The following is a 72,089-nucleotide window of genomic DNA, read 5'->3' as shown; positions in this document are numbered from 1 at the left end:
TTAGAATAATGAATTTACACAGTCTGATCCTCATTCTTAATGAGCAAAGAGCTGTCCTGCATTTGACTGTTGCCCTCAGACAGTTAGAAGCCTGCTGGTTGATCAGTCAACAGCAGTGACCACTATTATTCACTTGCTTCTACGGCTGCCCTCCCTTCCCCAGGTCCAACTTCTTGAAGGCCCCCCCTCCCATCGCTACAACCCTCTGAAGTATCTGCAATCCTCTTCAGCTGTGCATTCAACCGCTTAGCACTAATTCTCCAACTCCCTCTCTGAACATCTTGCCCTATCTACTTCTCTTCCCTCCTTTAAAATTGGCCTTAAAATGCACGTCTTCACCAAGCACTTGATCTTCTGCCCAAATATCCGCACATGACCCAAAGCCATATTCTGTTTGCAGAATCCCGGGGTGATTTAATATGTTAAAATACTCTATTTATATAATTTGCTGTTACTGTGTTGGCTGTCACAACTAATGCTTTCTGTGACCCATCTCCCCTGAGTCCATTGCACTGACATGTTGACTGAGATTATGTTCTCAAGTCCCTGAAGTGGGACTTGATCTTGAGAAGTAAGGATAATAAGAAGTGAAGTAATAACCTTGGGATATTAAGGAGCAATTTAGCATGGCCAATCCACCGAACCCGCACATCTTTGGACTGTGGGAGGGAATCAGAGGAAATCCACGCAGACACGGGAGAACATTCAACATAGACAGTCATCCAAGGCCAGAATTGGACCCGGATCCCTGGCGCTGTGAGGCAGCAGTGCTAACCACTGATTTTTTTTATTATTTGCTTTGATTTATTATTGTCACATTTATTAATGTGCAGTGAAAAGTATTGTTTCTTGCACATTATACAGACAAAACATACCGTACATAGAGAAGGAAAGGAAAGGGCGCAGAATGTAATCTTAGACCATAGCTAGGGTGTAGAGAAAGATCAACTTAAGAGAAGGTATGCTCATTCAAAAGTCTAATGGAAACAGGGAAGAAACTGTTCTTGAGTCGGTTGGTATGTGATCTCAGACTTGTGTATCTTTTGTACCAATAAAAGAAGATGGAAGAGAAAATGTCCGGGGTGTGTGGGCTCTTTGAAAATGCTGGCTACATTTCCGAGGCAGCGGGAAGTGTAGACAGAATCAATGGATGGGATGCTGGATTGCGTGACTGATTGGGCTTCATTCACAACCCTTTGTAATTTCTTGAAGTCTTGGATCGAACAGAAGACACACCAAGCAGTGACATAACCAGAACGAATGCTTTCTATGGTGCATCGTAAAAGTTAGTGAGAGTCATTGCAGACATGTCAAATTCCCTTTGCCTCCTGAGAAAGTAGAGGCATTGATGGGCTTTCTTAACTATAGTGTCGGCATGGGGACACCAGGACAGGTTGTTGGTGATCTGGACATCTCTTGACTATTTCCACTTCATCCCCGTTGATGTAGACAGTGGCATGTTCTCCACTACGCTTCCTGAAGTCAATGGCTATCTCCTTCATATTGTTGACATCGAAGGAGAGATTATTGTGGCTGCACCATTTCCCCAGATTCTCTATCTCATTCCTATACTTTGTCTCATCATTGTTTGCGATCCGATCTACTACGGTGGTGTCATCAGCAAACTTGAAAATTGACTTGGAGGGGAATTTGGCCACACAGTCATAGCTGTACAAGGATTTTGGTCGGGCATTGAGAACGCAGCCTTGTGGGGCACCGGTGTTGAGGATGATCATGGAGGAGGTGTTGCTGTCTATCCTTACTGATTGCGGTCTATGAGTTAGGAAGTTCAGGGTTCAGTTGCAGAGGGAGGAGCCGAACCCAGGCGATGGAGTTTGGAGATGAGTTTTGTGGGAATATTGATGTTGAAGGCTGAGCTGTAGTCAATAAATAGAAGTCTTTATTACCTAGGTGTTCTCGGGTTGACTGTATGGCCGGGGAGATGGTGTTTACTGTGGACCTGTTGTGGCAGTAGGCGTGTTGTAGTAGATCCAGGCAATCTGGAAAATTAGCTCAGCAGGGTGCATGGATCCCCCACCCCCCTCGCTCTTTCCTGTACTCCACCTCATCATTGTTTGAGATCTGACCCACTATGGTGGTGTCATCAGCAAACTTGAAAATGGAGGGGAATTTGGCTGCACAGTCATTGGTGTATAAGGAGTATCGTAAGGGGCTAAGGACACAGCCTTGTGGGGCACCGGTGTTGAGGATGATCATGGGGGGAGTGTTGTTGCTAACCCTACTGATTGCGGCCTGTGGGCTACACTGGGCCACCCCATATTTGGTGGGACACTAATGGGCACACATGAAGAATGGCTATCTTTGTGGGCAGACCACAGGTGACCGGCGTCCCAGCCCAACTCAACCTTTTCCTTCAACCTCCGACGAAGAAAGAGCGATGAAGCTCGTGGGAAAGTAGCAAACTTGTTTTTACAGAGCTCCTTAAACGTCATGAAGACAAAATAAATCCTGAGCTATCTACCTCTAACTTGATAAAAATGTCCTTCTGTCAGGTATTAGAGAGAGAAAAAAAATCATCCTGAGAAATAATGGTATCTCTATATAAAAAGATAAACAATAACAGACACTGATTGCTATAGCTGTCTATCCAGCCCCATAAAAATCTTGCTGGCTGGCAGGGGTGATAAGGAGGTAATGAATCTCTGGTCCATTGAACTGCAACTTCCATACAGCAAATACCCATAGGGGTAGTGATTTGTATCAGAGTTATTATTTACATAGACACAGGGCTGTGAATGGGTCTGGCTGCTGTAACTGGTGATTTTTAACTTGCGTCACCACAAAGGAAATTGTCGGTTGCTAGTTACCAGATTATTTCGAAACATAGAAACTAGATGCAGGAGTTTAGCCCTTCGAGCCTGCTTCACCATTCATTTTGATACTGGCTGATCATCGAATTTAATATCCTGATCCCCCCACCCACCATGTCCCTTGATCCCTTTAGCCCCAAGAGCCATATCCAATTTCTTCTCGAAATCAGACATTTTGGCCTTAACTATATCCTGTGGTAGTGAATTCCACACATTCACCACCCTCTGGGTGAAGAAATTTCTCCTCACCTCAGTTCTAAAAACCAGGCACACAGGTTCACCTCCCACGCCCCCTGCCACCCCCACTCCCAAACTCCCCTTTTATCTATCACGAGCCGCAACTTTGTTACATAAATTGGATATTTGCAGAGAAAGGAACTCTCTTTAGAAGCAGAAGTCCCTTCACCAAAATCCTTTTTATTTATAATTCTAACAGCAGCACGCAGAGTGCTATCAGTCAGCAGTCGACCTTTGGGAGTGCCAGAGGAACTGACACTGCCGGTTAAATACAAGGAAAAGACTCCGTGATTGGTCCATCAATTGATTCCAGTCACAGAATCACAGAATACTACAGTGCTTAGGCCCATTGAGTCTGCACAAGTGCATGAAAAGCCCTCGCCTGCCCACCTAATGCCAGCACTTGTCCCATAGCTTGAATGTTAAGGCTTGCCAAGTGCTCATCCAGATAGTTTTTAAAGGTTGTGAGGCATCCCCCACCACCCCGCAACCCCCCCCCCCCCCCCCCCACCCACCACCCTCCCAGGCAGCGCATCCCAGACTGTCCCTACATTCTGGGCAAAAAGACTTTTCCTCAAATGTCCCCCCAAACCACCATCCCCTCACTTTTAGTTTGTGTTCCCTTGTAACTGACCCTTCAACTAAGGACAGCAGCTGCTCCCTATCCACCTTACCCTCATAATCTTTAGCACCTCGATCAGGTCACCTCCTCAGTCTTCTCGGCTCCAAAAAAAACAACCCAAGCCGATCCAACCTCTCTTCATAGCTTAAATGTTCCGTCCCAGGCAGCATCCTGGTGAGTCTCCTCTCCACCCCTTCCAGTGTGTTCACATCCAAGAGCGGCACGGTAGCACAGTGGTTAGCACCGCTGCTTCACAGCTCCAGGGTCCTGGGTTTGTTCCCTGGCTTGGGTCACTGACTGTGTGGAGTTTGCACATTCTCCTCGTGTCTGTGTGGGTTTCCTCCGGGTACTCCGATTCCCTCCCACAGTCCAAAAATGTGCAGGTTAGGTTGATTGGCCATGCTGAGAAATTAGTGTCCAGGGAGGTGTAGGTTAGAGGGATTAGTGGATATAATATGTAGGGATATGGGGGTAGGGTCTGGGTGGGATTGTGTTTGGTGCAGATTCAAAGGACCTCTTTCCACACTGTAGGGTTCTATGATTCTTCCTATAATGTGGTGAGCAGAACTGCACACAGTGCTCCATCTGTGGCCTCACCAAAGTCCTATACATGACCTCTCTGCTTTTGTAATCTATGCCTCGAGTGATGAAGGCGAGTGTGCCATCTGCCTTTTTTAACCACCCTATTAACCTGCCTCTCCACCTTCAGCCTTGGTTGCGTTATGGATTTCCTCCAGCTAAACATTGGCAAGGCCAGAGCTGATGAGTCACGTTTTTAACTCACCAGCCAGGCATGAAATTAATAGAAATAAATTTGCCCAGCTGTCGTAGAAACTGCCTCCCTTATACTTCCCAAGTGGAAAGAAAGTGTGGGTCTCTTTCAAATGGAATTCCATCACAATTAATCAGGCTGCCTCTACGCAGCAAAGCTCCCTCCTTCATGTTGATAACTTTTATTTCTTCAACAGAAATTCTAAGCACAAAATATATCTAAGATTGGGACCAGATCGGAGAACTTTGCTCAATTTTCTCTTCTTGCCTTGGATGCTTCTTTGACACAATCTGACAGTAAAATCACATTACTGTATTGATGGCTTCGCCTGAAACTGTGTTGAGAGTTATTTATTGTCCTTGAAAATTGCTGTATTTGATGATTTGTTCTTCGATTTTGTTACTCTGCGTCATTTCCAGTTTTCCACCCTATTGCACTGGCCTCCAGTATTGTATCACCGAGGGATAGAGTTTTCTGTCACACACTAGAGTTCAGAGGTCAAGGGGAGGGACCTGAGTGAATTAGAATCATAGAATCCCTACAGTGCAAAAGGAGGCCATTCAACCCATCAGGTCTGCACTGACCACAATCCAACACAAGCCCTATTCTCATAACCCCACACATCTACCCTACTCATCCTCTGAAATTTGGGTCAGTTTAGCATGGCCAATAAACCTAATCCCCGCATCTTTGGAATGTGGGAGGAAACCGGAGCACCCGGAGGAAACCCATGCTGACACAGGGATGATGTGTAAACTCCACACAGGCAATGACCCGAGGCCAGAATCGAACCCAGGCCCCTGGCACTGTGAGGCAGCAGTGCTAACCACTGTGCCACAAAACTTCTCTAGGCAGGATTCCAGATCAGCATCAGAAATGCTGAGGAAACACATCGACCCAATGCGAAGGTTTCCTGTTAGAGTTTGATACAAGCCCACTTCAGTAATTGGGTGAACAGCTCGAATCATGGTCTCGCACTGGGGAGGCAGTGGCACAGTGGTATTAGGGGAGGTGGTGGTGTATTGGTATAATCACTAGACTAGCAATACAGAGACTCAGTGTAATGCTCTAGGGTCCAGGGTTTGAATCCCACAACGAGAGGTGGTGAAATTTGGATTCAATAAAAATCTGGAGTTAAAAGTCTAACGACGGAGGAGGTATTGGGGTTCTTGAGAAACACTAAGGGAGACAAGTCCCTAGGGTCTGATAGGATATACCCCAGAATACTGAGAGGGGGAAGGGAGGAAATTGCTGGGGCCTTGAGAGAAATCTTTGTATCCTCACTAGCTGCAGGAGAGATCCCAGAGGATTGGAGAATAGTCAATGTTGTTCCTTTATTTAAGAAGGGTAGCAAGAATAATCCAGGTAATTACAGGTCAGTGAGCCTTACATCGGTGGTAGGGGAATTATTGGAGAGGATTCTTTGAGACAGGATTTATTCCTACTTGTGGACATATTAACAAGGTGCAACATGGTTTTGTGGGAGGTTGTGCCTCACTAACTTGATTGAGTTTTTCGAGGAATTGACAAAGATGATTGATGAGGGTAGGGCAGTGAATGTTGTCTACATGGACTTCAGTAAGGCCTTTGACAAGGTCCCTTGTTGCAGATTGGTGCAGAAGGTGAAGTCACATGGGATCAGAGGTGAGCTGGCAAGATGGATACAAAACTGGCTCAGTCATAGAAGACAGAGGGTAGCAGTGGAAGGGTGCATTTCTGAATGGAGGTCTGTGACAAGTGGTGTTCCTCAGGGATCAGTGCTGGGACCTTTGCTGTTTGTAATATATATAAATGATTTGGAGGAAAATGTAACTGGTTTGATTAGTAAGTTTGCAGACGATGCAAATGTTGGTGGATTTGCACATAGCGATAAGGACCATCAGAGGGTACAACTGGATATAGATCAGTTGGAAACTTAGGCAGAGAGACGGCAGATGAAGTTTAATCTGGACAAATGTGAGATAATGCATTTTGGAAGGAAATATACAGTAAATGGCAGAATGTTCATGAAGGTTGATAGGCAGAGGGATCTGGGTGTACAGGAACAAAGGTCACTGAAAGTGGAAAAGGTAGTCAAGAAGACAGACAACATGCTTGCCTTCATCAGCCGGGGCATTGGCAAGTCATGTGGCAGCTTTATGGAACCTTGGTTAGGCCGCACTTAGGATATAGTGTTCAATTCTGGTCACCACACTACCAGAAGGATGCGGAGGCGTTGGAGAGGGTACAGAAAAGATTTACCAGGATGTTGCCTGGTATGGAGAGCATTAGCAATAAGGAGATGTTGGAGAAACTTGACTTGTTCTCACTGGAACGATGGAAATTGAGAGACAATGTGATGGATGTCTACAAGACTATGAGGGGCATGGACAGAGTGCATAGTCAGAAGCTTTTTCCCAGGGTGGAAGACTCAATTACGAGGGGGCACAGGTTTAAGGTGCAAGGGGCAAGGTTTAAAGGAGATATACAAGGCAATTTTTTTACACAGAGAGTGGTGGGTGCCTGGAACTTGCTGCCTGGGGAAGCAGTGGAAGTAGATATGATAGTGACTTTTAAGGGGTATCTTTACAAATACATGAATAGGATGGGAATAGAGGAATAAGGTCCCCGGAAATATAGAGGATTTTAGTTCAGTCAGGCAGCATGATCAGCCAGGCTTGGAGGGTCAAGGGGCCTGCTCCTGTGCTGTAATTTTCTTTGTTCTTTGCTCTTTTATCTTTGATGACCATGAAGCCATTATCAATTGATGTAAAACCCCATTTGGTTCATTAATGTCCTTTAGGGAAAGGAATCTACTGCCTTTACCTGGTTGGGCCTACATGTTATTTAAATGCCCTCAGGGATGGGCAGGATGGTGGCACAGTGATGACTCACAGTGCTAGGGATCAGGGTTCGATTCCTGTATTGTGTCACTATCATAGAGGTTTACAGCATAGAAGCGGGCCCTTTGGCCCAATTTATCCATCCCGCCCTTTTTTTCAAAATTCCCTAAGTTAATCCCAATTGCCCGCATTTGGTCCATGTCCCTCTATACTCATCATACCCATGTAACTATCTAAATGTTTTACTGGCAGCTTGTTCCAGATACTCACCACCCTCTGTGTGAAAAAAATTGCCTCTCTGGAAACTTTTGTATCTCTCCCCTCTCAGCTTAAACCTATGCCCTCTAGTTTTAGACTCCCCTACCTTTGGGAAAAGAATACTGATTATCTACCTTGTCTCTGCCCCTCATTATTTTATAGACCTCTGCAAGGTCACCCCTGTGCTGTGTTGACCCATTCCCTTCCCTGTCTGCGTGGGTTTCCTAAGGGTGATCTGGTTTTCTCCCACAGTCTGTTTAGGTACGTTGGTCATGTTAAATTGTCCCTCAGTGGCGACTAAGAGATTTTCACCATAACATCATTGGAGTGTCAATGTAAGTCTACCAATACATAAACTTTGAACTTTACCAATACATAAGCTTTGAACAAGAGAATTAAGGGTTATGGGGAGAAAGCGGGAAAGTGGAACTGATCCACTTCAGATCAGCCATGATCTTATTGAATGGTGGGACAGGCTCGAAGGGCTAGATGGCCTACTCTTGCTCCTATTTCTTATGTTCTTATTTAAATTTTAATAAATGCCCTCATGCCATGAACAAATAAGAAAAAAACTTTGCCCCTTGTTCCCACCATGAATGTTCTCCATCATGATCTTAACGGCATCATAACTTGGGTCTGAAATTTCACAGGAGTATACGAGTAACTTGGGGGAATAGAAGGTCAGTTGGAGTTGGAGAGCCATCTGCATCATCGGCAGAAGCCCTGACCTGCTGGGAAATAAATGGCTTTGGATACCTAAGCCTTTGTTTCTGACAGAGATGGTTAGCTTCTGCATCCTTTCAGGATGCTCAGCTGCAGTAAGTAAAATCAAATAATAGTTCATTCCAACGACTGCGAGTATGACAATGAGTCAGGGCAACTGTAGCATAGAAAATTATGGAAAGAAATTTGTCCAACCGCTCAACAGCAAAACACATTTATTCTGTTTGTATCGTGTAAACTATTGGCAAAAGATTGCCTTTTGAAATCAGGCGTGCAGTGTACATCAGGTTTATAGATTTTTATTTATTTTTTCTGGAACTGTAAATGCATACCCAAGCTGAAACAATCCATCTGATCCTGCACTGGCAGAGTGACACAGTAAACATGGTTAGGGAATGAAGCTGATGCAAAGTTGGCTCATTCAAGAGGCTCTGGATCTTATTACTGAAGGATCACTGGCAATCCAAGAGTGCCGAAACAGAATGGTGGGCAAGGGATTAGAAACTGAGGAATATTCCTGTGTGAGCCGTAGTGTGTGATCCCAAGGGCTGGAAGGCTGAATGAGTTAGAAATACAATATGATGGAGCAGCTCTGACAAAGAACCTTCTTGAACCCAAGATCATCTATGTGGCAGCTGATGCAGCGAGCAATATTGTGACACAGTGGCCAGAATTTTACTGCCCCCCCACCCCCCGCCACCTCCACCACCCCATCCACCCTCACCCCCCCCCCCAATTCCGGGGGCAGGCGAGGCTCGGAGAACGGCATTCTCCATTAGCCTCCAGCAGGAAGGTATGAAACTCAAGCAGATATACTGGTAAAATTCCACCCACTGGGTCAAATCCAGTTTCAATCTCATACCTTCTTCCGGACTCTGGATCCGCTCAAATTTATAAAATTGTTTTCTCGGGATGTAGGCTAGGCCAACAATTGTTGCCAATCTCACTTGTCTTTAAGGTGACGGTGAGCCATCTCCTTGGATTGCTGAATCCGTGTGGTGTAGGTACGATCACAGTGCTGTTAGGGAGGGAGTTCCAGGATTTTCACTCAGCATCAGTGAAGAACAGCAACTTATTTCCAAGTCAGGGTGGTGTGTGATTTGGAAGAGAAATATCCATGTGGTGGTGTTCCCCTGCATCTGCTGCCCTTGTCGTTCTAGATGGTGGAGGCTACAAGTTCAGAAGGTGCTATCGAAGGAACCTTGGTGAGTTACTACAGTGTATCTTGTAGATGGCATACGTTGCTGCTATTGTGCGTTGGTGTTGGATGGATTGAATGTTTGAGGACTGGATGTCAATCAACTGGATGGCTTCTTCATTGTGGAATGAGTCAACTTTCTCGAGTGTTGGAGCTGCACTCACCCAGGCAAGTGAAGAGTTTTCCAACGTGCTCCTGACTTGTACCTTGTAGGTGGCTTCGGGGAGTAAAGAGTCAAATTACTTCACTCAGAATTCCCTTCTGACCATCTCTTATAGCCACAATATTAATACGGGTAGTCCAGTTCAGTTTCTGGTCAAAGGTAACTCTCAGGAGTGGGGTATTCAATGACGGCGATGCCATTAAATGTTTAAACTCTCCCTTGTTGGAAATGGTCATTGCCTGACACTTGTGTGGTACAAATGTGAATATACTTGTCACTTATCAAGTCTGAATGTTGTTCCAGTCTTATTGCATATGGGCACAGACATTTTCAGTATCTGAAGAGTAGTATATGGTACTGAACACTGTGCACTAAAGGGGAGATGGTGGCCTCATGACATTATCACTGGACTGGTAATCCAGAGACCCAGGTAATTCTCAGGGGATCTGCATTCGAATCCCATAGTGGTGGTATCTGAATGAATTAAAACGACTATGAAACCATTGTTGATTATCATAAAAATTCAGTTGGTTCACTAATGTCTTTTAGGGAAGGAAATCTGCTGTCTTTACCTGTACTTCATAGTGTGGAGATGCCAGTGTTGGACTGGGGTAGGCACAGCAAGAAGCCTCACAACAGCAGGTTCAAGTCCATTGCATTTATTTGGCAGCACAAGCTTTCAGAACTCTGTCCCTTCATCAGGTGTGTGACCTGATGAAAGAGCAGCGCTTCGAAAGCGTGTGCTGCCAAATAAACCTGAGGATTTTAACCTGCTATTGTGAGACTTCTTACTGTGCTTACCTGGTCTGGTTTCCAGATCTATAGAAATGTAGTTGACTCTTTAATGCCCTGTGAAGTGACCTAATAAGCTTCTCAGTTGCAATAAATTGAGTGAGTGAGTAAAAACTTGGCAAATGGATTATTATGAAGTTGTAAAGATGTGGTGTTTGACAAATGTAAATATTGAAAAGAAATGCAAAGAAAACCAAAAGAAATCAAAAGCATTGTATCTTTAAAAGGCAAGTGTTTTTGTGCTTGGAATTTTGAACTGAAGAAAGGAGGTGGCAGAAGTCAATTTTGTGACATTTGTATCCAAAGCAGCAGCCAAAGTTCCATCACAGAGAATCAAGCTTTGGAACTGAATTAATGGGTTTAAAGCAAGCACAGGACCAATGGAATTCAAATGTGAGGTTTGTTGACAGTCTCAAGATATTCAAATGACAGGAATACTGTGAGGTGATTCCAGGTACATACACCTGGACAAGGGGAGATGACAGTTCAGGTAATCTGGCTACGTCTTTAATCAGAAGGAGGGAGAGGCAAAGCTCTTACATTGAATCCTGCAGTTTAACGTATGTCTTCATCAAACTTATCATCTACAGTCGAAAAAATAAATCACGTCGGAAGATGTGTCAGACCTGAACAGCCAAGACCTTCAAATTTCTCGCAAGTGCCTGGTTGTACAGAATGACTGGAATTTGTAAGCCTTTGTTTCATTCATCAGTCTTTGTATTATCCAAACAGCATTCTATTAGGGAGTTTATTTAGTTGTTAATTGTTTTAATAAGGTTGTCACCAGTTTTAAAATCAAGACCTGTTAATTGTTAATGATAGAGAGTGTTAGATCCTGCTAATAACTTCCTACTTCTTCACGCTCACTTATTAAGAGTACAAGGCATGATAGGAAATTTGGCATGTCAGCTATGATTCTCACCAACTTTTACAGATGCACCATAGACAGCATTCTTTCTGGTTGTATCACAGCTTGGTATGGCTCCTGCTCTGCCCAAGACCACAAGAAACTACAAAAGGTCGTGAATGTAACCCAATCCATCAGGCAAACAGCCTTCCATCTATTGATTCTGTCGACGCTTCCTACTGCCTCAGAAAAGCAACCAGTATAATTAAGGACCCCATGTACCTCGGACATTCTCTCTTCCACCTTCTTCCGTCAGGAAAAGGATACAAAAGTCTGACGTCACGTACCAACCAACTCAAGAACAATTTCTCCCCTCCTGCTGTCAGAATTTTGAATGGACTTACTTTGTATTAAGTTGATCTTTCTCTACACCCGAGCTATGACTATGACACTACATTCTGCCCTCTCTTGTTTCCTTCTCTATGAATGGTATGTTTTGTCTGTATAGTGCGCAAGAGACAATACTTTTCACTGTTTGTTAATATATGTGACAATAATAAATCAAATAACAAAAATATCCCTTTTGGGGTTCCAAAATCGTGCAGAGGGAAACAGCACCTCTGCGTCGTAACAGGATAATGTAGGAAAGTGTGAAGTTATGCTCTTTGGTAGGAAGAGTAAAGGAGTTGAATATTATTTAACCGAGGAAAGACTGCAGAAGGCTGCAGCATAGAGTGATTTGGGAGTCATAAGAACATAAGAAATAAGAAATAGGAGCAGGAGTAGGCCATCTAGCCCTTCGAGCCTGCCCCGCCATTCAATAAGATCATGGCTGATCTGCCGTGGCTCAGTTCCACCTTCCCGCCCTCTCCCCATAACCCTTAATGCATAAAGTCCTTATGCATAAAGTTGGCATGCAAGTTCAGCAGGTAATAGGGAAGGCAAATGGAATGTTGGCATTTATTTCAAAGGGAATGGAGTGTAACAGTGGGTGCTGGAATTTTACTGGCCCGCCTGCCACGGGAATCAGAGCGGGTGTGGGCTGGATCATCGAAAGGTCCATTGGCCTCGCACGGGATTTTACAGCTTCGGGTTGAACGAAGCCTTAATATCCCACCCAGGGAATCTTGCTAAAATTAGACAAGGCACTGATTAGCCCCCACGCGGACATGGGGGTGGTATTCTCGGAGGCTGGTGATCAAAGGCAGGAGAGGGTTTTGGAAGCTGTTATCAGGGTGGCTAGGTGGAGGGGGTTGTTTGTTTGGGCGGAGGAGGGCATGGGAAACTATAGGAAAGCCGGCGGCCGTTGGTGGTGGTGGTGGTGGTGGGGGGGGGAGGGGGAGGTGGGGGGGCGGGGGGGGGGGGGGGGGGGGGCGGTGGCCAGGCCGCTGATGCCGGCCTCTCCACTGCGTTCAGGCCCTGCCTCCCTTTTATTGGTGTGGATCCCTCAAAGTACTTTGTAAAGCATAGAGGGCTGGGGATTTGTTCTGGTAACTATACACCAAAAAATGGGCAAAAACATCCATTTTCCTGCCAGTTGTTTTTTTGGAGGGGGAGAATTGCACCCATAATGGCTGGAAAAGTAAGATATATCACTGAATAATAAGTACAAGATACCTATCATAACTTTCTGTTTTGACATGGTAGAACTGCAAGGTAAACAATGCAGACCAACAACTGGACTTATTGCATTGAAGGTCAATGGGGTTGAAAAGAAGTTTGGACATGTTTGATTTTTGAGTTTATGGATCGAGGATTGATGACAGGTATCCAATTAACTCCCAGACCAGTCATGAATCCATTGCATTGTTAAAAAGGTTCAAAGGGCTAACTGGATCTATTCTTATGTACAAGGAGTTTTAAACCAGCCCATCAAGTGCCTGGTGGCACTTCCATCATCTAAAGATAGACGAGCGAGTGCAACTAGAAAGGATTGTCACGAAACCAAGATATTTTCAGTAGCTGGCATTTGTGAAGTCAGTGAAGTCAGTGGATACAGCCAAGTGATTGATTCATATACAAACCCAACACATACCTCTCCTTTCATTTCTTAAAGTTTAAAAGTTAAATGTTTTCAAGTTTATTAGTGTCACACAAGTAGTCTTACACTAACACTGTACAGTTACTGTGAAAATCCCCTAGCTGCCACACTCCAGCACCTGCTCGGGTACACTGAGGGAAAACTTAGCATGGCCCATACATCTAACCGGCACGTTTATCAGACTGTGGGAGGAAACCGGAGCACCCGGAGGGACAAGGTGCAGACACTGCATGTTGCAGACAGTGACCCATCCAACCCAAGTCCCTGACACCGGTGAGACAGAAGTGCTAACCACTGAGCCACCTCTATTGCCCCTATAAAGGAAGCTTATTATCGTAACGAACCGTATCAGTCGGAAATCTTACTGCTAATTCTTGCAAAGAGACAAGAAACTGTCTTTTGAAAAATGTTCATGTGTTGAAAAGTAGTTGGACTTTCATCAAATATTTGAAGGCAACCCCCTGGGGTGCTCTGTAAGGAAGAGATAAGCAAAAGGAAACATATGCGTGAGGATATGAATTATGTATCTCTTAACAAGTTTAATTTTCCAGAATCATAATCTAATGAATTTTCATTTTGTTAATTTTTGATACTTATATCTAAAAGCTTTTGCATGGTTTCACACGAAAGGCTTCAAACTAAATTCCAATTCCCCTACCTATATTTCATGCTCTTTGCTGGAGCAAAGGATATGGATGGAGAGTGATAACTTTGGATAAAATATCATTATTCCTTTGAATGAATTGAAAGTTGTTGGGCTGCATACATGAAATCTTGTTAATCAAATCTGACCCCCTTTTAACAACAATTGATTAGGGCAGCATGGTGGCACAGTGGTTAGCACTGCTGCCTCACAGCGCCAAGAACCCGGGTTCAATTTCTGGCTTGGGTCACTGTCTGTGTGGAGTTTGCACGTTCTCCCCGTGTCTGCGTGGATTTCCTCTGGGTGCTCCGGTTTCCTCCCACAGTCTGAAAGACGTGCTGGTTGGGTGCATTGACCCAAACAGGCGCCGGACTGTGGCGACTAGGGGAATTTCACAGTAATTTCATTGCAGCGTTAATGTAAGCCTTCCTTGTGACTGATGAACAAATAAACTAAACTTGATCTTCTGCCTAGTTTCAGGTCCGTTCGGCCAGTTTCCAAAGTACTGTGACTGAGGAACAAAACAAAAGAAGTCATTTTTTAAAAAGAAAATCGAACAATGACAAGTAATATTTTAAAACCAAGGCAGCCTCACAGAAAACATCTTTCCACTTCATGTTCAGATGGGTGTTTTTTTTGATGATACAAGACAGCTTCTGAAGCCATTTTAATGAGTGTCAAAGACATGAAAGGTAGCCAGCGCTATAAAGATTTCAGTGGGGTTTCTACACCACAGCGGATCATTTAGACCTGTGAAGACCACAATTTGGGTATTCATGAGGCTGAAGGTGAAAGATTGGCTCTGATGATCAAAATAAATATGTGAGTCTGCCGAGACCACTGAGACGTGCCAAACATCGCCCTCCCGCTGTGCAAACCAGCATCAATTGTACACCTTCACCAATAGGTTGCGGAGGGTGTGCAAGGAATACTCACTGTTTGAGGAAGGAACAGGAACTCACTTCTTCCCAGCGGCATGAGATTAATGGCGCGTTTACCCTCACATTTCCCACTATTAGATAACTTGTAATTATAACTTCCTTGTCTCTGCTGCCTCTCTTTTCTCCTCCACTTGTTGCCAAATTATCAGACTGATTTCTAGTACTGTGCGAGTAACTGTCTAGTTAAGAGCAGGCCACTGTCATCGGTCCCTGTTCTAAGCTCTGCTGTCCCTCCATCTACTCCGCCTTTATCCCCCTTGCAAGGCTGTACCAAATGCTCCTTAAAACCTACCAAGCATCTGGTCACTTTGCCAATAGGACTTAGTGTCAAATCACAGTGATCCTGTGAGGTATCTTGGGGCGGCTTATCACATTAAATGTGCAACCTGAGTACAAGAGTAAGGGCAGGACAAGGGACCAGGCTGAAGCATTCCATGGCTTAGTGACAATATAAATTGGAGTGTGCCATTGAAATGTTCTTAGACTTTAGGAGGGAGGATTCTTAAGTGCTGTAAACTACAGGGCTATAGACCGGGTGCATGAAGTCAGCCTAGAAAGAGCACCTGAGTGTTCGTTTGTGGGACATGAGCGTCACTGGTTGGCCAGCATTCATTGCCCATCCTTAGCTGTCCTTGTTCAGAGGGCAGTTGAGAGTCAACCACATTGTAGTGGCTCTGGAGTCACATGCAGGCCAGACCAGGTAAGGACAGCAAATTTCCTTCTCTAAAGAACATTAGTGAACCCGATGAGTTTTCCCACAATCAACAATGGTTTCAGATGATCAGTAGATTCTTAACTCCAGATTTTTTTTTTAATAAATTCAAATTCCACCACCTGCTATGGTGGGATTTGCACGTTAAGGGATGTGCAATAGGTGCTGACCCAGCCAGCGAGGCCCAATCCATGAATAAACAAAAAAAGCAGATTCAAAGGGCTGAATGGCCTCCTGCTCGTCCTCCTACTTTGTACGTCGTTATATTGGGTTTCACTCTTTTGGTGAATGAAGAGTCGCTTGCTCTTCATTCAGATCAGATCAGCCATGATCTTATTGAATGGTGGAGCAGGCTCGAGGGGCTGGATGGCCTACTCCTGCTCCTATTTGTTATGTTCTCATGTTGCAGCTCTCTCCAGGTGAGCGAGCTCCTCAGCAGCCTCAACTCCTTCACTTAATGGATCATTGTAGACCGGCAGGCTCTTTGAGCCAATCATCATTTATCGTTTGCATCAGGTCCAATTAATGCTGACTACCTACCCAACTCTTCCAGCTAACATTGATTGTTTTCTGCGACGGGTGATCCATATCTTGATTGATGCCGACTCCCTCTGTGAACGGAACGTCCAAATCAACTGACTGATTCATCGGATTGACCAAAGCGCTGGCACCTTTCAGAGCATGATTAATGCTCACCTCTCTGAATAGGAGCTGTGCAGGCCCAAGCAATTCATTCCATTGGCTGAGCCACACTAATCCCTTCACTTGTTCAGATGCCCCGGGACAAAATTAACATCCACTGCTTCAGCAGGCCAGAACTCTTGGTTGTGATCAATGCCGGATGCTTTAGCTTGATAGACATTATGCTCGAGAGGCAATTGACCCTTGTACTTCTTTGGTCTGCTAGATATTGTGGGATTGAACGAGACAAACACCCATCACCAAAAAACCATTTTGGCCCAGTATTAAAGTACAATTTAGAAAGTGGAATTATCAGAGGAAAATAACCCCTTAAAACATAGTTTATCTATTTTGGTTACTGTCCCTCGCAGGATTTATTTTTAAGCAAATGTTGTTGCTACAATTTGGAATTGTGACAAACTGTAATTAAAAGAAGCTAACAGATTGGCTCTAACATGAGCAAAGTACTGCAGACACTGGAAATCTAAAGTCAAAACAGAAAATTCTAAAAGATACTCAGCGGGTCTGACAAGAACTGTGACGAAAGGTCACCAGTCTGAAACAGCACTGTATTTGTCTCCACAGTTCTGTTTATTTATGAACATCACAAATAAGGCTTCCATTAACACTGCAATGAAGTTACTGTGAAAATCCCCTAGTCATCACATTCCGGCCCCTGTTCAGAGGGAGAATTTAGCATGGCCAATGCACCTAAACAGCACAACTTCAGGCTGGGGGAGGAAACTGGAGAACCCATGCAGACATGAGGAGAACGTGCAGACTCCGCACGATCACCTAACTCAGGACTCAAACCTAAGTCCTTGGCGTTGTGAGGCAGCAGAACTAATCACTGTGTATTTCCTACAACTAATGGCTTTAGCAACACTGAGAATTAAGACCAGCATTACACATCTGTATGTTACTGAGGCTGTTACAGGAGTTACCAAAATGGTGTTGGGGATGGATATTTAAATCAGCTTGCTGAGGGAGATTTGCTTCTGTCCAAACTTCAGGCCATAAGAATATAAGAACTAGGAGCAGGGTTAGGCCACCTGGCCCCTTGAGCCTGCTCTACCACTCAGTAAGATCATGGCTAATCTTCTCGTGGACTCAGCTCCATTTCCTCGCCTGCTTACTATAACCCTTAATTCCTTTACTGTTCAAAAATTTATCTATCCTTGCCTTCAAAACATTCAATGAGGTAGTCTCAACTGCTTCACTGGACAGGGAATTCCACAGATTCACAGCCGTTTGAGTGAAGAAGTTCCCCCTCAACTCAGTCCTAAATCTGCTCCCCCTTATTTTGAGGCCATGACCCTAGTTCTAGTTTCACCTGCCAGTAGAAACAACCTCCTTGCTTCTGTCCTATCTATCCCCTTCATAATCTTATATGTTTCTGTAAGATCAAAGATCAAAGAAAAATTTAGCACAGGAACAGGGCCTTCAGCCCTCCTGGCCTGCACCAGCCATGCTGCCCTATTTAACGAAAATCCCTACCCTTCCAGGGACTATATCCCTCTATTCCCATCCTATTCATATATTTGTCCAAACTTCCCTTAAAACTCACTTCGTATCTGCCTCACTATCTCCCCCGGCACTGAGTTCCAGGCACCCACCACACTCTGGGTAAAAAAACTTGCCTCGTACATCACCTTTAAACCTTGCCCCTGTACTTAATCCCTATTCCCCACAAATAATTGACTCTTCTACCCTGGGAAAATGCTTCTGATTATCCACTCTGCCCATTGCCCCCATAATCGTGTAGACTTCTATCAGGTCGCCCCCAACTTCCGTCATTCCAGTGAGAACCAACAAAGTTTCTCCAACCTCTCCTCAAAGCTAATGCCCTCCATACCAGGCAACATCCTGGTAAATCTTTTCTGTACCCTCTCCAAAGCCTCCACATACTTCTGGTAGTATGGCAACCAGATTTGAACACTATATTCTAAGTGCGGCCTAACTAAGATTCTACCCCTCTATTCTCCTCTCATTCTTCTGAATTCCAATGAGTATAGTCCCAGTCTACTCAGTCTCTCCTCATAAGCCAACCTTCTCAACTCCAAAATCATCCAAGTGAATCTCCTCTGTACCCCCTTCAGTGCCAATATATCCTTTCTCAAGTAAGGAGACCAGAACTATACACAGTATACCAGCTGTGGCCTCACCAGCACCTTACACAGTTGCAACACAACCCCTCTATTTTTAAATTCCAACCCTCTAGCAATGAAGGACAAATTTCTATTTGTCTTCTTAATTGCCTGCTGTACCTGCAAATCAACTTTTTGTAATTCATGCACAAGGACGCCCAGGTACCTCTGCACAGCAGCATGCTGCATTTTTTAAACCACTTAAATAATAGTCCATTTTTCTGTTCTTCCTACCAAAATGACCCATTATTGGTCATTGGAATGGGGAGAGACTGCCCTGATTCAAGTCTGGCAGAAAACCCACAATGCTTACATTCTTCTCACACTCGACTATTTAGCACACATTGAATTGATCCAGTTCTTTAGCTGGGTGATGTCTGATCATAGAATCCCTACAGCGCACAAGGAGGCCATTTGGCCCATCAAGCCTGCACTGACAACAGTCCCACAGAGGCGCCATCCCCATAACCCCACGCATTTACCCTGCCAACCCCCCCCCCCCCCGACACAAAGGGGCAGTACAGCGTGGCCAATCAACCTAACCTGCACATCTTTGGATTGTGGGAGGAAACTGGAGCACCCAGAGGAAACCCATGCAACTTGGAGAGGATGTGCAAACCCCACACAGGCAGTGACCCAAGGCCAAAATTGAACCCGCAACCCTGACGCGGTGAGGCAGCAGAGCTACCCATTATGCCCTGATGTTTAAAAAAAAGCTCAGAGGAGAATTTGTTGCAATTGTATGCTGAGTTTCCATGGCAACAAGGCTGGTCAGAAAGTTTTTCCCTTTATATTTAGCAACCCAAACTTTGGGACATTTTACCAAGTTAAAGATCCTTTACGTACTCCATTCTGGCTTGATGTTTGCACGTAATACAACAAAACCGCTCAACCCTCATGGGCTAAAAGGCTTTCTTGCCCATTGCCTTGTTCTGTCACTCTATGGGATTGTGCTTTTATTTGCAACAGGACTGCCAGCATCTGTATAGAAAGATGACGACAATAAATCTTGACCGATAGCTGGAGCAAGAAAAATCAATTACTTTATCCATCAGACCTACTGCGTCAAGGAAATCCTCCCCTGTGGTTGGTTTCTGTTTTGAGTGAAAGATTTCTGAGGAAAGGTCTCCAATCTTAACTCCGTGACACCCTCAAAGTCACACAGCATATAAACTTGGGCCTACCTGTCATTGCGAGGATCGCATCCTGGATTTCCTCATGGAACATCATTGCTGGAATGCAGGATTTTGGATGTTCCGGAGAAGGTCGGGGAAGGGGATTAATCTAAGAAAGTCTTATATTCATATCAATCATACTTTCCACAACCTCTGAGGTTCTCAAGGCACTTCAAGGCCTATGAAGTACTTTGAAGTGTAGTTGTAATGTGGAAAATGTGGTGACCAATCTCATTCACGGCAAGGCCCCTCAGCAGCAATGTGATAATGACCGATTCCTGGCTTGGGTCACTGTTTGTGTGGGGTTTGCACATTCTTCTCTCGTCTGCATGTGTTTCTTCCGGGTGCTCCGGCTTCCTCCCACAGTCCAAAGATGTGCGGGTTAGGTTGATTGGTCATGCTAAAAATTGCCCCTTAGAGTCCTGAGATGTGTAGGTTAGAGGGATATGGGGGTAAGGCCTGGGTGGGATTGCAGTCTCAACGGGACGAATGGCCTCTTTCTGCACTCTAGGGATTCTGAGATTCTAAGACCAGATAACCTGTTATTGTGATGTTGATCGCGGGATAAATATTGACCAGGACACCGGGGATATCTCCTCAGCTCTTCTTCAAAGTACTGCCATGGGACTGGACTGTGCACATTCCCCCCATACTGGGCAGATATGGCCTCGGTCTAATCGATTACTGCCACCTAAAAATAAGAAGTCTCACAACACCGGGTTAAAGTCCAGCAGGTTTATTTGGAATCACGAGCTTTCGGAGCACTGCTGGTTCATCAGCTGAGTAAAGGTAGGTTCACAGACATGGCATATACAGACAAAGACACAACTGCAATATAATAGTTGGGATGTGAGTCTTTACCACTACAGACAGTGTCAGTGGAAGGGTATGAATCATCTCAGACTTGATTACCTGTAAAGTCTCGCATTCCAATTGTTCTTCACATTCCAACTTGTAATTATCTTGCAATTGTGTCTTTCCTGTTTCCCTTTGACATCCTTACCTTCGAGCAGTATCGCCACCCTCCCCCGCTCCACCCCCGCCCCGTCCCTGTCCTCAAATCAAGCTGCCTTCTCAAAGGTTGGCGGGTCAGGTACATTAGCAAGGCGACACAAGGCAAGCTGTGCCTTACAGATAGCTGGTACTACACCAAACATGAGAGTCCTTAATACGAGCAACGGGAAGAAAGGAAATGGCAATGTATCTCATTTCAGCCCTGACATCCATCATCAAACATTGAGTTCATCAAAATATGCCACAGTGAGGGAGAGGAGCCCTTGAGTTGAAGCAATGGACATGTACAATTTCCATTGGTAGAGGTGGAACTGATTGATGAATGAGCTCTGAGGTGGAACAGCTTTCACGCTAAGTTATTTCACTGCAATGGAAACATCCTTAGGATATGCAATCTATTGTGTAATGATACGCTCAATGTGGCGAATATAAATCCATTTCTTGCAAATCCACAGCTGTCTGTTTTATTTATCGCTTAGTGTCTGAAAGGTAACCAGACAGGAGTACAGGGTTGTGTTTGTACTGTAACCTGCTTGTTGGGGAAATTTCGTATGGTTCAGCTCAGGTTCACAAACTCATGATGATATTTGGAGTCTTCAAGCAGCACGGAAGAGGTACGGAAAATAAAACACAGAGTATGAATCATAAAAGGGTGAAGGTAAATCATTCTGAGATTTCCAAACTCTCGCTTGGTAGCACAGAACTTCAATACTGCTGAAAAGACAGATGTGTTGTTGAAGCTTTTTTTCTTTTGCACTCATCAGGACAAATGCAAGAATGCCAAATTTCAAACAACAACAACAATTTATGCCACAGGAGAACAGGGTGCTGATTGTTTGGCAAGTCAATTATGATTGGCTGAGGCACTGCCATGGCAAAAGCAATGGGGATCTATAAGTTCCCCACTTTCCTGGATAATTCCAAAAATTTACAAGGTTTGAACAGATTCCTCTTGTTTGTAGAGAATGGGTCCCTGAGTGGGCTCAAGCCTCACACCTTTTTAAATTATCCAGAAGCTTAGGGACCACTGTTTCCTTAATGCCTCAGCTACTCAGAATTAACTTGCTAATCAGTCAATACCATTTTCGCCAGTAGGGTAAACTGTCGTCTTTGTCTGAAATTTTGCATTCTTGCATTTGTCCTGATGTGTGCAAAAAAATCTTCTGCAACATATCTCCTTTTTCAGCCAAATTCTGTGATTCTTTCTCCAAAGTGTCCATAGAATCCCCACGTGCAGAAGGAGGCCATTCAGCCCATCGAATCTGCACTGACACTCTCACAGAGAATCTTACCCCCCAAAGCCCTCTCCCCCGTCCTACCCCTGTAACCCCCTCACATTTTCCAGGGGTAATCCATCTGACCCATGTATCTGGGGACACCAAGGGGCAATTCACCATGGCCAATCCACTTGCCCTGCACATCTTTGGATATCAACATGAAGATCAACTGCCCGACATTGTAAAACCATCGAGGGCTCTCTCTCTCTCTCTCATTATCCAGTGGAAAACATGCCTCGGTTGGGGGTGCTTTTATATCTGAGTTAGAATGTCTGCGTTTGAGCCCCAGTGCGAAACACAAGCCAACAACTTAGACTGACATTTCAGTGCAGGATGCTGTAGCTTAAGAGTTTCCTTTCAGATGGGATGTTAATATGCAATCCTGTGTGCCTCTTTTTTTTATTACTCATTCAAGGGCACCGCTGACTAGATCAGCATTCATTACCCATCCCTAATTTCCCCTGAGAAGGTGGTGATGAGCTGCCTTCTTGAACCATGCAATCCATCTGAGGGAGGTACACCCACAGTACATTTAGGGGGAGAGTTTCAGGATTTTCACCCAGCAACAGCGAAGGAACGGTGATATATTTCCAAGTCAGGGTGGCGAGTGACTTGGAGGGGAATGGGCTTGTGGTGTTGTTCCCATGTATCCGACTAAATGGTGCAGTGGTGGCTTTGTAAGGAGTTGTCTAAGGAATCTTAGTGAATTTCTGCAGTGCATCTTGCCGATGTTACACACTGCTGCCAATATGTGCTGATGGTGTTGGGAGTGAATACTTCCAGATGGGATACCAATCAAGTGAATTGCTTTCTCCTGGGCGGCGTCGAGTTTCTTGATTGTTGTTGGAGCTCCACCCATCCAGGCAAGTGGAGAATATTCCATTATGCTTCTGACTTCTGCTCTGTAAACGGTGGGCAGGCTCTGGGGACACAGGTGGGTTCCTGGCCTCTGACCTGCTTCTTGTAGTTACAGTATGAATATGGCTAATCCAGATGAGTTTCTGGTTAACGGTAATTTCCAGTATGTAGATAGTGGGAGATTCAGCAATACTGATGCCGTTGCCCATTTACGTAGACTAAGAACATTGAATACAGGACGTGGGGCATCTTGCTGAAGTTGTACAAGACATTGGTAAGGCCACACTTGGAATACTGCATACTGTTCTGAACAAAGAATAAAGAACAAAGAAAATTACAGCATCGGAACAGGTCGTTCGCCCCTCCAAGCTTGCAACAACCACGCTGCCCGACTTAACTAAAATCCCCAAACCTTCCAGAGATGATCTATTCCCATGTACTTGTCAAGAGAGTAAAAAGTCTGACAACACCAGGTTTTAGTCCAACCTATTTATTTGATAATATACTCGCAAGCTTTCGGGGTTAGCCCCTTCGTCAGGTGAATGGGCTAACCCCGAAAGCTTGCGAGTATATTATCAAATAAATAGGTTGGACTAAAACCTGGTGTTGTCAGACTTTTTACTGTGTTTATGCCAGTCCAACACCGGCATACCCACATCTTGTCAAGAGACCCCTTAGAAGTCACTACCGCATCCGTTTCCACTATCTCCCCCGGCAACGAGTTCCAGGCACCCACTACTCTCTGTGTAAAAAAATCTGCCTCGTACATCTCCTTTAAAACTTGCCCTTTGTATCTTAAACTTAGTGATAGGCTATGTAAGATTAGGAAGTTGTAATTGCACTGAGATAGGTGAAGGACTGAACTAGTTAGACAGATCTTTAAGCACCTTAGTACTTTAAGGTAGGGAAGATGAGAGACCTTTTTCTCTCAGGGGGTTGTGTGGCTTTGAAACTCTGCCTCAGAAGACGGTGCAAGTGAGATCACCAAATATTTTTAAGGCAGAGATAGATAGATTATTTATTAAAGTTAAAGTTTTAAAGTTTAAAGGTTATTCATTACTGTCACAAGCAGGCTCACATTAACACTGCAATGAAGCTACTGTGAAAACCCGCTACTCGCCACACTCCGGTACCTGTTTGGATACACTGAGGGAGAATTTAGCACGGCCAATGCGCCTAACCAGCATGTCTTTCAGACTGTGGGAGGAATCACAGAATCCTACAGTGCAGAAGGAGGCCATCCAGCCCATCAAGTCTGTACCAACCACAATTCCACCCAGGCCCTATCCCCACAATCTCATGCATTTATCCTCACTAGTTCCCCCTGACACTGAGGGTCAATTTAGCATGGCCAATCCACTTAACCCGCACATCTTTGGAGTCTGGGAGGGAACCAGAGCACCTGCAGGAAACCCACGCAGACACGGAGAGAACGTGCAAACTCCACACAAACAGTAACTCCCCAAGCCAGGAATCGAACCTGGGTCCCTGACGCTGTGAGGCAGCGATGCTAACCACTGTGCCACATTGCTGCCCTTTTTTGATGGGCAAGGGAATCAAAGGTTACCGGGGCTAGAAGGGAAATGTGGAATTCAAAACGCAAACAGATTGACCACGGTCTTATTGAATGGCGAAGTAGGCTCAAGGGGCTGAATGGCAAACTTCATGCTCCTAATTGGTATGCACTGTGTGGCTATGGAGATGGTGCTGGGGAGAGAGAGGGCTTTATTGAAGGAAACGAAGCATGCCTTCTTTATTGCTATTGCCTGCAATATATAATTTAACACAGTGAAATCTCTGTTTATTGGACTTTTCCAGAGGAGTCCCCCCCCCAGGGCAGAACACACACTCCGACTTGTCTTGATACTCCATGCCCTTTGAAGATTGGTCCTGATTTCACAGCAGCTATTTAGTAGAAGGTACGCATTCCTACACCTCTCCTGCGGTTCCTGAAACGTGCAGGTTGCTCGGAGACACCGCCAATTATTGAATGATTGATAGCAACCCGCGGCCTTCAAGAAACAAGAAAACATTTCTTTATAGGGGCTCCACTCGTTTTGATGTGCTGTTCAAGCAGCGCCAAACAAATGTTATGCCTTCAGGAAGTGTCACTGTTGAAGGGTCTGCCAGACGGCACCCACAAATTGTCTCAAGATTATCCTCGATGGTTCCATTCACTGAAGGGCCTGAGAAAAGGTGGAATTGTACCTCTACTGCGATTGTGCTAACGCACCCGAGGGATTCACTATTCACGTTAATGCTGTACATACAGCACGCCACATTCAGCCTGCTTATTTTCCCTTTGGCAACAACAATAAGCACCCTTTGTTATTCCAATACTGGGAGCAATACAAGGATGTGTTGTAGTGCAGGCCTAGTTTTATATGAGCTCTGCGATGGTGAGGGAGTCGTAAAAGAACAAAATCCTATTAAAAGTTACGGCACATCGGAGAACCTTACTTAATGCTTTGGTTTAAAGTGCTCACTTTTACTTTGTCGAGACAACACAGAGTAATGGAAAAGCCAATTTCTTCAAGCAATCAGAGCCCCATCAGTCGGAGAAGGAGACATGGCCCCTCCAGGCAAAGTTGTCTTCACGCGCTCGTTACATTTTGTCAACTTCTTTGATAGCAAATGCAGCAGATTTCTATTGGCAGAGATTATACTTAAAAAGAAATCAGCATAAAGTGTCAGCGTCTGATGGTGAGTGGGATTTCTCAGAAGAATGGCACCAATTTGCATTTATATAGCATCCTTAAGAGGATGAAAACATTCCAAGGCACCTCGTTAAAACAAAGTTTGACACCAGGCCACATATTCAGAGATAGAACAGGGGAACGCAAGCTTGGCCATGGAATCATAGAACCCCTACAGTGCAGAAAGAGGCCATTTGGCCCATCGAACCTGCCCAGACAATAATCCTATCCAGAGCCTATCCCCGTAACCGCACATACTTACCCTGTATTAGTCCCCTTGACACGAGGGGGCAACTTAGCACGGCCAATCAACATTAGCTGCACATTTTTGGACTATGGGAGCAAATCGGAGCACCAGGCATGGGTCACTGTGTGTGCGGAGACTGCACATTCTCCCCATGTCTGCGTGGGTTTTCTCCGGGTAGTCTAGTTTCCTTCCACAGTCCGAAGTGGGAGGAACGGTGCATTTCTAAATCCTCCCTTGGTGTACCCAAAAAAGCACTGGAGTGTGACGACTAGGGAATTTGCACAGTGACTTCATTGCAGTGTTAACGTAAGCCTAACTTGTAACAGTTGTAAATAAACTTTAAACTCTTATTGTGCAGGATTTATAATCCAGACACAATTGATAATTACAAACGATCAACATAAAATGCTGCGGATGCTGGAATCTGAAACAAATCAGAAAAATGCTGGAAAGTCCACAAATGCTGCCAGATCTGCTGAGATATTGCACATTTTTCTGAGATAATTACAAAACCCCATCCCATGCATAAAATGCTCCCCAGTTATGGATTTGTTCTCACACTCAGCATGTGAGACAGCCTTGGCCTTGCCAATGCTGTTCGGGGAACATAACAAGGCTTTATAACCACTCCAGCATTTCAAATGCTTTGGCAAAGAGAATGTTCTTGTTTTTGCTCCAATGCAACTGTTGAATGAACGGATCAATTGACTACAAGTTGAAGGTTTTTATCACCAGTTTGCAGAAACCCAAATTCAAGGATAATCCCGAATCCAGGAGTAGGATCATTTGGCAAAGGACTAGATGATTTTTTTGCTGTCTAAAAAGCAATGGGCTCACACAAACCTAATCTCTTCACAATCCAAATACATTCAGTCCACATACCAGACAAGAATATTTACATGACAATCATTGCACAATCTTTGAATTGTGTTGTCGGTTCCAAAGTTGACATTGGGATGTTTTGTTCCGCCAGCGTTTATCTTGCTTTTAATTTATTTCCAACATCTCTGCACCAAGGTCAATATTGCTCGCAAGTATAAATTCATCTGACTCTCAATGAACATCATGTTTCATATATTCCTTGAGCCACCATAATCAGATTTTCAATTGTTGTTCTTTGGACCAGTACCACTAATGGGATTACATTTGAAATTAGATTTTAATAGTTTCCATAGCAATGCTGCAAATTATTGAGCATTCCTCGCTGCCTCGATAAAGCAGCTAGCATAATCAAGGACCCCAAGCACCCCAGACATTCTCTCTTCCATCTTCTTCCATCAGGAAAAAGATACAAAAGTCTGAGGTCACGTACCAATCGACTCAAGAACAGCCTCTTCCCTGTTGCTGTCAGACCTTTGAATGGACCTACCTCGCATGAAGTTAATCTTTCTCAACACCCTAGTTATGACTGTAACACTACATTCTGCACCCTTTCTTTCCCTTCTCTATGAATGGTATGACCTGCATAGCGCAAGAAACAATACTTTCCACTATATACTAATACATGTAACAATAATAAATCAAATCAAATCAAAATCTTATAGTACCAAACTGCTGCTTCCCTCCAGAGTCACATTTTCTATGCACAGAGATTGAATCAACTCAATTCTTAGCAGAGAAATCTTGCACAGATAGTGAAACAAAGAAAACAGGAGCAGGAGTAGGCAAATATATTCAGCAGTACCTCAGCAGTCCTGTAACTGGACCTCATCGGTGATGACCTTCAGTGTCTGCAGGTTACCAGGAGGGAGGCTTTTTGGTGAGTGCACAGGCACTCGCACTACTGACCCCACCATTTCACAGTATCCCTGTAGTGTAGGAGGAGGCCATATCGAGCCTGCCCAGTCCCATCCAGTGTGGCGGCTCAGCGGCAGAGTGGTTAACACTGCTGCCTCACAGCGCCAGGGACCCCGGTTCGATTCCTGGCTTGGTCACTGTCTATTTGGAGTTTACACATTCTCCCCATGTCTGTGTAGGCTTCATCCGGGTGTTCCGGTTTCGTCCCACAGTCTGAAAGACATGTTGGTTAGGTGCATTGACAGGTGCTGGAGTGTGGCGGCTAGAGGAATTTCATAGTAACTTCATTGCAGAGTTAATTTAAGCCTTACTTGTGACTAGTAAATTAACTTGAACCCAGGTCCTATCCCTGTAACCCACGCATTTACCCTGCTAATCCCCCTGACACTAAGGGTCAATTTAGCATGGCTAATCCACCTAACCCACGTATCTTTGGAGTGTGGCAGGAAATCAGAGCACTCAGAGGGAACACATGCAATTCTGAACCAAGGCCAGAATTGAACCTGGATCCCTAGTGCTGTGAGGTGACAGTGCTAGCCAAAGTGCTGCTCTCCTTTCATTTTAAAAACAGTCTACTGCCAAAAATAAATTTGCATTAACATCAGTTTCAAGTTTTGTCATAAGGTACCTCATTTATTTCAGGCAGAAACATCCATTTTTAATCATGACCTTTCCCCTCCCAGTCTTGATGTATATGGTACATGCTATATTCTTGCATGGTACAAGCTTTCAGGAACAGAACTTGTGGTGATTGTCTCTTTAAGGGCAACACAGCAGAAGATGGTCATCTGGCATGGGTGGCCATGTTGGGACTGAGAGCAGGTAACCATCCCAGGGGGTGGAGTCCTCATGTAGGCAGAAGACATGCAGGGAACTAAGGCAGATTTTCTCATTCATAAATGTCTTCTGTCTTATGAAGTCTGTGAAAGTACATAAATGTGAGGTAGCATTAATAGGAAGGTAGATTATTATTTCAATGGGTGTAAATTGAGATGGGTGGATACTCAGTGAGACCTTGCTGTCCACATGCATCTGTCACTGAAAGTAAGCGGGCAGTTACAACAGGCAGTAAAGAAGGCAAATTCATAGCAGAGGATTTGAGTATAGGAATAGGGATGTTTTTCTGCAATTGTAAGGGCATTGGTGAGGCCACACCTGGGGTATTGTGTGCTATTTTGGAATCCTTATCTGAGGAAGGATATCCTTGATGTAGAGGGAGTGCAGCAAAGGTTTTACAGGCTGATTCCTGGGATCACAGGTCTGTCAGATGAGGAGCGACTAAGTCAGTTGGGATTATATTCATTGGAGTTGAGCAGATTGAGAGGGGACCTCACAGAAACTTATAAAATTCTAACAGGATTAGACATGTTGATACAGAAAGAATGTTCCCAATGGTGGGGGGAGTCCATAACTAGGGGTCATTGTTTGAGGAAAAGGAGCAAATCTTTTAGAACTGAAGTGAGGAGAAGCTTCTTCACCTAGAGGGTGGTGAATGTGTGGAGTTCACTACCACAGAATGTAGTTGCAGCTAAAACATTGTGTGATTTCAAGAAGAAATTAAATCTAGCTCTTGGGGCGAAAGGGATCAAAGGGCATGGGGGGGAGGGGAGGATCAGGATATTGAATTTGATGAACAGCCATGACCATAATGAATGGTAGAGCAGGCTAGAAGGGCTGAGTGGCCTGCTCCTGCTTCTAGTTTCCATGTTTTTATATTGCTATGCATCAGTACAGAATGCATTCAGATTGTCTCCAGGATTAAAAGCATTTGAAGGGAGCGATCCAAAATATTGGTCAATTTTATTCACGGCAAGCACCCTCAAGCAGCAATGTGATAATAACCAGGTAATCCATTATTGTGATGTTGATTAAATGATAAATATCGGCATAAATGTTGTCTGATTTCAAGAAGAAATAAGATATAGCTCTTGGGGCTAAAAGAATCGAGGGATATGGGGGAAGGGGGGGATCATAGAACATAGAACATAGAACATTACAGCGCAGAACAGGCCCTTCAGCCCACGATGTTGCGCCGACCAATTAAAAAACAATGACCCACTAATCTAAACCAATCCCTTTTCGTCCATAAACCTATCCACGGATCTCTTAAACGCCCCCAAACTAGGCGCATTTACAACTGCAGCAGGCAGGGCATTCCAATCCCTCACCACCCTCTGGGTAAAGAACCTACCCCTGACATCCGTCCTATAACTACCCCCCCTTAATTTAAAGCCATGCCCCCTCGTGCTAGCTTTCTCCATCCGAGGAAAAAGGCTATCACTATCCACCCTATCTAAACCTCTAATCATCTTATATGTTTCAATAAGGTCCCCTCTTAGCCGCCTTCTTTCTAGCGAAAACAACCCCAAATCCCTCAGTCTCTCCTCATAGGACCTCCCTTCCATACCAGGCAACATCCTGGTAAACCTCCTCTGCACCCTCTCCAAAGCCTCCACATCCTTCCTATAATGTGGGGACCAGAACTGCACACAATACTCCAAGTGCGGCCACACCAGAGTTTTGTACAGTTGCAACATGACGCTGCGACTCCTAAATTCAATCCCCCTACCAATAAATGCCAAGACACCGTATGCCTTCTTAACAACCTTATCTACTTGATTCCCAACTTTCAGGGATCTATGTACACATACACCTAGATCCCTCTGTTCATCACACTATTCAAAGTCCTCCCGTTAGCCCTATACTTGACACATCTGTTATTCCTACCAAAGTGAATTACCTCACACTTCTCCGCATTAAACTCCATCCGCCACCTCTCGGCCCAGCTCTGCAACCTGTCTAAGTCTCCCTGCAAACTATGACACCCTTCCTCACAATCTACCACACCTCTGACTTTGGTGTCATCAGCAAATTTACTAATCCACCCAACTATACCCTCATCCAGATCATTAATAAAAATTACAAACAGAATATTGGATTTTGGGATCAGGATATTGGATTTTGATACACCTGTGACTGTGTGGCCAAGTTCCCCTACAACTTGGTTTCCAAGTTTGCTGTTGACACTACAGTAGTGGTCCGGATCTCAAACGATGACGAGACAGAAAAGAGATCGAGAATCTGGTGAACTGGTGCAATGACGGTAATCTCTCCCTCAATGTTAACAAAATGAAAGAGATAGTTATTGACTTCAGGAAATGTAGTGGAGGACATGCCTCTGTCCGCGATGGGGGTGGAGTAGAAATGGTCGGGAGTTTCAAGTTTTTAGGTGTCCAGATCATCAGCAACCTGTCCTGGTCTCTCTATGCCGATGCTATAGTTAAGAAAGCCAACCAACACCTCTACTTTCTCAGGAGACAAAGGAAATTTGGCATGTCCATTACGACTCTCACCAAAATTTCCTTCTTCATTGTAGCAGGAGCGTGGTGTGAACAGGTGGTAAGATCACGTCCATAATGTCACAGTGCATGGAGGAATCCATTTCCAACATGTGAGCTTGTGATGATGTATGACATGTAGTGGACTGTGAGTGAGTTAGCACCGAACACCTCTGGTAACGACTGTTCAACTGGGGGCTCAGGCTGTGGGTCAACTTAGCTCTGAGCTGCAGCATTGCCTCTGGCCTTCAAAGCTTGTGAGACTCTGAGAGGTTCAGCGGACTGTGTTCATGCAGAGCAGTTTGGATGCTACTCAGCGAAAGTGGTACTGGCTCTTTGGAAGAGACAAGAGAGAAGCACTTTGGCTCACCCTCACGATCATGAAAGGCATTATCTAAATGCATTGCCCTCTCTTCTTTTTTCCCTTTTTGGTGATGACACAAAGATAAGTGGAACAGCAAATTGTGCGGAGGGTGTAGAAAGTCTGCAGAGGGATCTAGATAGGCTGAGCGAGTGGGCGAGGACCTGGCAGATGGAATACAATGTTGGCAAGTGTGAGGTTATCCACTTTGGTAGGAATAATAGTAGGAAGGACTACTACTTACAGGGCGAAAAGCTGCAGCATGCTACGGTGCAGAGGGACCTGGGGGTCCTTGTGCAGGAGTTGCAAAAACCCAGCCTACAGGTGCAGCAGGTGGTCAGGAAGGCAAATGGGATGCTGGCCTTCATAGCGAGGGGGATTGAATATAAAAGTAGGGAGGTCTTGCTGCAGCTGTATAGGGCACTGGTGAGGCCACAGCTGGAGTACCGTGTGCAGTTTTGGTCGCCGCACTTGCGCAAGGATATTTTGGCCTTGGAGGGAGTGCAGAGGAGGTTCACTAGGCTGATACCGGAGTTGAGGGGGTTGAGCTATGAAGAGAGGCTGAATAGACTGGGCTTGTACTCGTTAGAGTTTAGAAGGATGAGGGGGGATCTTATTGAGACATATAAGATGATGAAGGGGATGGATAGGGTAGAGGTGGAGAGGTTCTTCCTGCTCAGAAAGGACAGCAGGACTGGAGGGCACAGCCTCAAGATAAGGGGGGGGGGCAGTTTAGAACAGAGTTGAGGAGGAACTTCTTCACTCAAAGGGTGGTGAATCTCTGGAATTCTCTGCCCGTTGAAGCGGTGGAGGCTACCTCGCTAAATATATTTAAGACGCGGGTAGATAGGTTTTTGGTAGGCAAGGGGATTAAGAGTTACGGGGAGAAAGCGGGAAAGTGGAACTGATCCACTTCAGATCAGCCATGATCTTATTGAATGGTGGGTCAGGCTCGAAGGGCTAGATGGCCTACTCCTGCTCCTATTTTTTATGTTCTTATTATGTTTTTTTATAATCACAGATGGATCATCATGGCCAGATACGAGCTAAAGACCAAAGCTGGAGGAGGGACAGAATCATAGAATCCTACAGTGCAGAAAGAGGCCATTTGGCCTATTGAGTCTATACCAAACATAATCCCACCCATGCCCTATCCCCATATCCCTACATATTTACCCATTAATCCCTCTAACCTATGCATCCTGGGGCAGTAAGGGGCAATTCAGAATGGCCAATCAACCTAGCCCGCACATCTTTGGACTGTGGGAGGAAACCGGAGCACCCGGAGGAAACCCACGCAGGGAGAAAGTGCAAAGTCCACACAGTGACCCAAACTGGGATTCGAACCCAGGTCCCTGGAGCTGTAAAGAAGCAGTACTAACCACTGTGCTAAAGTGGTCAAAAGGAGTGAAAGGTAAGTTCTTATGCCTGCTCATGTTTTGCTTTGTCATGGCCAGGATTAACACTGGAATGCTTTCTGGTCGATGGGCCTTTGCGCTTTCCATGTAATTAAGGTTCCTGGCACCACTGTCAGGAAGTGTAAGCCCTTTGAATGAATCCAACAAAGGATGTTGACAAAGTAGCAATTTATATGCTATTAATATTGAATTGGAAGTCTCAGTAAAATGAGCTCTATTCATTTGTTATTCCACTCATTTACATGCAGAACTGTCAGATCAGGAAGAATGTCTCCCTAATTGAGATTTTGGGTGGCCTCAAAGGGAAAAGCATAGTGGAACATCATACTTAAAACACAAGGTGCACCTAGAAGAATTATAGAATCCTTACAGGGCAAAAAGAGGCCATTGGGTCCATCAAGCCTGTACTGACTCTTACCCAGGCCCTATCCTTGTAACCCCATGCATTTTACCTCATTAATCCCCCGAACTTTTATATATCTTGGGACACTTAAGGAGCAAGGTAGCACGGCCAATCCACCTAACCTACACATCTTCGGACAGAGGGAGGAATGGATGGAGGCTGGTTTGCATGATGGATTGGGCTACATTCACCATCTTTTGTAGTTTATTGCAGTCTTGGGCAGAGCAGGAGCCCATATCAAGCTGTGACACAACCAGAAAGAATGCTTTCTATGGTACATCTGTAAAAGTTGGTGAAAGTCGTATCTGACATGCCAAATTTCCTTAATCTTCTGAAAAACCTGTTGGGCTTTAACCTGGTGTTGAGACTTTTTACTGTGCCTACCCCAGTCCAACGCCAGCATCTCCACACCTCGATTTTATGAGTTAATGCCTCTGGCATGGAATTTTGCCCAGTACTTGAACAGAGAAAGAACAAAGATCAAAGAACCAACAAAAGTGCAGCATAGGCACATTCGGTCCCCCCAAGCCTGTGCCGATCATGGTGCCCTAACTAAACTGAAAAAGCACCTCCTGCCCTTACTCGGACCGTATCCCTCTATTCCCTACCTATTCATGTAGCTGAGGGTTGACATTTTAAATAGAATCCCTACAATGCATAAGGGGGCCATTCAGTCCATCAAGTCTTCACCAATGACAATCCCATCCAGGGCCCATCCCTGTAATCCCTTTTCCATACATTAGCATGTCCTTCATGCTCATTAAAAGGTCAGCTCGTCGAAATTAAGTGGTCTTGAGAGCTCCCTGGTAATAGCCGGTCATATTCATCCAGAGGAAAGTTTCCATTTTTTGAATGTGTAGCTGATATGCGATCATAGAAGGTAAATACTACATGTTTGTGCTTGGTTGCGAGGGAGATCTCATGACATCTCCATCTTAAACCATTCCCAGGAACCACAAGGTGTTAAAGGAGCTCAGCTCCTTTATATTCATTTATGGGACATGGGTGTCACTGACTAGCATTTATTGCCCATCCCTAGTTGCCCTTGAGAGGGTGGTTGAAAGTCAACAATATCAAAGATGCACCATAGAAAACATTCTTTTTGGTTGTACCACAACTTGGTGTGGCTCCTGCTCTGAGCAAGACCGCAAGAAACTACAAAGGGTTATGAACATAATTCAGTCCATCACGCAAACCTGTGTCCCAACCATTGACTCTGTCTACACTTCCTATTGCCTTTGATAGGAGACAGAGGGTGGTGGTTGATGGTAAATATTCGTCATGGAGTTCAGTTACGAATGGTGTGCCTTAGGGATCTGTTTTGAGGCCACTGCTGTTTGTAATTTTTATTAATGATCTGGATGAGGGTATAGTTGGGTGGATTAGTAAATTTGCTGATGACACCAAAGTCGGAGGTGTGGTAGATTGTGAGGAAGGGTGTCGTAGTTTGCAGGGTGACTTAGACAGGTTGCAGAGCTGGGCCGAGAAGTGGCGGTTGGAGTTTAATGCGGAGAAGTGTGAGGTAATTCACTTTGGTAGGAATAACAGATGTGTCGAGTATAGGGCTAACGGGAGGACTCTGAATAGTGTGGATGAACAGAGGGATCTAGGTGTATGTGTACATAGATCCCTGAAAGTTGGGAATCAAGTAGATAAGGTTGTTAAGAAGGCATACGGTGTCTTGGCGTTTATTGGTAGGGGGATTGAATTTAGGAGTTGCAGCGTCATGTTGCAACTGTACACAACTCTGGTGCGGCCGCACTTGGAGTATTGTGTGCAGTTCTGGTCCCCACATTATAGGAAGGATGTGGTGGCTTTGGAGAGGGTGCAGAGGACGTTTACCAGGATGTTGCCTGGTATGGAAGGGAGGTCCTATGAGGAGAGACTGAGGGATTTGGGGTTGTTTTCGCTAGAAAGAAGGCAGCTAAGAGGGGATCTTATTGAAACATATAAGATGATTAGAGGTTTAGATAGGGTGGACAGTGATAGCCTTTTTCCTCGGATGGAGAAAGCTAGCACGAGGGGACATGACTTTAAATTAAGCGGGGGTAGTTATAGGACGGATGTCAGGGGTAGGTTCTTTACCCAGAGGGTGGTGAGGGATTGGAATGCCCTGCCTGCTGCAGTTGTAAATGCGCCTAGTTTGGGGGCGTTTAAGAGATCCGTGGATAGGTTTATGGATGAAAAGGGATTGGTTTAGGTTAGTGGGTCATTGTTTTTTTTAACTGGTCGGCGCAACATCGTGGGCCAAAGGGCCTGTTCTGCGCTGTAATGTTCTATGTTCTATGTTCTATGTTGGCAAAGAAGCCAGGATAATCAAGGACCCCATGCACCCCAGGTAAAGTCCCTTCCACCTTCTCCTGTAGAGAAAAAAATACAAATGCCTGAGGGCATGTACCGATTAACTCAAGAACAGCTCCTTCCCTGCTGCTGTCAGGCTTTTCAATGGACCTAACTTATATTGAGTTGATCTTTCTCCACACCCTAGCTATGACTGTAACATGACATTCTACACCACATCCTTTCCTTCTCTACGAACAGTATGCTTTGTCTGTATAGCACACAAGAAACAATACTTTGCACTGTATCCCAGTACATGGGACAATAATAAATCAAATCAAATATTGCTGTGGCTCTGGAGTCACATGTAGGCCAGACCAGGTAAGGGATAGCAGATTTTCTTTCCTAAATGACATGAGTGAACCAGATGGGTTTTTGCAAAAGAGAATAGTTCCATGATTCTCAATTCCAAACTTTTTCTTAATTGAATTCAAATTGCACCATCTGCTGTGGTGGGATTCAGACACAGGTCGTCAGAACATTCGTTGAGTTTAATAGGCTAGCAATAATACACTGGGTCATCGCTTTCCTCCTTGGAGACAAGGAATACCTGCAAAAAACCTCGCTATAAGGAGGTAGACAAAAGGCAGGTACCTAAAGGCCGGCTAGCTTAACTTCTGTCGTAGGGAAAATGCTTGAATCTATCATCAAGGAAGAAATAACGAGACATCAGGATATAAATTGTCCCATTGGTAAGACACAGCATGGGGTCATGAAGGGAAAGTCATGTTCAACTAATTTGGTGGAATTCTTTGAGAACACTCCACATCCAGTGGACAATGGGGAACCTGTGAGTGTGGTGTATCTGGATTTCCAGAAGGCTTTTCACAAGTTGCCACACCAAAAACTATTACATAAAATAAAGGTGCACAGTGTAACGGGTAATGCACCAGCATGGACAGATGATTGGTTAACTAACAGAAAGCCAAGAGTGGGGGTAAATGGGTATTTTTCTGATTGTCAATCAGTGACTAGTGGTGTGCCTCAGGGGTCAGTGTTGGGACAGCAATTGTTTACAATTTACGTAGATGATTTGGAGTTGGGGACCAAGTGTAGTGTGTCAAAATTCACAGATGACACGAAGATGGGTAGAAGAGCAAAGTGTGCAGAGGACGCTGAAAGTCTGCAAAGGGATATAGATAGTTGCTAGCGGGATGAAATTTAAAATCAGCAGCTGTATAAAAACATAACAGCTAGGAGCTGGAGTAGACCATCTGGCCCCTCAAGCCTGCTCCGCCATTCAATAAGATAATGGCTGATCTTTTTGTGGACTCAGCCCCACTTACCTTTGGGGCAGGCTCGAAGGGCTAGATGGCCTACTCCTGCTCCTATTTCTTATGTTCTTATTTCTTATGTTCTTATGTTCTGACCTGCCCGCTCATCATAACCCTTAATTCCTTTACTGTTCAAAAATGTATCTATCCTTGCCTTAAAAACATTCAATGAGGTAGCCTCAACTGCTTCCCTGGGCAGGGAATTCCACAGATTCACAACCCTTTGGGTGAAGAAGTTCCTCCTCAACTCAGTCCTAAATCTGCTTCCCTTTATTTTGAGGCAATGCCTCCAGTTCTAGTTTCACCCGCCAGTGAAAACAACTTCCCTGCTTCTATCTTATCTATTCCCTTCATAATCTTATACGTTTCTCCCCTCATTCTCCTGAATTCCAATGAGTATAGCCCCAGTCTACTCAGTCTCTCCTCATAAGCCAACCTTCTTAACACTCTCAACTCCAGAATCTACCAAGTGAATCTCCTCTGTAGCCCCTCCAGTGACAATATAGTCCAGTTCCTGACTGACTGGAAGAGATTGAGACACTGGCAGGGTGAAGGTGGAGCAGCAGGGCAGTGTTGGGCAGAGTCCTCCGATGAGTGCCTGGCTGGCACTCCCTAACGTGTAGGAGCCTGGAGGCACCACCATGAATCTCTGTGAAGAAGGGATACCTGGAGGGAGGTTGAGGTCCCCTGACCCCCCTCTCACCTGGGCACTGCTACACTGCACTTGTGGCGTAACTCCAGGCACACATCAGGCAGCCACTAAGATAAAAGTGAATTACTGTGTATGCTGGAATCTGAAACAAGAACAGAAAGTGTTGGAAAACCTCAGCAAGTCTGGAAGCATCTGTGGTGGGAAAACAGCCAATCATTGGGGTGGCATGGTGGCACAGTGGTTAGCACTGCTGCCTCACAACACCAGGGACACAGATTTGGTTCTCGGTTTACGCAACAGTCTGCGTGGAGTTTGCATATTCTCCCCGTGTCTGCATGGGTTTCCTCCAGATGTTCCAGTTTCCTCCCACCGTCCAAAGATGTGTGGGTTCAGTGGATTGGCCATGCTAAATTGCCCCTTAGCGTCATGGATCTAGCTAGCGTAAATACATGGATCGGGCCTGGGTGCGATTGTGCTCGGTGCACATTCGATGGGCCGAATAACCTCCTTCTGCACTGAAGGATTCTATTATTTTATAATGTTTCGAGTCTGGATGACACTTCAGTCATCAGAAACATTCGAGGGATGGTGTGTGTAGGAAGTCAGATCAGGGCATGGAGGGTTGGAAGAGGGATTCATGCGATGATGGAGGGTAGGGTTGACAGCATGCAGGAGCGAAGTGGGAAGGGCCCTGCATTCTGAGTCTGCTGGTATCAGTCAGTCAAGATAAGAAAATGAAGGGCTCAAATATGTATCCAGTTCTATCCTTGGGTGTCCATCCCAGGATGGTGGTTAGTGGAGTCCCTGGATTTTGCCTACAATAGTTACCCCTGCTGAGAGTGGTCGCAGGCAGCTTTCTTTACAAAAGAATGGAAGACCAGCTGTGCCTGCAAGTTCAGCCGTTCCCCACTGCGTGGTGAGTACAACATCGGACACTCAAGAAAGTGTGAATGCAAAAACACAACATTGTTTCTTCCACAGTAAAGAAAACATCCCTCTGTTATTATCAACACATTAAGAAGTCTCACTACACCAGGTTAAAGTCCAACAGGTTTATTTGGTAGCAAAGGCCACTAGCTTTCGGAGTGCTGCTCCCTTGTCAGGTAAGTGGGAGTTCTGTTCACAAACAGGGATTTAGGGTTGTTTTCGTTGGAAAGAAGGCGGCTAAGAGGGGATCTTATTGAAACATATAAGATGATTAGAGGTTTAGATAGGGTGGACAGTGATAGCCTTTTTCCTCGGATGGAGAAAGCTAGCACGAGGGGGCATGGCTTTAAATTAAGGGGGGGTAGCTACAGGACGGATGTCAGGGGTAGGTTCTTTACCCAGTGGGTGGTGAGGGATTGGAATGCCCTGCCTGCTGCAGTTGTAAATGCGCCTAGTTTGGGGGCGTTTAAGAGATCTGTGGATAGGTTTATGGACGAAAAGGGATTGGTATAGGCTAGTGGGTCATTGTTTTTGTAACTGGTCGGCGCAACATCGTGGGCCGAAGGGCCTGTTCTGCGCTGTAATGTTCTATGTTCTATGTTCTATGTTCTAAACAGGGCATATAAAGACAACAACTCAATTTACAATATAATGGTTGGAATGCGAGTCTTTATAGGTCATCAAATCTTAAAGGTAGAGGCAATGTGAGTGGGGAGAACGTTAAGCACAGGTTAAAGAGATGTGTACTGCCTCCAGATAAGACATTTACTGAGATTTGGCAAGCCCTAGAAAGTCGTGGGGGTTACAGATAGTGTGACATGAACCAAAGATCCCAGTTGAGACCGTCCTCATGTGTGGGGAACTTGGCTATCAGTCTCTGCTCAGCGACTCTGCACTGTCGTGTGTCATGAAGGCCACCTTGGCCGAAGATCCTTGACGCTGAATGCCCGTGACCGCTGAAGTGTTCCCCAACAGGAAAAGAACACTCCTGCCTGGTGATTGTTGAGCAGTGTTCATTCAACCATTGTCGCAGTGTCTGTATGCTCTCCACTTCAGCAGACACAGGCGTTCGGCCTCTGATCTTCTGGTAAGCATTCTCCAAGGCGACATTCACGACACATGACAACGTAGAATCCCTGGAGAATTATATACGGTTTTGATGTCCTTTTCTGAGTAATGACGTCCTTGCTATAGAGGGAATACAACAAAAGTTTACCAAGCTGATCCCTGGGATGGCAGGTCTGTCATATGAGGACAGATTAATTCGGTTAGGATTGTACTCACTGGAGTTGAGAAGAGTTAGAGGGAATCTCATTGAAACTTATAAAATTCAGACATGTTTAGACAGGGTAGGTTTGGAAAGAATGCTCCCAATGGGGTGGGGAGTCCAAAACTCGGGGGTCATAGACTGAGGATAACGGGTAAACCTTTGAGAACTGAGGTGAGAGAAATTTCTTTACCCAGAGGGTGGTGGATGTGTGAATTCACTGCCACAGAAATTAGTTGAGGCCAAAATGTTGTCTGATTTCAAGTAGAAATTAGATATAGGGCACAATGGCACAGTAGCACAGTGGTTAGCATTACTACTTCACAGAGCCAGGGACCTGGATTCGATTCCTGTCTGTGTGGAGTTTGCATGTTCTCCCTCTGTCTGTGTGGGTTTCCTCTGAGTGCTCCGGTTTCCTCCCATGTTCTGAAAGATGCGCTGGTTAGGTCCATTGACCTGAACAGGGGCTGGACTGTGGCAATTAGAGGAATTTCACAGTTAATGTCAGCCTTACTTGTGACTAATAAGTAAACTTTAACTTTATATAGATCTTGGGGCGAAAGGGATCAAGGGATATGGGCAGAAGGGGGTATCAGGATATTGAATATGATGATCAGCCGTGATCAAAATGAATGGCGGAGCAGGCTCGAAGGGTCGAATAGCCCACTCCTGTTTCCAGTTTCTATGTAAGCTGGAAAGAAAAAGTATGCAGAGAAACCAGTTTGGTGATGGAGGGGATTAAGCTGCACAGTACAGTGGATTATCCAGTCCTGATCCAACGTTCAAACCGCTTCGGGTCCTTGGATTTAATTCCACGTTCATCTTCAATCCTGGTAATGTCATCAGTAGAATATTTAAACGTGTATCTCAGTCAGCTCTGTGACAGGACCTTAAATACCAGCCAAGTACTAAACAAATCCACAGCTTTCACAGCCTATCAGCAGGGCTGGCAGCAAAAAATTATTCATGTCAATGGCTTTTGCCCATAGTCGCGTAGACAGTACACCTAGCACATTTCAAGAGTGCCAATTGAGAGAGAGGTCTGCGTTTGAAGCTGCGGGGTTGTTTTTCTTCTTGGCAATTCCCTAAATCCATCCGTCCTCAGTGCATAAATGTTTAAATTTACTGAGGAGCGCTTCTCATTATCATCACACACACTGCAGTTTCCACTTCAGATCCATTTCCGATTAGAACACTTTGCATCAACTCTCACATGCTCTCCAACACCAACAAGCTCATTAAGGGATTGAGTTTCCTCTTGGCATTATTTTTAACGCACTGAGTAACGTTTTCAGATGCCATTCCAGCGTGCATTGTATCTCAATCCAACACTGATAATTGTACTTGTACACTACTTTACCATGTTGAGTCAACTTAAGCTGCTTTTTCTACAAAATATCACTTCTCACAGCCTAGCAAGGGTAGGTTCTGACTGAATGATGTTTGCAGAGTGAATCAGCTACCGGTTTTGTACTTCTCTCAACTTTTCCTTTTCACTGGGGAATAAGCAGGCCAAGTTCCTTTCATTTACACAAACCAGGAGCTTGTCTATATCCCAAGGCCCTTTGCCGTAACTGGCCCACCAGAACACAGCTGGAACCAGGCCACTTACGTTCAGGATAACCAAGTCCAGCATGAGTTTTGTGGGCCAAACGGCCTGTCCCTGTACTCTAATGACTCTTCAGCATGGATATCCACTGGGACAGGACGACTCAAAAGCCCTTTAAAAATGGGAGTTGGGGGCCGATTCCGGGTTTCCCTACCCCATTCCCGGGACATCTGATTTTGAGGGGTGCCTGAAAAGGGGATGAGCTGCTTCCTGCCAGAGGTCCACACCCAGCATTCCTGACCCAGCTGGCTCCATCGCAGAGATAGGTATCTCTTACTCCACCACTTGCATCGGCAGCACAGTGACATAGTGCTTAGTGCTGCTGTCTCACAGCGTCAGGGACCTGCCTACGTCACTGTCTGTTCTTGGGTTTCCTCCGGGTGCTCCTGTTTCCTCCCACAGTCCAAAAGACGTGCTGGTTAGGTACATTGGCCGTGCTAAATTCTCCTTCAGTGTACCCAAACAGGCGCCAAAGTGTGGTAGAAAGGGGATTTTCACAGTAACTTCATTGTAGTGTTAATGTAAGCCTGCTTGCAAAAATAATAAACACATTTTAAACTACAATATCCTCTGTAAGTCTCACACCAGCCTGACTTGGAACTACATTCCCATCGTTTCACTGTTGCTTAGTTGAAACCTTGGAAGTCCCTCCCTAACATCACTGTGGGTATAACACATGGGCGGCATGGTAGCACAGTGGTTAGCACTGCTGCTTCACAGCTCCAGGGACCTGGGTTCAATTCCCAGCTCGGGTGACTGTCTGTGTGGAGTTTGCACATTCTTCTCGTGCCTGCACGGGTTTCCTCCTACAGCCCACAGATGTGCAGCTTAGGTTGATTGGCCATGCTAAAATTGCCCCTTAATGTCCTGAGTTGCTTAGGTTAGAGGGATTAGTGGGTAAAATATGCAGGGATATGGGGATCGGGCCTGGGTGGAATTGTGGTCAGTGCAGACTCGATGGGCCAAAGGGCCACTTTCTGCACTGTAGGTTTCTATGATTCCAGCAGTTCACAAAGTAAGCTTCCCACCACCTTCCCGAGGGCAACCAGGTAATAAATGTTGGTCTAGCCAGCGACGCCCACGTCCTGTAAAAGAATAAAGCTAAAGATCCACCAGCATATTTCTTTTAGCTCTATAATCAAATTCTCCAACAGGCAGACACAGAACCAATGCTGTGGGTTCATCGGAAAAACAATCAAATGGGGATTCTACATTCAGCAGCTAACATCCAAAACAAACAGGGTTCTCGGATCTCCGAGGAGGAATCTTTGCCATTGCAGCAAATGTATCAGAGTTAAAGCTTGCCGAATGTGTGGCGGAAGGTATAAAGAAGATTGAAGACGTGCACAATTCTGCACAGATCAGCACTGGGAGTGACCCCAATGTCGCATCCTTGATCAATGATTCGAAATGGGAATCGCTGCAGCAAAGGAGGGAGAAAATGGAATGACCACGTCCAGAATTTTACTGGCACGCCTGCCCCATTTCTGGGGGGGGGGGGGGGGGGGGGGGCGGCGGGGCGAGGAATGTTGTGGGGGGGGGGGGTTCAAAGGACAACATTCTCCCTCAGCCTTGAGTGGGTGTGATTGTGCTGGTAAAATTCCGCCTCAAGTTCTGTCAAGTATGGAACAGACTGGTGGGAAAAAGTGAGTACCTGGCTGTCCGATGATGACAAAAGTCTTTTATAGACTCATAAATATATAGCCACTTTCAAAAGGTAAAGATCTTCAGAGTAGATTCACTAACAAATTTACATCAGGGTGGATTAAAGAGGAACTGGTACAAAACTGGGTAAGAGATGGAAAGCAAGGGTGAATGTTTCAGGATTAGCAGAAGTGTATTATCATTTCCCCCTTGAACCGGTCTATATTTTTGAGATGTATTAATGGGGTATACAAGGTTTGACGATGTGAAATTCAGAAATGCAGCAAACAACAAGGCCAATAGTAACAAACTTCAGGACGATATAGGCAGGCTGGTGAAATGGGGAGGCACACGACAAGATTAAATTAAGCACAGAGAAGGGGCAGCACATTGGCACAGTGGTTAGTATTGCTGCCAGGGACATGGGTTCGATTCCCAGCTCGGGTCACTGCCTGTGCAGAGTCAGCGCGTTCTCCCCATGTGTGCGTGGGTCCTTCCAGGGTGCTCCGGTTTCCTCTCACAGTTTGAAAAACATACTGATTAGGTGCATTGGCCGTGCTAAATTCTCCCTCAGTATACTCAAACAGTGTGGCGACTTGGGGATTTTTCACAGTAACTTCATTGCAGTGTTAGTGTAAGTCTACTTGCGACACTAATTAAATAACTTTAACAGTGATTAATTTTTGTAAGAGTTTTGAGGATACGCTATATGAATTAAATGGCATCATATTAAAGGTGATGTGAGAAACCTAGGGGTGTACGCACACAAATCATTGAAGGCGGCCTTGGAGGGAGTGCAGAGGAGGTTTACTAGGCTGATACCGGAGTTGAGGGGGTTGAGCTATGCGGAGAGGCTGAATAAACTAGGCTTGTACTCGTTAGAGTTTAGAAGAATGAGGGGAGATCTCATTGAGACGTATAAGATGATGAATGGGATGGATAGGATAGAGGTGGAGAGACTCTTCCCGCTCAAAAAAGATAGTAGGACTAGGGGGCACAGCCTCAAGATAAAGGGGAGGCGGTTTAGAACAGAGTTGAGGAGGAACTTCTTCACTCAAAGGGTGGTGAATCTCTGGAATTCTCTGCCCGTTGAAGTGGTGGAGGCTGCCTCGCTAAATATTTTTAAGACGCGGGTTGATGGGTTTTTGATAAGAGAGGGGATTAAGGGTTATGGGGAGAGGGCGGGAATGTGGAACTGAGCCACGACAGATCAGCCATGATCTTGTGGAATGGCGGGGCAGGCTCGAAGGGCTAGATGGCCTACTCCTGCTCCTATTTCTTATGTTCTTACGTTATGTTCTTAAGTTCAGCAACTGCAAAGAAAAACAGAAAATGATGGAAAACCTCTGCAGGTTTGGCATCTTCTGTGGAGAGAGAGAATAGAGCCAATGTTTCGAGTCTGGATGACCCTTGATCAGAAATGAAGGCAATAAAAAATAGGGTGATATTTATACTATTTGGATGAGGCGGGGGAAGAATTGACAAAGATGTTGTAGATGAAAAGGAAATGTAAATGGTGATGATCAGGGCTAAGGATGGTAATACTAGCAGCCCACTAAGAGATCAGAATGTGCAAATGACAGAACAAAGGTAAGCAAAGCGTTAAAAGGCAACCTGAGACGTCCTTAGTCAAATAGGAGAAGAGACTGTAGTAGATGGAAAAAGCGAGATTTTAAAAAGGTGGAAAAGGGAAACGATAGAAGGAATTAAAATAAATTTTAAAAATTAAATATAACTAAATGAAATAAAATAAGCGGAACTGGGGTGAAGGTGGAGGTGAAAGTTCATACTCTGAGGTTGTTGAACTCAATGTTAATTCTGGAAGGTTGTAATCGGAAGAGAAATGCTGTTCCTTCAGTTTGTTTTGGGCTTCCCTGGAAAATTGCAACAAGACAGAGGAGAGCAAGGTGGTGTATTGAAATGGTTAGCACCAGGAAGGTCCAGGTCCTGCTTGTATACTGAAGAAAGTGGTCACCTACTCTGTATTTGATCTGTGTCTGTGTGGATGGTCAGAGGCTTTTTCCCAGGGTGAAGTGTCAATTATAAGGGGACACAGGTTCAAGGTGAGAGGGGAAATGTTTAAGGGAGATGTAACACCAGTCCTCAATTATAAATGCCTTTTAAAAGGTCAGAAACTTTTATGTGTGTGTGATCCAAAAAGCTTGTCCAGGGACCACAAAAGTTAGCACGCACGTACAGGCAACAATTAGACAAACCAGTGATATCATAGATCACAAGATCATGCAACCACAGAATAAGGCAGTGTTGAGAGGCACTTTGGCCCATTGAGTCTGCACCAATGCATGAAAGGCCCTGACCTGCCCACCTACTCCCACTTGCCAGCACTTGACTGGACTTCATTCCAAGGGGATTGGAGTGTGAGAATAAAGAAGTCTTGCTACAGCTGAACAGGCCTTTGGTAAGGCCATATCCGGGTGTAGTGAATGCGTTTTGACTTCCAGATCACAGAAAGTGTCTGCTTGCATTGGACGGAGGAGGTACAGCAAAGAGTCTCTGCCCTAGATGGTTATCCATGCTCAATCATTGGATACAGAAGCAAAAAAACAGCTATTCAAAAAGGCTAAAAAGCAGGTGACTATTCCAGCTGGGTTACCTCCAAACAGGTTTGGAGCAGAACCGTGCAGCACCTGCCACTTCAGATGCAGTGGTTGAGAAAGGCAACCTCCTCTCTTCACTGTGACATTGCAATTCATTCCTTCACCTTCACTGACCGATTAAAAAGTACAAATTGAGATCTTTCTCTGAGCAGTGATACATAATTCCATTTTTGTTCTGTTTATTTGTTATTGATTTGGTTGGATAACATATGCATTTTGGCACATAAATCACTATAACACATCTCCAGCTGCTTTCACCCCTGTGATACAGTCTCATCAAAAATATACTCCATGGTCCAGAACTGAGCTCCATTCAGAATGTCTCATTGATCCACCCTCGATCCACCTGTGGCTCAATTGAGGCCTTTCTGAGGGTGACTCATGCCCATTTTTAAGAGGTTTACCTCACCACCATTCTGATTTAATGGGTCACAGGGGAGGTCTGGCAAGTTTTACCCTGTGGGTTGCTGGTCTGGGAAAGGAGGGGGTGAGTACAGCCTTGCCAGGCCACCCATGCCAATCGGAGTTTCCCTCCAAGAGATTTGCCTCCCCCCCCCCACACCCCCCGACCTCCATTCCTTTTACCTAATTAAAAGGTTGAGCTGGCCAGCTGGAACCAGATTCACTCCCAAAATTTATATTGGGATACAGATAGGGCATAGAAGGAGGCCAATCAGCTCATTGAATCTGCACTAGTTCTCTGTATTGATATTTGTTCTTTTCTATCCCTATAGAATCATAGAATCTCCACTGTTCAGAAGGAGGCCACTCGGCCCATCGAGTCTGCGCTGGTAACAATGCCACCCAGGCCCTATTCCTGTAACCCCACATATTTACTCCACTAGTCCCGCTAAACAACACATCTCTGGACACTAAGGGGCAATTTTAGCATGGCCGATGCAGCTAATTCACATGTCTTTGGACAATGGGAGGAAACCGGAGCACCCCGAGTAAACCCACACAGACACGGGGGAGAACGTGCAAACTCCACACAGACAGTGACCCAAGCTGGGAATTAAACCCAGGTCGCTGAGCTGTGAGGCAGCAATGCTAACCACTGTGCCAACATGCCATCCCTTATGGCATCCCTTACATGCCATCCCTTATGGAGAAATGCAGCAAGTGCATTTCTCTCAAGTGCCAAATGTGACAAAAGAGGTAGTTTTAGCTTATGGCGTGCATTGTGATTAAGAATTTTCTTGGACATACTGAGAATTAATAGCTATAGGTGTGGGGTGGGAGGTTGAGTTATGATTGGAGAAAGACCATTATCTTCTATAATTGCCATGCTGGCTTGAGAAGTGTTATGGCGTATGTCTATTCTCTTTTCACAATGTTCCTTGCTCTTCAAGCATTTCTTAAAGGAGGAGAGGGAGAGATGAGAGAGGTGGAAAAGTTCAGAAAGGGAATTCTAGAGCCTGCGGCCTAGTCAGCTGAAGGCCAGTGATGGAGTGGTAAAAACCGGGGATAAGAAGCAGTTGAGTGTTTGTCTAGCTCACAGTAATTCTAGGCTTAGAGGCAGAGCTGATTTATGAAGAAATTAATTGAAAGCTGGAGAGTCAAAGAAGAAATCTGACCCCATTACTTCCCAGCGTGAAGCTGTAACGCAGACACAGAGACGTGTAATGGGCACGATGACAATTCCTTCATTTTTTCATAATGACATTCATGTTCCTGTAATTAAAATTGTGATTAAAATTGTTAAAAACTGACAATTTATGTGTTATTAATAATGTATTACCACTTAAATTATAGTGAGTGCCATAATTGCAAATGATGTATTCCATTTATTCATATCAGGGACAGTTAGCAAATGTATTCAAATGACGGCAACGGAGAGGGACGGTAAGACTATATGCCAAGGGGCAGAAGGCATTCGGTAGGAAGCTAAGGAGAAGAAGGGGAAGATTACTTGTGCTCCCCTGGTAGAAAGGTAATAGAGTTGTTAGATAAAGTAATAGGACCAAAGAAGTTTCATAGAATCACTGAAGGATACATCAGAGAAGGAGACCATTTGACACATCATTCCTGTGTGGCACCTTTGATAGAATTCCCAATTCAAAGAACAGAGAAAAGTACAACACAGGAACAGGCCCCCCGGCCCTCCAAGCCCATGCTGATTATAATGCCCCAACTAAACTAAAGAAAGAAAGCTTCTTTCCTTATTGGTCCATATCCCTCTATTCCCTCCCTATTCATGTACCCATTTGGATGCCTCTTAACTGTTGCTAATGTGCCTGCTTCCACTACCTCCTCTGGCAGCACGTTCTGAGTGAAAGACTTCACCCACACTTCTCCCTTAAGCTTTTCCCCTCTCACATTGAACCTGTGCACCTTTGTAATTGGCACTCCCGCCTTGGGGGAAAAAAAACCTCTGACTACCACCCTGTCTGTGCCTCTCACAATTTTGTAGACCTCTATCAGGTCTCCCCTCTGTCTTTCCAGTGAAAACAATCCTAGTTTATTCAACCTCTCCTCATAGCCAACACCCTCGAGACCAGACGACATCCTGGTGAAACTTCTTTGCACTCTGTCCAAAGCTCTCACGTCCTGCTGGAAGTGTGGCAACCGGAACTGCACACAATACTCCAAATGTGAAGTATTTCAGCATTGCATATTTTCTTGTTTTAATCCTTTTAACATAAAGGGCTCTCCTCCATCACTGGTTTGAGCGCCTTGCTTTCCATTCTTACTAAACACAAAAGGTGCAGATAACTTCACATTTAAGCAAAGTGCTTTGACACACTTTGTAAGCTGCGCTGCCTACATGGTACGAGAAACATAGAATAAGTTATGCATTCATTTCAATTACTCCCCTCGCAGATTTAAGGCTTATCTGGATAGACACATGAACAGGCGGGGAATAGAGGGATACAAATTGTTGGTTAGATAGGACAACGTGATTGGTGCAAGCTTAGAGGGCCGTAGGGACTGTTCTTGTGTTGTACTGCTCTTTGTTCTTTGTTCTTTGTATGTACAAATCTACCATCTCAATCAGTCATCCTGGATGAAAATACCTCAAGCTATGCAACTCAGTGGGATTGCAAAAGGAAAAGTACGAGATAAATCTCTGTGTCAACATCCAAATTTAATGCATGATAGTAATAAGCCACGGTGCGGAGGTTGTTGCATATTTATTACTTATTAATTACTGCACTAATAAAACTTTTGCTCATATTGAAATATTGCATAATTTGCAACAACATGCACATAGAGTAATACAGTAATTTGTCATTCAGGTAGTGTTTCTATATAATTGGTAGCTAATATTCTGATCCAGTCAAAAGGAGATGATTACGTTGCAGTACAACCTCAACATCATTTATTTTCCAGTGTAGCATTATAATTTTGCAATGTTGGCTTTCCTTGTCCACTGATATGTCTGGGTAAATTACAATAAGGAACAATTAGCCGAGTTAGTTGGATATATATTGGCACACCATTTACTATCAATAATAATCAGGGTGATTATGCTTGCAGATACTTATGTGCAGAAATCTCAGTAACTTCAGTTTTTTTTTAATGTTTGCTATTATTAGCATCGCAAGTAGGCTTACATTAACACTGCAATGAAATTACTGTGAAAATCCTCTCGTCGCCACACTCCGGCGCCTGTTCAGATACACAGTCAGAGAATTTAGCATGGCAAATGTGTACCTAACCAGCAGATCTTTCGGACTGTGGGAGAAAACTCACCTCCTGACTCCCCAAGGCCTGTCCACAAGGCACAGGGCAGGACTAATGGAATACTCTCCCTTGCCTGGATGGGTATAGCTCCAACAACACTCGGACAGCTCAGTTGGCTGGACAGCTGGTTCATGATGTAGGGTGGTGCCAAAAGCAGGGGTTCAATTCCTGTACTGGCTGAGGTTATTCATGAAAGCCCTGCCTTCTTAACCTTGCCCTTCACCTGAAGTGCGGTGATCTTCAGGTTAATTCACCAACAGTCAGCTCTCCTTCCAAAAGGGAGCAACAGCCTTTAAAACTATGGCAATTTTACCTTTTCTTACCAAGAAGGAGAAAGGCAGTACATACCTGGGAGCAACACCTCCTGGAAGTTCCCCTCCAAGACACGCAACAGCCTCACTTAGAAAGATAGCACTGTTCCCTCACTGCTGCTGGGTCAAAATCCTGAATGCATTCCCCGACAGCACTTTGAGTGAACACAGGGACTTCAGATTCAAGAAGGCAGCTCACCTTTTCAGAGATGGACAATAAATGCTGCCCATGTGAGTGATGGCCATATCCCTTGAATGACTGAAACAAATGATGTTTGCAAGAACTGAGCCTGGAGTGCCGTTAAAACTGAATTCGACTATGCAAGTTGCTGAGTTCATAAATGTAATGAATACAGAGTCAGACGATGGCAGTATTTCGAGATCACCATGATATAGTGCCAAGATGCAAATGACAATGATTCCTTGAGCGGCACATTGAGGAGTAGGCTCCCAATGCTAACTGCACACATGGACATGGCATTGCTATCGATCTACAAGCCCTGTATCATTTTCTCAAAGCTGGAGGGATCCTTCGTTGTACTTGTGAAAAGTTGGCTCAGGTCTGATTGTGACAACTTATCCAGCCATGCAGCCAACTCATGTTGCACAGAACCAGTCATAAAAAGACAGCACGTAAAGGGACATTATTTCTGTGTATCTCGGACAGCCCATACATACATGGATGCAGTGAGTGTGAGGCTAAATCTGATCATCCAGCAGTTTGTTATTCTGACACAAGTCCAACAAGCATTTCTGCAACTTGCTTTTGAGCAAAGCTCTCTGGTCATATTTATTGGGAGGCCCAATGGATATGAATTAGAGCAAGTAACTAAGAATAGAATGTAGAAGATAGAACAGTACAGAACAGTATAGTTCCTACGGCCTTTGATGTTGTGCTGAGTTATGTCCAAACCCAAGCTCAAGCTATCCCACTCCCTATCATTCTGGTGTGCTCCATGTGCCTATCCAATAACCACTTGAAAGTTCCTAAAGTGTCTGACTCCACTATCACAGTAGGCAGTCCATTCCACACCCCAACCACTCTCCGAGTAAAGAATCTACCTCGGACATCCCTCCTATATCTCTCACCATGAACCTTATAGTTATGCCCCTTAGTAACAGCTGCATCCACCCGAGGAAATATCCATGAATGTATGGGCTGTCCGAGATACACAGAAATAATGTCCCTTTGCGTGCTGTCTTTCTATGACTGGTTCTGTGCAACATGAATTGGCCGAATGGCTGGATAAGTTGTCACAATCAGACCTGAGCAAGCTTTCCACATGTACAGTGAAGGATTCCTCCATCTTTGAAAAAATGATACAGGGCTTGTAGATCAATAGCAATGCCATGTCCATGCATATGGTTGCATTGGTAGCCTACTCAAGGAAGTATAGACACTTGCACCTTGGCACACATTTTGTTGATGTAGTCACACTTGTTGAGATTAAGATAGATACATTCTTGATCAATGAGAACAGTAAGGAGTCTCACAACACTAGGTTAAAGTCCAGCAGGTTTATTTGGTGGCACTAGCTTTTGGAGCGCTGCCCCTTCAGCAGAGTGAAGTGTTGGGTTCACAGACGGGTCATACAGAGACACAAACTCAATTACAAGATGATGGTTGGAATGCGAGTCTTGACAAGTAATCAAATCTTTACAGGTACAGGCAATGTGAGTGGAGAGAGGGTTAAGCACAGGTTAAAGAGGTGTGAGTTATCTCCAGTCAGGACAATTAATCAATAAGGGATCAAGGATTATGGGAAGAAGGCAGGAGAATAGGGATGAGAGCCATATCAACCATGATTAAATGGCTCATTAGACTCGAAGGGCTGAACGGCCTAATTCTGATTCTTTTTCTTATGGTCTTATGACCGCCCATCCTTTTGTCAGGTTTACAGATGGTTTGGCCTTGAGGCTTTGTAATGCTACCAGACATTCAGCCAAGCTTGTTTGGAATGCAGCAATATATGTGTGTGCTAGATGAACGAGACACACTTTCAGGGATTTGACACCTTCAGTAGTTGCTGGTTAGTGATGGGATGCTAGAGAATAGAGGAGTTTGAACTCAGCCAACACTTCTTCCTGTTTGATGTGGCATGAAGGCACGTCAAAATTCAAACCATGCACAACAGAAAGCTCCTTTCAGAGAGTTCATGGTGAAAGAAATGTCATCAGATAGCATATTACAAACTGCTATGATATAGAAGGATATGGAAGATAAATGCAAGCATCCTCATTAATTGCACAGTTTATCATGCGGGTGTGTTTCACATGTTGTTGCAGGTAGAAGTAAGATGTTCACAGTTTATGGGTGGGATTTTTTGGCCTTTCTCGCACTCAGACTGAGAAAGCCACCCAAGGTGAACGGAAAAATTCTGCTTTATGTCTTTTCCAACTAAACAGAAGCTTGGGGGGAATGGGGGTGGGGGGATGGGGAAGGTGGGATGCAACCATTCACTGTTTCATTCCCTATGGCAATGCCTTGACCAATTGGTGTTGATCTGCCTTGTTTGAATTTGATTGAAAAGCTCAGCAGTTAACTAACTGATCACTGCTCCATTCTCCATGGCAACGCCTCGACCAATTCCAGTCCACTTATCAACCAATCAGAACTCTCACCTCATTCTGTATCGATTGTTACTACTTCTACTGTCGATTTATCCAGAATGGTTATGAAGAGAGGCTGGGCAGACTGGGACTCTTTTCTCTGGAGCGTTGAAGCATGAGGGGTGATCTTGAACTTGATTGAGTTTTTTGAGGATATGACGAAGATGATTGATGAGGGTAGGGCGGTGGATGTTGTCTACATGGATCTCAGTAAGGCCTTTGACAAGGTCCCTCATGGCAGACTGGTGCAGAAGTGGTGAAGTTCCATGGGATCAGAGGTGAGCTGGCAAGTGGATACAAAACTGGCTCGGTCAAAGAAGACTGAGGGTAGCAGTGGAAAGATTTCTGAATGGAGGGCTGTGACAAGTGGTGTTCCTCAGGGATCAGTGCTGGGCCCTTTGCTGTTTGTAATGTATATAAATGATTTGGAGGAAAATATAAAAGGATTGATCAGTAAGTTTGTGGACAACACAAAGGTTAGTGGATTTGCAGATGGTGATGAGGACCATCAGAGGATACAGCAGGATATAGATCAAAGAACAAAGAACAAAAACAGCCCGGGAAACAGGCCCTTCGGCCCAACGAGCCCGAGCCGCCATTTTAACATTACCAGTCCCTCCTCCACCCATTGACCCTTATCTATTGTTTATGGCATTCCACATTGAGGGAAACTAATTTATGGCCAATTTATTACCTCCAATCAGCCTAAATAGCACATCTTTGGGGTGTGGGAGGAAACCGGAGCACGCGGAGAAAACCCACGCAAGCACGGGGAGAATGCGCAAACTCCCACAGACACTGGCCCAAATCCATGCGTCTGCACAGCAATCAGTGATAGTCACTGAGCTGTCGTGTTGCCCAAGTTGGAGACTTGGGCGGAGAGATGGCAGATGGAGTTTAATCTGGACAAATGTGAGGTAATGCATTTTGGAAGGTCTAATACAGATAGGAAATATACAGTAAATGGCAGAACCCTTAAAAGTATTGATAGACAAAGGAATCTGGGTGTACAGATACACAGGTCACTGAAAGTGGCAATGCAGGTGGAGAGGGTAGTGAAGAAGGCATACGGCATGCTTGCCTTCATTGGCCTGGATATTGAGTTTAAAAATTGGCAAGCCATGTTGCAGCTTTATAGGACATTAGTTATGCTGCACTTGTAATATAGTGTTCAATTCTGGTCACCACACTATCAGAAGATGTGAAGGCTTTGGAGAGGGTACAAAAAAGATTTGCCAGGATGTTACCTGGTATGGAGGGCATTAACTATGAGGAGAGGTTGGAGGAACTTGGTTTGGTCTCATTGGAATGACAAAGGTTGAGGGGCAAAAACCCAGCGTGCAGGTGCAGCAGGTGGTCAGGAAGGCGAATGGGATGCTGGCCTTCATAGCGAGGGGGATTGAATATAAAAGTAGGGAGGTCTTGCTGCAGCTGTATAGGGCATTGGTGAGGCCGCAGCTGGAGTACTGTGTGCAGTTTTGGGCGCCGCACCTGCGCAAGGATATTTTGGCCTTGGAGGGAGTGCAGAGGAGGTTTACTAGGCTGATACCGGAGTTGAGGGGGTTGAGCTATGAGGAGAGGCTGAATAAACTAGGCTTGTACTCGTTAGAGTTTAGAAGAATGAGGGGAGATCTCATTGAGACGTATAAGATGATGAATGGGATGGATAGGATAGAGGTGGAGAGACTCTTCCCGCTCAAAAAAGACAGTAGGACTAGGGGGCACAGCCTCAAGATAAAGGGGGGGCGGTTCAGAACGGAGTTGAGGAGGAACTTCTTCACTCAAAGGGTGGTGAATCTCTGGAATTCTCTGCCCGTTGAAGTGGTGGAGGCTGCCTCGCTAAATATTTTTAAGAAGCGGGTTGATGGGTTTTTAATAAGAGAAGGGATTAAGGGTTATGGGGAGAGGGCGGGAAAGTGGAACTGAGCCACGACAGATCAGCCATGATCTTATTGAATGGCGGGGCAGGCTCGAAGGGCCAGATGGCCTACTTCTGCTCCTATTTCTTATGTTCTTATGTTCTTATGAGACCTGATAGAAGCCTACAAGACTATGAGAGGCATGGACAGAATGGATAGTCAGAAGCTTTTTCCAAGGGTCTAAGAGTCAATTACTTGGTGGCATAGGTTTAAGGTGCAAGATTTAAAAGAGATCTATGAGGCAGAATTTTTATACAGAGAGTAGTGGGTGCCTGGAACTCGTTGCTGGGGGAGATAGTGGAAGCGGATACAGTGGTGACTTTTAAGGGGCGTCTTGACAAGTACATGAATAGGATGGGAATAGAGAGATAATGGTCCCTAGAAGGGTAGGGGGTTTCAGTTAAGTCGGGCAGCATCATCAGTACAGGCTTGGAGGGCAGAAAGGTCTGTTCCTGTGCTGCAATTTTCTTTGTTCTTTCTTCTTATAGAGGTCTATAAAATAATGAGGGGCATAGATCAGCTAGATGGTCAATATTTTTTCCCAAAGGTAGGGGAGCCTAAAACTAGAGGGCATAGGTGAGAGGGGAGAGGTATACAAGCATCCAGAGGAACGATTTTTTCACACAGAGGGTGGTGAGTGTCTGGAACAAGCCACCAGATGTAATAGTAGAGGCCGGTACAATTTTGTCTTTAAAAAAGTATTTAGACAGTTGTATGGGTAAGATAGGTATAGAGGGATATGGGCCAAATGCAGATAATTGGGAGTAGTTTAGGGGTTAAAAAAAGGGCAGCATGGACAAATTGTGCCAAAGGGCCTGTTTCTATGACCCTAATATTTTGATTTGATTTGATTTATTATTGTCATATGTATTAGCATATAGTGAAAAGTATTGTTTCTTGCACATTATACATACAAAGCATACCATTCATAAAGAAGGAAAGGAGAGAGTGCAGAATGTTACAGTCATAGCTATGGTGTTGAGAAAGATCAACTTAATGCAAGGTAGGATGATTCAAAAGTCTGACAGCAGCAGGGAAGAAGCTCCTCTTGAATCGGTTGGGATGTGACCTCAGACTTTTGTATCTCTCTCCCGATGGAAGAAGACGGAAGAGAGAATGTCCGGGGTGCGTGGGATCCTTAATTATGCATAGATTAATAGATGGCCTGATGAGTGCAAGATGAAAAACTTCGATAGCATGTCTCCTTTTTCAAAAATGAACTACTATAAATCTGGAGTCTCATTGCTTCAGCTTTTAATTGTTGCTGGAAATGTCCAAATTTAAAAACTCAAACATATTTTAATTCTTTTCCTTCATTTCTCTCTCTCTCTCTCTCTCCCTCCCTAAATTTAATCTTTCTTTCCCTTGTTGTATTTGGCGTTCTGTGCCTGATCTGAATTTGAAATTTGCCCACTCTGCTTCACCCTCCTTCTCGGTCCTTTCCCTTTCACTATCCTTCAACCTGTCCGGTGAAGAAGAGACAGAGTTAGTTGCTCTGTCCACCCAGGTTCCACACACTCAGGTTGCCCCCAACACAGCTTCCGCTGACAGTAAACCACAGTGTTTAATATCATCAAGATGAAGTGGGCAAGGGTGCGTCTCACTAATGACAGACATCATTAGGCTCACTCCCGCAACAAAGCGAGTGTGTAATCTTCCCATCAGAACCTGTCACTTTCAGATTTATTAACAGGGACTAAAATGAATGATTTCCGATATATTACTGATAAAGCGACACATGAGTCTAATTTCCTGTTATATCCTTCATTAAATAATGCGCGCCATACTGAAGGGACTGAACAACAGAGATAAGTGCAGCTGCCAGCATTTAATTCCATATTTATCACCTCCAAGAACTTATCGCTGTTGCACCTAATACTTTGCAACTGAATGTTGTCTCAGGCAGAGGAATTTAAGCCGAGCGACTATTGAAGAAGGATGTCTCGCTTTCCATGAACTAGAGCAGCAGCACATTTACAACGACTTTAATCAGGCAATTGAGGTGGGCCTGCTGGAACTCCCTGATTGGGGACGGTGCGGTAGCACAGGGGTTAGCACTGCTGCTTCACAGCTCCAGGGACCTGGGTTCAATTCTCAGCTTAGTCACTGTTTGTGTGGAGTTTGCACGTACTCCTTGTGCTTGCGTGGGTTTTCTCCAGGTGCTCCAGTTTCCTCCCACAATCCAAAGATGTGCAGGTTAGGTTGATTGGCCTTGTTAAAATTGCCCTTAATGTCTTGAGATGCGTAGGTTAGAGGGATTAGTGGGTAAATATGTAGGGATATGGGGGTAGGGCCTGGGTGGGATTGTGGTTGGTGCAGAGTCAATGGGCTGAATGGCCTCTTTCTGTGTTTCTTTTGATTAAGGGCCAATCAGGGAGCATCGTGCTTTTGATTTGATTTATTATTGCCACATGTGTTAATATATAAAGAAAAGTATAGTTTCTTGCGCGCTATACAGACAAAACATACCATTCATAGAGAAGGAAATGAGAGAACGCAGAATGTGGTGTTACAGTCATAGTTAAGGTGCAGGAAAAATTCAATTTAATACAAGGTAAGTCCATTCAAAAGTCTGACAGCAGCGGGGAAGAAGCTGTTCTTGAGTCGGTTGGTACGCGACCTCAGATTTTGTATCTTTTTCCCGAAAGAAGAGGGTGAAAGAGAGAATGTCCAGGGTCATTAATTATGCTGGCTGCTTTGTCGAGGCAGCAGGAAGTGTAGACAGAGTTAATGGATGGGAGGCTGGTTTGTGTGATGGATTGGGCTGCATTCATGACCTTTAGTAGTTCCTTCCGGTCTTGGAAAGAGCTATACCAAGCTGTGATACAACTAGGAAGAATGCTTTCTACAGTGCATTTATAAAATTGGTGAGATTCATAGCAGACATGACTAATTTCCTCAGTCTTTTGTAAGCCTTTCCTTAGTCTTTCCTTCGTCACTTGGGGTTGGATTGTACTTATGACCTGCCAGTTTCTTCGACCTGCCAGGATCACTTTGTACTTACTTCCATCCTTCAGTAGGTTTTTGGTGGCACACGTTTTGGTCTTAGAATATAGAATCGTAGAATCCCTACAGTACAGAAGAAGGCCATTCGGCCTATCGAGACTGAACCGACCACAATTCCACCCGGGCCCTATTCACGTATCCCCACACATTTATCCTGGTAATCCATCTGATATTAGGCTCAATTCAGCATGGTCAATCAATCTAATCCACACGTAACAAAATAAAAAACAAAATAACAAAACAAAAAACATCCCTCCAGCCCTGAGTTTGACAATCTGTCATGATCTTGTTAAATGGTGGGATAGGTTTTAACAGGCCATTTGCCTCACCTGCACCAGATTCAGTGACAGGTTAAGTTTGGAAAATATTGTTGAAAACCTCACCAGAATTTGTCCAAGTGTCAGGCTGAGTCAGAAAACTGGCGTGTAAATCTCCAGTTGCACAGGCCAGTTTTCTGTCCATGTTTTGAGCCTCAAACTTCATGGTCCTCCTGCCTCAGACATCAAAGTTTGGTAAAGATTAATGTGCATGGATGGGAATTACTTGAGCTTTTTACTGTTACTGTGATCTTTATGTAACTAACACTCCTTTCAGAACAAACCATCCGCAAGGTATCCAAAATGAGAGCGTTCACAACAGCCGGATGGGATCATCACCAGATATCATTCCCTGAACAGCATTCTCAACACATACAACTATCATAGTGCTGCCTGTGACACATCATTCTTGCTGGACATGAGGGTGAGGATGTCGTCCTTGAAGCATTATGTTTCAAAACCAACGCTGTCCTCGAATCAACATCAGTAATACTGCGCATCTAGATAAAAACCAACAGTTTTTCAGCTCACTTGAATAGGCTCTCTCTGGCATTCACACACACAGTGCAGAAGTGAAATAGAACACGCTCGGAGACAATATACAATATACAATACTACACTCAACATACACAAAGCAGGACCAGAAGATGTTGACTGGTTCAAGGCTAACATCACTGTTCTGGAATCAAGCAGCTTGAAGGCAAGCAGTCTACATGGTGGCACAGTGGTTAGCACCACTGCCTCACAGTGCTGGAGACCTGGGTTCAATTCTGATCTTGGGTCACTATGTGGAGTTTGCACATTCTCCCCATATTTGTGTGCTTCCTCTGGGTGCTTTTGTTGTTGGTGATCTCTACACCTAAAAACTTGAAGCTCTTGACCTTTTCTACTTCACCCCTGTTGATGTATTCAGGAGCATGTTCTCCTTTACACTACCTGAGGTTGATGACATTCTTCTTCGTTTTGTTGACATTGAGGGAGAGAGTATTGTTGCCGCATCAGTTCACTAGTTTCTCTATCTCATTCTTGTACTCTTGTATATAAGATTATGAAGGGTATAGATAGAGTAAACAGAGGTAAGCTATTTCCTATAATAGAGTCACGTAGGACAAGGGGCCATGGACTTAAGGTGAGGGGGGAGTGGTACAGCACAGATATTAGAGGGAGGTTTTTCACACAGAGGGTAGTGGGGGTATGGAATGCTCTGCCGAGTAAGGTGGTGGAAGCAAACACGCTAGAGTCCTTTAAGAATAACTTAGACAGGCACATGACTGAGTTGGAGATGGGTGAATATAGGAGAACCTTTAATTAAGGGTCATTAGCATTGGGGTGTCCCTGGTAATGTAAATGGGTATAGTATGATAATAATGTTTTTCTCTTTTCATTCACAGGTTTTAAGTCAGTCCACCTCGTGTCCAACGAGGGGCATACAGGCGATGGGTCGTACTGGGGCTGCTCTTGGTTGTTCGAGATTGGCCTAGTGCTTCATGTCGTTAGTGTGTGCCTAAACTGGACAAGATACTGGGCAAGACGACAGCTCAGTGACTATCGCTGTTTGCTGTGCAGACACATAGATTTGGGCCGGTGTCTGTGGGAGTTTGCGCATTCTCCCCGTGCTTGCGTGGGTTTTCTCCGGGTGCTCCGGTTTCCTCCCACACCCCAAAGATGTGCTGTTAGGCTGATTGGCAGGAATAAATTGTCCCTAAATCAGTTTTCCTTCAATGTGGATGGCCATAAAACATTAGATAGGGGTCGTGGGTAGAGAGGTGGTGTTGAGATGGCGGCGTGGGCTCGTTGGGCCGAAGGGCCTGTTTCCCAGGCTGATTTTGTTCTTTGTTCTTTGTTCTTTGTTCTCTGTCTCATCGTTGCTTGAGATCCGATGTCAGCAAACTTGAAAGCTGAATCGAATTGGAGGGGAATTTGGCTGCAGTCATAGGTGTATAAGGAGTATAGTAGCGGGCTGGGAACACAACTTTGTGGGGCACCGGTGTTGAGGATAACCATGGAGGAGGTGTTGTTGCCTATCCTTATTAACTATGGTCTGTGAGTTAGGAAGTTCAGGATGCAGGCGCACAGGGAGGTGCTGAGGCCCAGGCCACGGAGTTTGGAGATGAGTTTTGTGGGAATAATGGTGCTGAAGTTTAGAAGAATGAGGGGAGATCTCATTGAGACGTATAAGATGATGAATGGGATGGATAGGATAGCGGTGGAAAGACTCTTCCCACTCAAAAAAGACAGTAGGACTAGGGGGCACAGCCTCAAGATAAAAGGGGGGCGGTTTAGAACGGAGTTGAGGAGGAACTCCTTCACTCAAAGGGTGGTGAATCTCTGGAATTCTCTGCCCGTTGAAGTGGTGGAGGCTGCCTCGCTAAATATTTTTAAGACGCGGGTTGATGGGTTTTTGATAGGAGAGGGGATTAAGGGTTATGGGGAGATGGCGGGAAAGTGGAACTGATCCACTTCAGATCAGCCATGATCTTATTGAATGGCGGGGCAGGCTCGAAGGGCTGGATGGCCTACTCCTGCTCCTATTTCTTATGTTCTTATGTTCTTATGAAGGCTGAGCTGTAGTCAATAAATAGGAGCCTGACATAAGTCTTTCAGCCCATCAACTCTGCTACTCTATTCAATGAGATCATGACTGATCTGAAATCATAATCCTCAACTCCACTTTTCCATCTTATCCCCATAAGCCTTGATTCCCTTACTGATTAAAAATCTGTCTATCTCAGCCTTGATTATACTTAATAACTTGAATATACTTAATAGGATGCAGGGCTGGGCCGAAAAATGGCAGATAGAGTTTAACCCTGATAAGTGTGAGGTGAATCATTTTGGTAGGACAAACTTGAATGTGGATTTCAGGGTCAGCAGCAGGGTTCTGAGGAATGTGGAGGAACAGAGAAATCTTGGGGTTCATATCCACAGATCTCTGAAGGTTGCCACTCAAGTGGATAGAGCCGTGAAGAAGGCGTATACTGTGTTAACGTTAATTAACAGGGGGTTTGAGTTTAAGAGCCGTGGGGTTATGCCACAACTGTAGAGGACCTTGGTGAGACCACATTTGGAATATTGTGTGCAGTTCTGGTCACCTCACTATAAGAAGGATGTGGAAGCATTGGAGAGAGTGCAGAGGAGATTTACCAGGATGCTGCCTGGTTTGGAGGGTAGGTCATATGAGGAAAGATTGGGGGAGCTGGGGCTTTTCTCTTTAGAGCGGAGGAGGATCAGGGGTGACTTAATAGAAGTTTATAAGGTGATGAGGGAGGATAGATAGAGTGGACGTTCAGAGACTGTTTCCTTAGATGGGAGTAGCTGTTAAGGTTCATGGTGGGAGATATAGGAGGGATGTCCAAGGTAGGTTCTTTATTGAGAGAGTGGTTGGGTGTGGAATACACTGCCTGCTTTGACAGTGGAGTCGGACACTTTAGGAACTTTCAAGCAGTTATTGGATAGGCACATGGAACACACCAGAATGACAAGGAGCGGGATAGCTTGATCTTGGTTTTAGACAAAGCTCAGCACAACATCAAAGGCCGAAGGGCCTGTACGGTGCTGTACTGTTCTATGATCTATGTTCTAGGTCTTTGAAGTGTGAGAGGAAACCGGAACACCTGGAGGAAATCCATGCAGGCACATGAAAACTCCCCACAGACAGTGTCCAAAGCTGGAATTGAGCCTGGGTCTTGTCCAGCAAATCATTCTGGAATGCTTCCCTGGGACTTGTATGTAATCACCAACTCAGAAATTCCATCTGCCAGCTCTCTGTAGAAAAATCATTGTGCAAGGGCACCCAACTAGCCCCCTCAGGCATTCAGGATTGAGGAAGAGACATAGAAATTCAAGAAAAAGAAGAGGAGAAGAGGAATCAGCAAAGGACCGGAAATGGAGACAGAGGCGTAGCAGGAAGTTAAAGAAAAATAAATGGTAGATGAGAGAGGGAAATTTGGATGTAAAGGAAAAGACAAGATACAGAGAAAAGGATGGGCAGGAATCCTCCAGCTGTTCATGATTGTGGAATTCTCCAATCCCACTGGCAATGCGCCCCCACTCACGGGTCTCCCGCTGGCGTGGGGTGATGTCAGTGGGAATTCCCATTGACAATGGCAGGACCAGAGAATCCCACCACTAACAAGTATCGGGCCATCTCCCACCGGTGGGAAATGTGTGGCTGGGAGGTTGGAGAATCCCGCCCATGGAGTATCATAGAGTCATAGAATCATAGAAAGAGGCCCTTCGGCCCATCAAGTCTGCACCGACCACAATCCCACCCAGGCCCTACCCCGATGTCCCTACATATTTTACCTGCTAATCCCTCTAACCTACGGATCTCAGGAAACAAAGGGGAAATTTTAGCATGGCCAATTAACCCAACCCACACATCTTTGGACTGTGGGAGGAAACCGGAGCACCTGGAGGAAACCCACGCAGACACGAGGAGAATGTGCAAACTTCACACAGACAGTGATTCGAGCCGGGAATCAAACCCAGATCCCTGGAGCTGTGAAACAGCAGTGCTAACTGAGTAGAGAGAAAGAAAGGTGGAACATGAAAGATAGGCATAAATGAAGGAAAGGAAAACCAGAAAAGTAATGAAAGCGGCTTCGAGGGTGGTTAAAATACACTAAAATACAAAATGTATCGGAATTACTTATGTCCTTCGTTAAGCTAATAAGAAGTTCAAAAGATTATTGAGAGCAGAATGTAAAAGAGCTCTGCTGGGCAGCAAAAGTTTCTGACTGAAATGTTCAATAGCACGCAACTGTCAATATCTATGACGGGAGTATGGGTGGGGGCATGAGGGAGCATAATCAGGAGCAATTTTGTATGAATATGACCTGCTATTTCCATCAGTGGTCCCTTAAGCAAGGTAGCAACCCTGTTCTCATTTGTGCTACCATGTGTAACGTTTTCAGCAAGTATATGAAGAGTTCAACAAGAAAGGAATTCATACACAATCGCCTGAACAAATAACGCATTAAGAGTGCATGGATTTTTTGTGACAAAATTGTACATCAGAAATCTAACAGTAGATCAATGTGGAATTTGTCTGGAGAATGTCACATTGATTTGAGTCTATTTCGGCTGCTATTGCAAGTGAGGATATTGTATTATTAATGTGACGCCTATGTTCATTACCGCTACGAGAGATCAATTTGGACTGAGTTTATTTTAAAATGAAGCAGTGAACATTTCATATCAGCAAAAGCATGGAGGGGCTGAAATACAGCATGTGAAATATCTATTTTTGGTCGGTGCAGAAATACTCACAAGAAAAATGGTAGATAGGAACGAATACATGCACAACATATACACACACATTAATGTACCCGGAAATATATACACATTCATTGGAACAAATATATGAACAAATATGCAGCGCACACAATCTCATATAAGAACAAAAGAAATAGGAGCAGGAGTAGGCCATCTAGCCCTTCGAGCCTGCTCCGCCATTCAATAAGATCATGGCTGATCTGAAGTGGCTCAGTTCCACTTTCCGGCTTTCTCCCCATAACCCTTAATTCCCCTGTCTATCAGAAACCTATCTACCTGTGACTTAAATGTATTTAGCGAGGTAGCCTCCACCACTTCAACGGGCAGAGAATTCCAGAGATTCACCACTCTTTGAGTGAAGAAGTTCATCCTCAACTCTGATCTAAACTGCCCCCTCCTTATCTTGAGGCTGTGCCCTCTAGTCTTGCTATCCTTTCTAAGCGGGACTACGTGTACACGGGACTACATGTACTACATGTACACATGATCTACATGCAGGCATACATGTACACATACTTCTTGGCATTTTCAAATATTTTGTCCCTTCCCAAATCCACAGGGCGGGATTTTCTGGCTGCGCTCGCCTCAAAACTGGAAGATCTCGCCTGAGGTCAACGGGCTTTTGCATGGTTCTTGTCTCATTCGTTACCATGGTGGGCAGGATGGGAAAATTCTATCCAGTCTTCTCAAAAATCCATGTTTGCATCCATCCACTCAGAGTTTTGTCCCCGCCAAGGTATTGAAGCAGCTCTTCTCAATGTCACGAGAAACATCCTATGTGACTCCAGCAACATTGGGGGAGTTGGTGGCGTAGTGGAATTGTCACTAGACTAGTAAATAAGAAATCCAGGAAATGCTCTGGGAATCTGGGTTCGAATCCTGCACTGTCAAACCACTCCCCGCTCCTCCCCACTCCCTGCCCACCCTTCCCTACAGCAGATGGAAAAATTTGAGTTCAATAAAAATCTGGAATGAATAATCTACTGATGATCATGAAACCATTGCTGATTGTTGTAAATACCCATCGGGTTCACCAATGTCCTTTAGGGGACATTTGCTGTCCTTACCCGATTTGTCCTACGTGTGACTCCAGATCCACAGCAATGTGGTTAGAAACATAGAAGGTAGGAGGAGGCCATTTGGCCCTTCGATGCTCTGCCATTCACCACGATCATGGCTGATCATCCAACTCAATAGCCTAATCCTGCTTTCACGCCATAACCTTTGATCCCATTCACCTCAATTGCTATATCTAACTGCCTTTTGAACACATTTAATGTTTTGACACCAACTACTTCCTGTGGTAATGAATTCCACAGGCTCACCACTCTTTGGGTGAAGATATGTCTCCTCACCGCTGTCCTAAATAGTCTACCCCAAATCCTCAGACTGTGAGCCCTGATTCTGGACTCCCCCCTCACCATCAGGAATATCTCCCTTCATCTAACCTGTCTGGGCCTGTTAGAATTTTATAGGTCTCTATGACATCCTCCTCAATCGTCTGAACTCCAGTGAAAACATCCTAACCCAGTCAACCTCTCCTCGTACATCAGTCCCACAAACCCTGGAATTAGCTTGGTCAAATTGGTTGACTGTCAACGCCCTTGGGCAACTAGGGATGGGCAATTAATGCTGAGCAGTCAGAGATACCCCCATCCTATCAAAAATATTTTTAAAAACCCTCAGGCTTCGACTCATTTTGACCACACCAGCCTCCACCAAGACTTCTCTACAGTCTTCCAGCCAGCTACACCTGATTTAATTTGATTTGATTTATTATTGTCACCTGTATTAACATACAATGAAAAGTATTGTTTCTTGAGTGCGATACAGACAAAACATAGTGTTCATAGAGAAGGAAATTAAAAGTCCAGAATGTAGTGTTACAGTTATAGCTAGGGTGTCGAGAAAGATCAGCTTAATGCAAGGTAAGTCCATTCAAAAGTCTGACAGCAGCATGGAAGATGATATTCTTGAGTCAGTTGGTACGTGACCTCAGACTTTTGTATCTTTTCCTGACAGAAGAAGGTGGAAGAGAGAATGTCCAGGGGCCCTTAATTATGCTGACTGCTTTACTGAGGCAGCGGGAAGTGCAGATAGAGTCAATAGATGGGAGGCTGGTTTGCATGATGGATTGGGCTACATTCACAACCTTCTATAGTTCCTTGTGGTCTTGGGCAGAGCAGGAGCCATACCAAGCTGTGAGACACCTGCTTTCACCTGGTTCTATTCTAATTTGTCTAATGGTAGCCAGAGCATTACTTGCTGCACTGTTGCCTCGGGGGCCCTCTGAGGATTTGCTTTCCCCCTTCATCCTCTCCTACTTTTCATCTGTATGTTCCTCCACAGTAACATCATCCAGTGCAATGTTAACTTTCCCACGTGCATTGATGATGTCCTGCTTTGCTTCACTACTATCTCTCTCGACTCCCCTGCGGTAGCTGAATAGTCAGACTGCCTATCTGACATAAGGCACAGGATGAGCAGAAATTTCCTTCAATTAAATTACCTTTAGATCTGACTTTCCCAATGCGCTTTTGGCTGGACTCCCACATTCTACCCTGCATAAGCGTGGGATTATCCAAAACCTCTGCTGCTTTGTCTTAATAAGCTTTATTCACCAACCACCCCCTGCAACTGTTAACCTCAGTATAAAAGTTTCTCATCCTTGCCTTCAGATCCCCCCCCCCATGACCTTGTCTGTCCCTGTCTCAGTAATCTCCTCCAACCCCACAACATCACCCCATCCCACTGAGTTACTTATAAATCTCTAATCCTTTTTGAGCACCCCCAATTTAAATTACTTCACCATTGGTTTAAAGTTTAAAGATATTAGTGTCACATGTAGGCTTACATTAACACTGCAATGAAGATATTGTGAAAATCGCCTAGTCGCTACATTCCGGTATCTGTTCGGGTACACTGAGGGCGAATTTAGCATGGCCAATGCACCTAACCAGCACATCTGTCGGACTGTGGGAGGGAACCAGAGCACCCAGAGGAAATGCATGCAGACAACGGGGAGAATGTGCAGACTCCACACAGACAGTGACCCAAGGGATTGAACCCAGGTCCCTGGCACTGTGAGGCAGCAGTGCTAACTACTGTGCCAGCATGATGCCCCATTGGTGGCTGTACCTTCAGAAGCCAAGAGCCTGGGCTCTGGAATTCACTCTCTAAACCTCCCTGACTCTTCTTCTTCCAGAGACCTCTGAAACCTATTTCTCTGAGTAAGCTTTTGGTCATCTGCCCCAATATCTCCTTATGTGACATGATGTCAAGTTTTGCTTCACAATGTTCCTTGTGTGAAACACCTTGTTGCATCTTATTATGCTAAAGCTAGTATAAGGTGTTACTGATACTCAAAGAAGGGCTTCATTGTAGCTCTTGGCCTGATAGCCACATCAGCTTGTTGGCCGACTGTCAACAACACTCTGAATGAAGGAACAACATCTGTCATTAGCTTGATGCTCAGTTTCGGGGAAAATCAATAGAAGTCTGTCACTTCTTATTTCTCCTTCCAATCCATCAGTCTTGCGCTGCTGATTGGGGTGAAATGCAGCCAAGGATCGAGCAGGGAAACCTCAGAGTTCCACTTGTCTCCACATCAAATAATATAGGTGACTTACAATCCCAAGAGCAGCATGCAAGTGATTCATCCGATGAAACAAAATGGTCCCATTCAGGATTGGAAGGAGTCTTTTTCTTTGTGAAGAGGAGGACTTTGGATTAAGAATAATGACTGGTGTGAACTTACGCAGTCACAGATTTGTGTGATTACTTTTTGTAGTTCTCTTGTATTATATATTAAATCTTTTGACTGGTGTTACTAACAAGACAAAAGTTGACAGGGTGCCACACCATGGGTTTTGAGTCATGCCAATGCAGATTTATTTAAAAGCTGTTGGCGAATTGAAGCCCAACATGGAAGAAAGAGAAAAGCCACAGAATATCTCTGGTGACATCACAGCACGGATTCAGTGGGAGTTCATTTGTTTCTAATGTGTTAGTGTGGACTTGATAGGCCAAAGGGCCTCTTTTGCACTGAATGATTCTATTATTCGCATCATGTGAATAATCACACAGTGATACATTGTTTCACAATGCATAACATCCCTCCCCCTTTACTTCAATAGTATGACCACAAACTTTTGAACATTGATGATTTTCCACTTTGAACATCAGTTACATTACCAAGTATTATTATCTATAAATGTACAATTAATGCCACAGTGTGGTATTGATTTTGGTGGATGTCAATTTTGTTTTGGTAAGATACAACGTTCCAAGTCTGATCTCTGACATCCTCTGTAGCCTGTTCCTCACAAATTCGGGTACTTCATCTTGTGAAGTTGCTGCCTTGTCAGCTTCCAGAGATGTTGGTTATTCTACTGAAGTTGAATCTTGTTGCAGGTTTTGATGTCAACCTTTTAATTGATCACAACTTTACCTTTCAAGCAACCAGACCAAGTCACAGAGTTCTCTTAAACAGTTGTTTTGATCAAGCTATATGGCTCAGACCTTGCAAAATCACAGTCTATGACTAACCAGGGCCCCGAATTCAGGAAAACACTAGCAGTGATAGTTTCACATTCAATTACATGGTAATTAGTATATACCAATCGTAATGTAGGAGTTATCTCTATCCATTCAGAGTTACGGATGAAGGTTGCATTGTTCAGATATTAAAATCAATCACAATCATGTTACACTTGTTTAATTATAATATCCAATTGGTATGAGGTTTTTAATTGCATCAATTGGGTGTTGACTTTTATTGTGGAGTTTGAGTTTACACTCAATAGAGTTTAGAAGGATGAAGAGGGGATCTAATTGAAACTTACAGAATACTGAGAGGCCTGGCTAGAATGGAGGTAGAGAAGATGTTTCCACTAGTGGGAGAGACTAGAACTCGAGGGCACAACCTCAGAGTGAAGGGATGCTTCTTCAAAACTGAGATAAGAAGAATTTCTTCAGCCAGAGGTTGGTGAATCTGTGGAACTCATTGCCACAGACAGCTGTGGAGGCCAGGTCATTGAATGTCTTTAAGACAGGGATAGATAGATTCTTGATCAATAAGAGGATCAAGGGTTATGGGGAGAAGGCAGGAGAATACGAATGGTAGATAGGTTCTTGATTATGGGGTTATGGGGAGAAGGAAGGAGAATGGGGATGAGAATCATATCAGCCATGATCGAATGGCGGAGCAAATTCGATGGACTGAATGGCCAAATTCTGCTCCTATATTTTATGGTCTTGACTCATTGCCTCAATTATCTTTAAACATCCCAGTTGTGTCTGAATGTTAGAACACAAATCAACCCAACGTCTCCCTTAGTGGCCTTTTCTCAGGCTAAGACTTCTTTATCTTCCTCTCTTCTTCTCCTCTTCTCATCCGGGAGGACAGTCATAAACACAAATCATCCTAACGTCTGCGTTAATGGTCTTTCCTCAGGCTTCCTCCCCACCTTCTTATCTGAAAAGACTGTCTTTGTGAAGCAGTTTGTTCGGTAATCGTGTGCAGGATCTATCTATATTATTTATATATATAGTTTTAACATTTTCACTAGCCATGCTACTTAATGTGAAATGTGCACTATTCTCCTCCATAATGATTGGTATGAATGTTATTCCCCCTCAGATCTGAGCTTGGTCCTGTAGTAATCCTTGGTTCAGGGATTCCACAACTTTAGCTGCCTGGTATAAGCCTTTCTGCTACAGTCTCCACTCACTCACATTTTGAAGCAAGGATTGGATCCGCCTCTCTCTGTCACATTCACTCGCCCTATATCGAGTTGATATTTCAGGCTCTGGCACTTTGTCTCAGATGTCTCGGCTGAATAAACTAGGCTTGTACTCATTAGAGTTTAGAAGAATGAGGGGAGATCTCATGGAGACATATAAGATGATGAATGGGATGGATAAGATAGAGGTGGAGAGACTCTTCCCGCTCAGAAAGGACAGCAGGACTAGGGGGCACAGCCTCAAGATAAAGGGGGGGCGGTTTAGAACAGAGTTGAGGAGGAACTTCTTCACTCAAAGGGTGGTGAATCTCTGGAATTCTCTACCCGTTGAAGTGGTGGAGGCTGCCTCGCTAAATATTTTTAAGAAGCGGGTTGATGGGTTCTTGATAAGAGAGGGGATTAAGGGTTATGGGGAGAGGGCGGGAATGTGGAACTGAGCCACGACAGATCAGCCATGATCTTATTGAATGGCGGGGCAGGCTCGAAGGGCTAGATGGCCTACTCCTGCTCCTATTTCTTATGTTCTTATGTTCTAATGTGGAGATGCCGGTGTTGGACTGGGGTGAACACAGTAAGAAGTCTCACAACACCAGGTTGAAGCCCAACTAGTTTATTTGATAGTAAACCCACAAGCTTTTGGAAATGCTATTCCTTCTTTAGATGTGTGGGAAGTTCTGATCAGAGAAGGGCATATAAAGGCGCACACAGTTTACAGAATACTGATTAGAAGACTTGCATTCTAATCAGTATTCTGTAAGCTGTGTGTGACTTTATATGCCCTTCTCTGATCAGAAACTTCCACATACCGGACGAAGGCACAGCATTTCCAAAAGCTTGTGTGTTTACAATCAAATAAACTGGTTGGACTTTAACCTGGTGTTGTGAGACTTCTTTCTTTGTCTCAGAACAGGAAAGCAGGAGGTGAACCAGGAATACGAGCTGGATTATCATTTCTGAATCAAGAACCCAACCTGCCAGGGGCGTTCTGATCCCACCTCATCTTAGGGCCACTTACACAAAACACTTTACCATTTTCAGATGAGGTGGGGGGTGGGGTGTGGGGGGCAGAATGCTGTGGGGGTAGTGGTGAGAGAAAGGGCAAGTTTGTCACCCAACCATCAGCACAAAGAAGTGGAGTCTGGAGGTAGAACGTAAAGCTAGAGAGCCTTTGGAAAAAGTAGGTGGCAGCCGTGATGGGCACCCCATCATGTGAAGCCAGTTGACTCTTGGGCAATACACTCTACATCTTGTGCAGCATCTAATTTTCCTTGTAGCCTCTCTCTCTATGCTCCTCATGACCAGGAGGATGTCCCTGCTGAGTTTTATCCTTGCGACTCAGTGTAATATAAAAATAACCTGCTCCCTGCCTCCATCACTGAGCTGTCAGTGGTATGTACAGCAGAGCTTCCCCTGCCAACCTTGATTCCCCGTCGATGCCAGCAGCTAGATGTCCCCCTCAGGACTCCGAACTCACCCCTCACCCCTCACCTGACTTGGGCAGGAGCACAGCAGAATTCTAATGGAGACAAAGCCAAAAAAAGACTTGATTTCCTCTCACGCATGAGAAAACCTCAGCTCCTCTCTACGGGAGCTGAAGTTCTGTTTTTTTTTGATGTGTGGCCACGACATTATGAGACAGAAAGTGAGGCAGCCAATTTGTACACAGCAAGATCCCAAAAACAGCAATGAGGTAGTGACCGGGTGATCAGTTTTCACCTGTTAATAAGGGATAAATATTGGCCAGGAGAGAACACATCGCCTCTTTAAAATTGTGTGACAGGGTCTAAGGTTTCATCAGAAATCTTGGGGTGGCACGGTGGCACAGTGGTTAGTACTGCTGCTTCAGTGCCAGGGACCCAGGTTTGATTCCTGGCATGGGTCACTGTCTGTGTAGAGTTTGCACATTCTCCCTGTGTCTGCATGGGTTTTCTCTGGGTGTTCAGGTTTCCTCCTGCAGCCCGAAAGTCGTGCTGGTGAGGTGCATTGGCCCCAACAGGTGATGGAGTGTGGCGGCTAGGGGAATTTCACAGTAACTTCATTGCAGTATTAATGTAAGCCCTAGTTGTGACTAATAAATAAACTTTAACTTTAATAAAAGAGGCTCCTTTGAAAATGAAATGCACCCCAGTGTAACTGTGGGTGAATCAGCCAGCGGACTCGGGTTCGAATCCTGCCATGACAGCTGGTGGAATTTGAATTCAATAAAATATATCTGGAACTAAGAATCTACTGATGACCATGAAACCATTATCAGTTGTCGGGAAAACCCATCTGGTTCACTAATGTCCTTTAGGGAAGGAAATCTGCTGCCCTTACCTGGTCTGGCCGGCATGTGACTCCAGAGCCACTGCAATACGGTTGACTCTCTGAAATGGCCTGGCAAGCCACTCAGTTCAAGGGTAACTAGGGATGGGCAATAAGTGCTGGCCGGGTAGCCATGACCATGTCCCATGAATGAATAAAGAAAAGCTTAGATTCTGTGCTCAGGCCGTAAGCTGAACTTACAGCAATGTGTTGATTGCACCTCGGGAGAAACTCTGGACTGTGTGTTAACGTCCATTGTGCTGTTTTGTTACCAATTGAATTCTTACCGAAAGATACAACGGTCAGGGTGTGGATGGGGAGACGATGCACAGCACGGAACGGGCTTGTCATTGTTGATCAAGCTTTTTAGCAAGCAGAGCATGTGTCACTAATGCTGCATCGTCCCCAGTGTCTTAAGTTAAATTGTTTGATTACAGATCATACTAAGCCCCACGACTTTATGGGATTTATTTATTGTGTTACACTATATTTGAATACAAACGTGAGTGAGTTAAACGCGAGCTTCCTGGAATTACGTTTACAGCTCCGATTCTGTCAGCCACAAGCCAACATAACTCCAGACAAAGTTGAGAATGCAACGGATTCTGAATTGCTGTTAATTTGTCATCCGGTGTCAGCTCAGCCCACTCACTCACACTCTCACCTCACAGTCAGAATAATTACAGTCGAGCATACTCACATTGATAGTTACAGTCAGAGGCATTTTTAATTCCGGTTGCCAAGCAACTTCACATTCTCAATCACAACCAAACAGGCTCAAATTGTTAATTACAGGCCAACAGACACATTATAATTCCAACAGAAAGATTCATGTGTTTAATGAGAGTCAGAAGAAAATTACTTGGCCAATATAGCCAGACAGGCACATTCAATACACACGGACATACAAACAAATGCACGCACGTGCACACGCACACACACACATGCATGTGCGCACACACACACACTGTCTACACTTCCCACTGCCTTGGAAAAGGAAGGATCCCATCCACCCCGGATATTCTCTCTTTCACCTTCTTCAGTCAGGACAAAGATACAAAAGTCTGAGGCCACGTACTAACCGACTCAGAACAGATCTTTGCCGTCAGACTTTTGAATGGACCTGCCATGCATTAAGCTGAACTTTTCTTCACTCGAGCCATGACTGTAAGATTATATTCAACACACTCTCCTTTCCTTCTCCATGCGTACTCTATCAATCGTATGCTTTGTTTTTATAGTGTGCAAGAAACAATACTTTTCACTGGATACCAATACATGTGACAATAATAAACCAAATCACATCAAATCAAATGTTATCTCCAGTGGGTCCTGTTATATATAAATCATAGCCTATATTATAACAGAAAAACAGAGACTAATTCTGTGCCTTTGGTTGGAACAGATCTTTAAGGGATATGAGCATGGTAGCACTTTCATTAAGCATAAGTGGATGGGATTGCTGTGAACACTGACTTGGCCAATGGTTATTTGCATTTGACGTGCTCTGTGAACTGATGGGGTATCTGCCATTAAAAGGCAATAATTAACCACTTTAAAAACCATTCA

This window comes from Carcharhinus amblyrhynchos, chromosome 1, assembly GCF_965287045.1.
Source record: "Carcharhinus amblyrhynchos chromosome 1, sCarAmb.v2.hapA, whole genome shotgun sequence".
NCBI classification, from domain to species: Eukaryota; Metazoa; Chordata; class Chondrichthyes; order Carcharhiniformes; family Carcharhinidae; genus Carcharhinus; species Carcharhinus amblyrhynchos.
The sequence above is the reverse complement of the archived record's forward strand: the minus strand, read 5'-3'. Positions refer to the sequence as shown.